We start from the raw sequence: 72,089 nt of genomic DNA on the forward strand, positions 1-72,089 counted from the left end.
AACATTGTTGGCATATGTTTCTTACAAAAATTTCAAGGTATATCAAATGGATGTCAAATCTGCATTTCTGAATGGTATATTAGAAGAAGAAGTCTTTATTGAACAACCTGAAGGATTTGTTGAAGACAAGAATAAAGATCAGGTATGTAAATTGAACAAAGCTTTATATGGTCTGAAACAAGCACCTAGAGCATGGTATGAAAGACTGCACTCTTATTTAATCAAGATTGGTTTTATAAGAACAAGTGAAAACAACAATATGTACATGAAGAATGATGAAAATGGAATACTAATCTAAGCCATATTTGTTGATGATATTATCTTTTTTGGAAATGACTCTCTATGCAAGAACTTTGGAAATGAAATGAGCAAAGAATTTGAGATGTCATTAATCGGTGAGATAAAGTATTTTATAGGTTTACAGATAGTGCAAATAAAAAATGAGGTTTTCATTACTCAATCCAAGTACATAAAGAAAATCTTGAAGAAATATGGAATGGAGGATTCAAAACCAGTAAGTACTCCTATGACTACCAATTGTAAATTATCAAAGAATGATGAATCTACATCTGCTGATGAGACACTTTACGGATCCATGATTGGAAAGCTACAATATGTTGTTCATAGCAGGCCAGACATAGCACATGCAGTAGGTATAGTTGCAAGATTTTCTGTAGATCCTAAGGAAACACACATGGCAGCAATCAAAAGAATTTTTCAGATACTTGAAAGGCATTGAAGATTATGGCTTAGTATATCATAAAGGAAATGACTTTGATTTGAAACTTTATACTATTGCTAATTAGGCAAGCAACATTGATGACAGAAAAAGCACAAGTGGAGGAGCTTTCTTATTAGGAGAAAGACTAGTGAGTTGGCTTAGCAAGAAACAAGGATGTGTTTCACAATCAATAGCAAAAGCTGAATATGTTGTTGCAACATTAAATTGTACCAACATAGCATGGATCAAACAATTGTTGGATGGTATAAATGAGAAAGTTATTGAGCCAGTAACTATATTCTGTGACAATACTAGTGCCATTAACATTTCAATGAAACCCTGTTAGGCACTCTAAGACAAAGCACATCTCTATCAAATATCATTATCTTAGAGAAGAAGCTCAAGAGAAGAAAGTGGTGTTGGAGTATGTTGCCACAAAGGAACAAATAGAAGATATCTTCACCAATCCACTGGCAAGGGACACTTTTGAGTATCTCAGAAGTAAGTTAGGGGTCCTACCCCTATCTTCTATTCACTGACCGAGTTCGGTGAACGCATCAATTTGATGACTCTACATAATATCTTTTAGAAGTTGATGTTGATTTACACACTTTAGGATGTTTTCTAAAGGTGTGCAGGAAACAATAATAGGGCACAAGAATTGAAGACAAAATGCTTTGACCGAGACTAAGTAGACACATAACAACAGGAAATCACTTCATACAGGAAGAAATAATGTTTTAGTTCTTTACTTTTTGGCATTGTTGTCAAAGGGGGAGAAGAGTGAAGAAAAGAGAAGACTAATGTATGGGGGAGAAGACTGATAATAGGGGGAGAGAATTTCAGCATTTCAGAATCTCATAGCAATCCGAATCAATTAGGTCAAATCAATTAGTTTTGCCATCAATGCCAAAGAGGGAGATGGTTGGCATTATAACAGACAAGGAGAGATTGTTGGCATTTCAATTAAGATATTGAGAAGGTTGTTGATAATTATGGATATAACTGATCAAGGATGTTTACTATCTTAATATTATTATTTTGTCATTGATGTCAAGAAATTGATTTTCTAATTCAGTATGATGTTGCCATATCTTAAGAAGTATGATTTGATGAGTATAAAGATCTCGGTAAAAGACATAGAAAGAATGTGATGAATAAGGGAAGGAATAAGTTATTCAATGGGAAACTATTACCGAGTTAGACAATGATGAGATCATGATGTTTAGATTGTTTTGATAACCTGCATATGTTGTTTATTGTAAGGTTAATACTATACTATGTTACCGAGCAAAGAACCTAGTCGATAAACCCTAAGGAACCTAGTCGGTAAACCCTAAGGTTATCGCTATCGGTTAATGAAGGCAGAATGTCTACCAAGTAAAGTTTAGTATTTACCGAGTTGCAACCGAGTAGTAACAGAATGCATTGAATGAATATAAGCATTATTTAATGAAGGAAGCTGATGAGCTAGAATTGATTAAATGAATGGTATGTCATGCATGAAGTTTGTTAAAGAATCTATGGCAAAAGAAAATCAGCAGGAAGATCTACAGCTTAGATTGAACCACAATACCCTAGCACAAGTTCCAAGAAATGTATGCAAGTTCCAAGGTGGGGTAAAATGTTTTTAGATCAAAGGATACATTGAACCTAGTCAAGATTGAAGATCTGATGGCTATGATTGATCATGGGATATGTGATCAAGGAGATTAAGCGGTTGGCGAATTGTTTATAAATAAGGAAGTGTTGATAAACAATGTATGCGGGCAAGTGTATGCACAGGGATGCTACATAGTGATTATCGAGCACAGAAGCTTGAAGACCTGTTTGAATAACAAAGTATAGAGCCCAGCAGATCGACAAGATAAGTCCTATTGTATTGAGCAAATAAGAATCTGCTTTAGCATTTTTTAATGTGAAGTTGTAGATAGATTTTTATTACTATTATTTTGTGAAGTGACAGAAAATCTCTTAACCGAGTGGATTTAACAGTCTTATTTGTAAAACCCTCTAGCAAGGTGACATTTTGATTGAGTGTTTGAAATCCTTTAACAAGGTCACTTCTAACAAGGTGAAGATCCTAACAGATCTAAGGGAAATCCCTTAACTAGGTCACATCTACCAATGTGTTTGTAATCTTTAACAGGATTTTCTTTTAACCGAGCATACTCTAGAAGAGTATATTTCTTAGTGGGTCTGAAATCCCACAGTGGTTTTTCCCTATTTGGGTTTCCATTTTAAATCTGGTGTTATGAGTGTTATGATGTTTATATGCTTTTGAGTTTGCATGTTTAGCATTTTTGGTTATATTACTGAAGTTTATGTTACCGAGGTTGAATCTATTGTTTTTATGGAAGATTAAGTTTGTATGATTCACCCCCCCCCCCCCTCATCTTGTTAGCTTGGCATCTGTACTTAACATTAAGTATTAGAACTATCATATAGGCCTTCTTTTTCTGCTTTTTAAGGGGTTCAGACTTTAGAGAGATTTTTAGACTTTGGCTCATTGAAGAAGCCTTTATGTTAATTAAATTTGGTGAATGATAGACATGTCAGATTGTGCCTATGGCCTTTATGATTTATTATTTGAAGATTAATACACTTACTTTTGTGTTGTTTTCAAATTTGATAACTTCTGTGATATATGTTGTGAGACTCCATGGAATAAACTATGTTTTAGGACTTGTTATCTATTGGATGAATGGTGAATGTCATATTATGTTGAATGAGTTTTTGTTGAATTATCCTCTCAAATAGTTTTGAGCATGTATATTGTTGAATGATCTCTAAAACCGCATGCATCTGGGTTTCATATGTTGTTAGTGTTTTAAAAAATATTCAAGTGTATTGCCTAAGTAGTGTAGCTTTTTTTAATGTTTTCCTCTTCCCCTTTCCTCCCCCAATTGTATGAAGAGTCATCTTCTCAAACCCGGAGGTAATTTAGTGAATCTTGCGCAAAAGGTCCCCCATCATGGATTTTTCCATAACGTTGATAGCATTTAATGCAAAATTAATAGTCAACAGTTCTTTTTCTAGCATGCCCGGTGGGACCATAATTTTGAACAAGCCTAAGCAATTTTATGAGTTGTAGACCTATTACCAAGAGCCAAATAGCTTTAAATCCCAATTTTATTATCCCACCCCTTGTAAGCGTCCATTCACCTATAGCTACTTCTTCTTAGAATCCACCTATTTGCCCTGTGGTACTTGTTCCTATTGTAATGGCTCAGATTCCTCCTAGAAACTTCGTGACCTAGAATATAAGTATCTCTCTCACTCCTCCTATTCCACTTGCAGTATGGGGGCCAATTCTTACCTCCTCACTAAAATCCATCCCTAAATTCACCAAAGAATATTTCAAGACGCTGGGGGAACACCTACAAGATGTGGTCAATGTCTAGACCGTCCATAACATAACAGAGAAAAATGTAGCTCTAATATTGCTTGCGGCTTCATTCAAAGGGAAATCTTTAGATTGGTATAGATCTCTTGGTCCAAACTCTATAACCAATTGGGATCAGCTGGGTGACTGCTTGTTTGATAGATTTTCTAACAAGGCAGATAGATCATCCCTAATGCAGCAATTGATTACCATCAAAAGGGCTCCTCAAGAAGCGGTGATAGAATTCAATATGAGGTTTCAGAGGACCTGGCAAAGAATATCGTTGTCTACTCGTGCACCTATGGATATGGTGTTTTTTTCATTTGAAAGCCTTCAATTCAGATATATCTATGATGATCGAATCTCTCAAAGGAAATAATCTCCCAAATGCGTATGATTTGGTGGTCCAAGCATAAAATAATTTAATTGATGCTAGAAAGCTTGTGTCATGACCGCTCATGTCGGTCTTTCCCGAGTTATCAAATAAAGTTCCTGAGCCAGTCATGCCTAGCACATTTGCACCCCAATCTATGTATGTGTGTCTCAGATCCCAAAAAGCAACTACATCTTCTCCCTCATCTTTGGTTGTAGAAGTCAATGATATGAAAAATTTGTTGAGATCTTTCTCAAATAAAATCGCTAATTTGAAAAGATCTCAAATCCCACCTGCTAGACCTCCCTTCCAACAAAATTTCTAAGGGAATAGACCCACATATCAGGAAAACCAATATGTGAATAATCGAGCTTCCTCAAGTCAGTCGAATGGCCAAATATTTCCAGTGCCCAATCTTTTGCAAACTATCTATCCCAGATAGAATAATCTAGCGGATGACACCAATTCTTGGTGTTTTCCATGTAATAATGCCCACGCCCCAAAAAACTTCCCAAAAGACAATTTCCAACAAAAAATTTTAGATCAGCGAAGCCAAGGTCTTGCCTCGGATGATTCAGTTTATGCATCCCCTGGCATGGACAATGTGGCTCTTATCACACATATGCAAGGTATGTCAATAGAGAAGGAAACAAAGATATCTCTGGAACATGCATTATTCTCTTGGATGGAGGATGAAGACATCGTGCTCACAAATGGTGCAATTGCATCAAGCTTAGGGGCTCCTCAAGTTCAGTCAAATTACAACCTCTAATCAAAAAGACATTTCATAGGAGAGAATGTAGGCACGCAAGGGAGGTTCATCTCAGATAAAGTTCCTAAACAACCCACGGTCGCTACCACATATCCAAGAAAGGATTTTATTCCCTATAAGCCGAGAGAGGCAAAAACATCAGTGCCATTAGTATTGGACTTGGTGGAGCAGCTAAAGAAAGCCCAAACTAACATATCCTTATGGGATCTTCTTAGCATCCCAAAGAAGAAGAATCAGTTGAAAGAACCTCTGTTAGAAGTGGAGAGACCTGCTAGCAGGAATGTTGCCAGTTCTTCGCGAGCTAGTGAAGAAAGATTTGCGTCCCCCATGCAGAATAATCACGCTCACTGATGGTATTGACAAATGAGGTCATACCGCCTAGATCCCAAGTGGGTCTTGATACCTACTATATTTTTTATGAGGATCAAGTTATCCCAAAACTAACTAAGGGTCCACTAACCAAGGAAGAGTTGTCTTCTGCGCTCTGGACCTTGCAATTTCATGGTGCAAGATGCAAGGTAGGTTTAGGTGTTGGAATTTGCCTTACTTCACCTTCGAGTGAACAAATCTTGAGATCTTTCCACCTATAGTTTGCTTCCTCCAACAATGAAGCAGAATATGAAGGGTTGATCCAAGGCCTAAGTTTAGCAAAAAGGATGGACATAAAGAATCTGAAATTTTTGGGTGATTCTAAGTTGATCACGCACCAAGTCCAAGGAATCTCAAGTGCCAAGTACATCTGCATGAGGTCCTACCATCATAGGACATGGGATCTGATTGAAAGCATTGATTTCTTCAACATCCAGAGGATTCCTTGAAAAGAAAACATAATCACTGATCAGATGGCCACTCTTGGGTTGTAATTCAACATTGTTGTGGACTTGCTCGCCAACCCCCAGGCAGTTTATGTGGTTGTTCAACCAGCTATTCTAGACAATGACACCCATTGGAAAGTTTTTGAGAATGATGATAAAATTGCTATGTTCATTCAAAACTCGTGAGAGTTTGCCGATCAATTGAAGTCTAAAGTAAAGGAGGCTTACGGGGATCAATTCATTCAATTGAAATCCAACAAGCTCCCAAATGGATTGATCACCCTGGAGAATTCATTTGACCATGATGATGCTAAAACTGACAAACAAAAACTCATAACCGATAAGGTGACTACACTGAAATGTCAGTAGGAAATGGGAGAACACTTAAAGTCGAAAAGGAAGTTTCCCCAAAAGACCAAGAAAGATTGGCTCGATATTGTGATGAATGTGTGGGCATTCTAGCATGGTCATATAAGGATTTTTTTAGCACACCATTGAGCTCACTGATGGGGCCAAGTCAGTTTGACAAAAGCAAAGACTTGTCAATCTGAAGATTGAGTTTCTTATGGCACAGGAGTTGCAGAAATTGATAGAGTCCAAGATCATCTACCCCATCAAGCATAGCACATGGGTATCAAATTTGGTACCTATCAGAAAGAAGAATGGGGAAATCCAGCTTTGTGTGGACTTCCGTGACTTGAACCAAGCCTCTCTAAAAGACCATTACCCTTTGCCACCCATGGAACAGTTGTTAAGCATTGTGGTGGGGTCGGAGATGTTTTCGATGCTAGAAGGATTCTCAAGTTATAACCAAGTGTTGGTAAATCCAGAGGACCAACATAAGACCACCTTCACAACCAAGTGGGGAACATTCGCTTACCAAAAAATGTCATTTGGATTGTCAAACGAAGGTGCCACTTTTCAGAGGGTTATGGATTTGTCTTTTAAGGAGCTCATTAATAAAATCATCCTCATCTACTTGGATGACTTGATGGAGTTTTCAAAGCATAAAGACGATCATTTTGATCACCTTGAGTTAGTCTTCTAGAAGTGCTTGGAATTTGGCATTTCATTGAACCCAAAGAAATACATCTTTGGCGTCCAGCAAGGGAAATTATTGGGACACGTAGTGTCAAAAGAAGGAGTCTCCATCAATCCAGATTGAGTGAAGCCAATAAAGGAGATTCCTCTTCTTGTCAACAAGAAGAACGTTCAGTCCTTCCTAGGTAAAGTCAACTTTGTTAGTCGTTTCATCTCAGACTTTGTTGGAATGGTGAGGCCTATCACGCTAATGATTAAAAGGGAAGTGCATTTTAAATGGACTCCTGAAGCAAAAGAGGCATTCGAGAAAATCAAAAACACCATCTCCTTGGCTCCTGTACTCTCCAACCCTGATATGTCCACGGATTTCATAATGTGTGTTTTCTCTAGCAATTATTGCATTGTCGTGGTACTGACCCAAAAAGATGCAAATAAAAGGGGTGAGCATGCGATAGCTTTCCATTCCAAAACCCTAAAGAAGTATGACGATAAATACAACTTTGTTGAAAAGTAAGCATTGGCCATTATCAAAGGCCTCAAAAAGTTCAAGCATTTTATTGTCTGCAATAAGACTACTATGTATGTCGCTCATCCTTCAGTCCGTGAGTATATAATGGAGGGCGACATTAAAGAGAAAAGAGAAAACTGGATTACTAAAATCTTGGAATATGACATTGATGTCAGGCCCACTAAGGTAATCTGCGGAAAAGGCCTTTGTGAATATATAGCCCTAGGAGTTGGCCCCCAAGAGGTCGAGACTACTATGGAGGAAGTTGTAATGGTCACCTCCGAGCAAACAAAAGCATGTTGGATTGAGAATAGAAAACATTTCATGAAGACTGGAATCTTCTCTGCTGACCTCCCTCCTAAAAAGAAGAAATTCTACAGGATGCAGAATAGCAGTTTCCACCTCGTTGAAGGAGTGCTTTTTAAAAGATATTTTGACGGAATCCTACTTTTCTACATAGACCAGGGCCAAGATAGTAAGATTTTACATGAATTCCACCATGGCCTTTCAGGGGGTCATTATTCACGCAAACCACCATCATTAAGATTACTCGTGTTGGCTATTTCTGGCCCTTGATGTTTAAAGATGTACATACTCTAGTAAGAGAATGCAAAGAATATCAATACTACAATGGTAGGTGCAGAAAGGCAGCAATGCCACTCAAGCCCATAATGGTGGAAGAACCCTTTGCTCAATGGGGTCTAGATTTCATAGGAATGATTAATCCTCCAAGCTCAGCTGAACACAAATGGATCCTTATTGCCACTGATTACTTCACCAAATTGTCTAAGGCTATACCCCTAAGGAATTCATCAAAGACAGAAACACTAGCATTTCTGGAGAACTAAGTGTGTTGGTATGGTTCACCGAAGACCATAATATCAAACAATGCGCGAGCATTCACAAGGTCACGAGTCACTCAGTTTTCTCTTAGTTGAGGTATCTACCCAAAGATCTCCTCAAATTATTATCCACGGGGAAATGGTCTAGCTGAGTCTACCAACAAGAATCTCATAAGACTCATTAAAAGGATGGGGTCTGAACACAAAAGGGAGTGGCATCGCCATTTGAAAAGTGCATTATGGGTGGACCGGATCATGCCTAAGAAAGCTCTAAATAACTCTTCGTAGAAGTTGATCTACGACAAGGATGCCTTATTCCCCATGTCCATGAAGATTCATGCCTTCCAGCTACTCAATTCTATCAAGGTAGCTGGAAATGAGCCCATGGAGGTAAGGTAGGCATAGCTTATTGAGCTAGAAGAAACAAGGGAGGCAGCATTCAAGTCTCTTCAAAACTACCAATCAACCATCAAGAGGTGGTTTGATAACAAGAAAAGTTCTGACCCGGGACTCAAATAGGTTGATCTTATTTTGAAATATAATGAGAGGGCAACCAAGCCTAGTCAACATGCTAAGTTTGATGGTTTATGGGATGGACTCTTCCACATTATAAATTGTAAGGGGTCTAATGCTTTCAATCTTGAGAATATGCAGGGGGAATCTCTTGAAATCCCGGTTAACGGGTTTCATCTTAAACCCTTCCACTAAAGTAGCAACTTTCCTAATGTAAATAATGTATTTTTAGTGTGCCTTATGTATTTAATTATATTTCCTCATGCATTCTGAGAAGCAAAAAGTGAACCACAAGATACGCCTCGAGCAGATAGAGGAGATCATTATATTATATAAGTATCTTTGTGCAATACATACAAAAGGCCTGTGGCCTATATTTAAAAAGTAAAGTGATAATTTTTTGGAGTAGGGTGGTAGTATTTCAGGGATCTTCCTCATTGTCCTCCTCATCCATCCCAAATTCAAAATCATCATCTTCATCTTCATCATCATCTTCTTTTGACTACTCTTGTTCGAAATCACTGTCGGATTCCTGAGCTATCGACACCAACACCAAGTTTGGAAGAATATGTGGTGTTAGGATCTACGGGAAGATGTAATCTTTGAATTCAATGTACCAATATGTGCCAACTAGAACAAGCATTATCAAATGAACCCAGAGGAGGAAATCTGTGGCAAGCTCAGCTTGGAAGCGATGAGACGACAATGACATGGCCTTCAAGCCACCTATAAGTGGATAGCAAGTCACCTCCTCTACGAGGGTGGTGAAACGCTACAAATCTGATGCCAGGGGTAAACCTCTAAAAGGAACGTAATATGCCACAACGTCCTCCAAGCCACCTAGATATTCTAGAGGGAAGAGCACCTAAGTTAGCTCTGAAGTCACATAACTAGTCATTTCAATATCCAGTAGTGAGGCCACAAAATGTGAACACATGTCCGTGTTGACACGATATCTACCCATGTCAATAAAGTCTTCCCCGAGCACCCATTTGATAGCAGCAATGATCAAAGGGTTTTTATGTTGCATCATTCCCTTAAACCTTCGGTCTGAGATGTTTCCTAAGAAAGTGACTTGAGCTTTACTGCTAGTAAGCCTGACAGGAGTGTCCATGATTCAAGAAACTTCATCATTGAGCTAGATACTGTGCAAAAGAATGTATGAAAAGACATATTTATAGCGGATTTCCAGCTCCAGGTAATAAATGTTAGGTCCAACAAGGAAAGCTAATGTACTGAGAGGGGAGGGGTGAATCAGTACTTCAAAACTTTTCTTTAAAAACAATCTTACTGATAAACATAAATTGTGTAAAGTTGATATCATAATATATAATGCTAAAACATAATCATAGAAATAACATCCATACACATTTCACTCCATAACACAAATATTTTGGTTACGCAGAAACTCTTGGTTACAGAGAAAAATTGCGGTGGGGATGGCACCCACAACTTCACTACTGCAATAATAAAGGTTGCTCGTTTAGAGCTACATGTTTAGCTATTTTTGATAGCTTACCCCATTAGGATAATCAAGATCTTTAGATCTACCTTGCTACAGGATTTTACAAACACTTTTACAAAATGTTGTACCTGGTTAAAGGCTTTACAATTTATAGACTTTGTTAGAGTCTTTTACCTTGTTAAAGGTTTCTATTACAACTCAAATAATTCAATCAAAATCTTTACAAAATATCTACAACTTTACATCTAAAATGTTATAGCAGACTCTATGTGCTCAATATGAAATTACCATGCTCATAGCATACCTCGGTAATTGATAGATCAACTCGGTGACCTCTTCTATATACTCTATTCCTTAGACTGTATTCTGGAAAACCTTCTTGGTGACCTCTGAATATCTTTGTTCAATCATCACATATTAACTTCTCTCAAGATTTTCATTTTCAACTCATCATTTTCCCTTTGTGTTAGATATTCAAAACACTCTGTATATATAGATCTTTGAGGTGGTGATCTTGTTCATACATCGATCATATAAACATGTTTTATCGAATGAATAAACATAGAAATTATTTCATTGGATAAACTATCTCAAAATCATACAAAATCTTTAAGTGCAATTCCCTATGTAATAACGGTTCCTTGTTCTTGAATCTTGTAACATATTTCCTCATATGTGTCCAAGTTCATTGAATCTGGTAACACGTTTCCATTCAGTTCAGACTAAATTGGTATACCTTCTTTGTTTCTCAGTAGATACAAGAACTTTACTCGGTAGACAACTCGGTATTTCTCATCTCGGTGACTGGCCTTTCTTCTATAACCAACACTCTTAGTACTTACCAATTGAATATTTTAGTAGTATTAACTGACTAGAGTATATAGGATGACTTTGGAAATAAAACTAATGACAACTTAGTAAATAGTAACAATCTCCCCTTTTGACATGTTTGGTATGTTTGACAAAACTCTTTTGAAAGTCATAACACAAAATTGACTGAAATGATAGTATATACATTTGTTCAAATACATACTTCATATACATACTCCCCTTAACAATATGTTGTACAAGACTTGATTTGAATGCTCCTGAAGTTCCATGCTCCCCCTATTAATGATATCTGTACACTCGATAGATAGTATATGCTCTATACACTCAGATACTCTGTATACTCAGTACACTCCCCCTTTTTGACAAACATCAAAACTAGTTACTATTAGGTCGGGGCAACTGGTCAAAAATAGATTTATACTTAGTACGAGTGTCTTTGAGAGCATTAAAAAGTGCATCCTTGACACTATCCATTAAGGAATTCTGAGTTGTAATAGCAGCTAATAATGAAATCAAACCATCTAAAGTGCTTCCCTCTGCTTTTGTGGACAGTTGGGTAGCTCAGTTGATCTGCTCTTGTACTGATGACAAATGGGGAATAAATAATGTCTGAAGAGTCATAATGTCCATCCTTATTTTGTGCTCTTCATTCCAAAGTTCTAACTGCTGAGCCATAAGAGTTTGTAGCTTTGTATAAAAATTCTGAATAGAATTTGGCTCAGTAGTCAGTTTATTTGAGAGATCGGTAATCTCTTTTTCAATGACTTCGGTCTTATGCTTGATATCTTTAATAAAGAATGAAAATATACATAACTTCTAGAATAAATAAATAATGTGCTTGAGTTGAGGAGACAACTCAGCAATGAATCCAACAAGCTTGACTTTACCTATAGCAATTACTTTCTGCACTTCTTCAATCATCTTGGCAATTAGCTCTTTTTCTTTTAATTTGCTAAGGTAGTTTGATGCCTCTACTCCTGATATTTCCAATCGAGTGAGTAGTTCATCTAGTTGCATATGGATGGCAGCATCTTTACTTATGGTAGCTTCAGGTAGCATGTTTGTCAATAATGCTTTAACCTTCTGAAGTACTCGGTTCTTCTTCTGAATAGCTATCTATTTTTCTTGTTCAGCTTTGGCTTTACAAAGCTCACCAAATTCAATAAATGCTTGCCCTTTTAGTTTTGAAATGTCAACATTCGGCAGCATAATAGGTTTTGATAGATCTATCTTGAAACTGTGCTTCTTTGTTGTCTTCTCCTTTGATGATGATTCCTTCACCGGTTGAATGAGTACAATGGCTTTGGAGGCTTGATCTTCCTTGGTATGTTGCTCGGTGGGAGCAACACTTTTGTCAGTTTCTGAAGCCTCTTTTGTATCCATCGGTGATTCCTTGCTTGGGGTCTCAGTGGCAACAGTTTCAGTGATTGTAGGAGCTTGAGAAGTTTGCTTGCCTGTGGCCTGAGAGGTAGATTCACCTTGTGTAGCCTTTTGATCCTCTTTGCCTTGTTTGGTGTCTTGAGGTTTCTCAGTTGTCACTTGTTGAGTTACCAGTGGATAGGACTTAACTTGTTCCAAGACTGATTCACTGGATACCAGTTTGGCATAGGCATTTCCTTTTATCATTTCTTCTTCATGTGCCTCAGTGTCCATGACATCCTCATCTAGTTGAATAGTTGAAGTAGGATCTTACTCGGTAATGTCAACTATTTCCACTTCACCTTGAATCTCTTCAGTCTGAATTCTGAAAATTTCTTGCCATTTTTCTTTGGTTTCTTTTTCCACTTCAAGATAAAGTCCATTCATCATTTTCAACGCCCTTTGCTTTACTTGAAAGTTTGTCTGGTAGTTTTTCAAATGATTTCTTATATCATCTATCGACATGTCTGGAAAGAGATGTACCAAAACGCTTTTTCTTATCTGTTTCTCTGAGTCCATAGCATATTTCCATCTGTTGTCAATATGAGAGTATAATGCTTTTGGAAGAAAATCAGTTACTTCCAATGGAACTACTTAGAATTTGAGAAGTGTACATACTACTGATTCTTCTATTTGCCTTTTCTCTTCTTCTATTCGGGAGTCATATTTTACATACCTGAATGACCCAAATCCTCCATATTGTTTCAAGTTTGCACAAAAATTGTCAACACTTTGTACATCTTTCTTTGTGCTTTTAACAATTTGAAATTTATTTGCATCTTCAGATTCTATTTCACTTGACTCCCTATTCAAAATGAGTCTCCTGGTCGACTTTCTATAAGTCTTTGTGACCTTAGGCAATTCAACATTTTTCTGCCTCTTACCGGGTGACACTGCAAATGATCTAGTGTTAGGTCGCTTAACTGGTGGAGTCGGTGATACCTTAGTTGTATCCTGTTTCTTTCTTTTCAAAATTTTGCCCTTTGGCAACTCAGTGCTCAGTGTAATAGCTACTTCTTGAGCTTCAGATTCTTCCTCAATTGAAAGTTGATCACCATTCCTACCTGTTGACTTAGTAGGTGTGGAGGTAGAACCTTCTCCAAATTTCTCAGTTAAATCTTTGATCATTTTAGTGGCTTTTCTGGTAGCTTTAGTTACTACTATGCTCATTTTTACCTTCTCTTTTACCTCTTCATAGGTACCATACCTGATCTTGGTCGTATGCCTTGGAAGTGTCAGAAAGGCATCTATCTATTGTTGAGTAATATCAAAATCAATCTCATAACCCATAGGTGGTAAAGATTAAGTTCTAGGTTCTACTGCATTGACATAACAGTAGTCGGTTTCCACTTCAAAACATATAGTATCCTTATATTTTTTCACTAGTTGAGGTGGGCTCCTGTACCTGTTATGCATCTTTTCCTGAAATTTGTTAAAATAATCATCCATTACCTCATTGAAATTATCACCTAGCTGATTGATAAAATCATTTATCTGATGGGTGATTGGTCGGTGTAGTTCCCAAACAATGTTACCGACTGAAGGAAAGAACTTTTGAAAATAGAAGAACATACACACTAAGAGTGACCCAAACTCTAGTGTGTTAGTAGTGTTATTCTTCTTAGGTTTCCTTATTGTGTTGAGATTTTCGAAAAGGTTCTTCAACAATACTTCACATAAATCAATTTTCATATCCTTTTTCACAATTTTATAGGCCAAATCCATAGCTGCACATGGTACACTGTTTTCTGTTGCTGACTGGAAGAAACAATAACCAATGACTCTAATTGCAAACTTTAGTTCTACATCTGTTACATTATTCAACTTAAGACCTCTGCAATCAAACTTAACTCCGGTTAAAGTTATCAATTCCTTATGTGAAATCATCTTCTGTGCTCGGGCATGGTCATATATAGGGTATCCGATTATTATGTGAACAATTTCCTTGGTGATTTTGAATGGTTGATCCTCTAACCACATAAAGTCATCATGCACTTTGCTCAAGATAAATTTAACCCATTGGGGTTTGAAAAATCGAGGATAAGTTAGGGCTTCGATCAAACCCTTAACTTTTATATGCTCAAACTTACTATCCAGGATTCCATCGGTGCATAATTCATCATACATGTCCTTAATTTTGGTATGACCTAGCTCTTCAACACGGCACTTAGTATAAAATCTGACATCTTCAACCAACAAAACCCTATTTGGAATAAGAGAAAATGCAGTTTTCTCATCAGGTTCAGATGCCACTTTGGGAGGTAAGGAATACTTTAGTGAGGGCTTCTCAATAGTCTCAACTACAATGGGTTTCTATATCTTGGAAGCCATTTCAAACTTGGATTTCTACTAACAAAATAGCTTAGGGTTCCAACTAACTAGAAAACCCTTTCGACTTAGTAAATATAATGCAAATATTCTCAACTGATATTGATTGATTAACTTGCTTGAAAATGCGTTTAAGATTATGTGAAAATACCTTGAATTCGCTCTAGAAATATTTGATCGCCTTTGATTTGCTTAGCTCTACTTCTTTGAAAACTGGTAAGTGTAAAATGACCGCACATAGAACTTTAATACACCCTTTACCTTATCAGGTTTCGTGTAGTTAGGTAAGATAAGCATTAAATACATTCGGTTCCACTAAACCAACTAACTTTCTTATATGCTTTTACCAATAAAACTGTTAGGCCCAATATGGAAAGCTAATGTACTAAGAGGGGAGGGGTGAATCAGTACTTCAAATCCTTTTATCAACAATATCTTTACTATTATGCATAAACCAAAAACTGCTGTAACATAACATAAAGCTAAAACAAATAAGTAACAATCATACATGATTCACTCCATAACACATATATTTTGGTTATGCAGAAACTCTTGGTTAGAGAGAAAAACTACAGTGGGGATGGCACCCACAACTTCACTATTGCAATAATAAAGAGTGCTCAGTTAGAGCTACATATTTATCTATTTCTGATAGCTTACCCTATTAGGAGTAACAAGATTTGTTAGATCTACCTTGCTAAAGGATTTTACAACACTATATAAATGTTGCACCTGGTTAGAGGATTTACAATTTATAGACTTGATTAGAGTCTTTTACCCTGTTAAAGGTTTCTCTTACAACTTCAAAATATTACAATAAGATTTTACAAATATCTGCAACTTTACATCTGAAATGTTGTAGCAGATTCTATGTGCTCAAAATAAGATTACCTTGCCTATAGCATACCTCAGTAACTCATAAAGTAACTCGGTAAACCCTTCTGTTTACTTTGTTCTTTGACTATTCTTTGATAACCTTCTCGATGACCTCTGTGTCTCTGTAATAGTCATAATACTCTGTGATTTCTCATGTATCACATAAGTCTTGCTTCATACACATATGCACACACATTTCTCTCATTCACATATATCTAACCCTAAATTCATGCTGTATAAATAGATTTCTTATGTCGGTGATCTGATTCATTGCTTCGATCTTACAAACATGATTTCTCGAATAAATAACTATGCAAAATATTTCATTGGTTAGATGACCTCAAAATTATACAAAATCTATATGTGCAATTTCCAATGTGATAATGGTTCTATGTGCCTCGATCTTGTAACACGTTTTCATATGTGTGTCTAGGTTCAATGAATCTGGTAACACATTTCACTCGGTGTATATCAACTCGGTGTATTATCTTTACTGCTCGGTAGACATGAAATAACACTCGGTAGACAGCTCGGTGTATATTGGGCTCTGTGACTGTTTTCCTTCTGTAACCCACTAGACTGTTCATACCGACTAAATATTTCAATAGTGGTAACCGACTAGAGTATATAGAATGACTTTGTATATAAAACTAATGGCAATTTGATAAGTAGTAACAAAAATAGGTTAATGCATATACCAACTTCTCTGGTACTTCAAGTAGACTAGATAGAAAACAAATGTTATTGCATCTTAGGTATGCAGATTTTGGAATTATTTTCATGATTTGAAATAGGAACTGTTAAGATTTAACCTTGTGAAAACGCAGTCCCTTCATACTTTTATTGATTAATCAGAAGTAGATGCACCTAACTCGGTAGGTAAGGTGCTTTCTTCATTATTTGACCCAATTTCCTTCTTTTTCCAAATTTTTTGTAATTTGATTTTTATCTCTTCAGTATCTCCTCTGGGTTGATCTCTACAGTCTTTAGCCAAGTGTCCAACTTTATGACAATGAAAGCATGCCATTCCAAGATTTCTCCATGATCTTCGGTTATTCATTCCAAACTTTATCATATAGTTTGCACTTATATGTCCATACCTTCCACAGCATTCACACCATATCCTTGTATTGTAATCCCATGGTACTGCAGTATATTGATGATTGAGATCTGTGTGAGTTCGGTAGCTTCTAGTATTTGCTCGGTGTGGAGACCACATATAGTTTTTTTGCTTAAACCAACACTTCTCGGTACTATATCCATATCTATTGTAGTTTTTGCAAAACCCCTTGAATTTTGCCTTTTGATGATTGCTAACCGACTTTGTCCTACATTGATTATATGTGTGCCCATATTTATTGCAATTGTAACAATAACTATCAGACCTAGTGACATTCGGTTGCTTACCCTTTTTGATTCGGCACATGTTGGCAGTATTTCCTTGTTTTCCACAGTAATTGCAAATAGGCTTCTTATCTTTCAACTTATCTTTGTTTCCAGCCTTCTTTGATGATTCTCCTTTCTCGGTGGTGTTTATTCCTTTCTCGGTAGAGTTGTTTCTTTTGTAACCGAGTCTGGCAGATTTTTTGGGTGATCTTATGTTTAGTTGCTCATCCAACATTCTTGACACTTCATAACTTTTCTTTAGTGTTTCTTTTGACTTGTTTTCTGCTTCAAGTTCATTGATCAATCTTGATAGTTCAAGTTTCAATGCTCGATTCTCATTTTCTTTTAGATTTGCTTCATGATGTGCATAACCCAATTGATTAGACAAATTGTGTTGAATTCCAGTCATCCTTGATATTTCATCATTCTTTTCAGACACCAATGCTTCTAGCTATTGTTTTTCTCTTTCTAAATCTTGTGTTATCTTCAGTTGTTCTCAATGTATCAAGATTTTCAGTCATCTATGTGCTAAAATACTCATGTTTCCTTCTCATTGCTTTTAGCTGATCATTTAGTGCTTTGTTCTTTTCTTTCAATTCTACAATCATTCCTTCAGACTCTTCTGATATGCTATTTTTAGATGATGTCTTAGTTTGTTCCACCAACTCTTGTGAGTCCTGTAATCATCAGACAATCTTCTTCTGACTTTCAGTGATTTTTGCATTTGTCTCTGCATGTCTACAATCACTTGATTAGCATGATCCAATTCTTCTTGGAGATTCACAATTCTGTGTGATTGTTTATAGCCTTCCATTGATAGGATTTTTTCTCTTTAGGTTGTAAAAACCTTTTTCAAGAGTAGAGCTTTGATACCAAATGTTAGATCCAACAAGGAAAGCTAATGTACTGAGAGGGGAGGGGTGAATCAGTACTTCAAAACTTTTCTTTAAAAACAATCTTACTGATAAACATAAATTGTGTAAAGTTGATCTCATAATATATAATGCTAAAACATTATCATAGAAATAACATCCATACACATTTCACTCCATAACACAAATATTTTGGTTATGTAGAAACTCTTGGTTAGAGAGAAAAAATGCAGTGGGGATGGCACCCACAACTTCACTACTACAATAGTAAAGGTTGCTCGGTTAGAGCTACATGTTTAGCTATTTCTGATAGCTTACCCTATTAGGAGTATCAAGATCTTTAGATCTACCTTGCTACAAGATTTTACAAACACTTTTACAAAATGTTGTACCTGGTTAAAGGCTTTACAATTTATAGACTTTGTTAGAGTCTTTTACCCTATTAAAGGTTTCTATTACAACTCGAATAATTCAATCAAAATCTTTACAAAATATCTGCAACTTTACATCTGAAATGTTATAGAAGACTCTATTTGCTCAATATGAAATTACCATGCTCATAGCATACCTCGGTAATTGATAGATCAACTTGGTGACCTCTTCTGTATACTCTATTCCTTAGACTATATTCTGGAAAACCTTCTCGGTGACCTCTGAATATCTCTGTTCAATCATCACATATTAACTTCTCTCAAGATTTTCATTTTCAACTCATCATTTTCCCTCTGTGTTAGATATTCAAAACACTCTGTATATATAGATCTTTGAGGTGATGATCTTGTTCATACATTGATCATGCAAACATGTTTTATCGAATGAATAAACATATAAATTATTTCATTGGATAAACTATCTCAAAATCATACAAAATCTTTAAGTGCAATTCCCTATGTAATAACGGTTCCTTTTTCTCGAATCTTCTAACACGTTTCCTCATATGTGTCCAGGTTCATTGAATCTGGTAACACGTTTCCATTCGGTTAAGACTAACTCAGTATACCTTCTTTGTTGCTCGATAGATACAAGAAGTTTACTCGGTAGACTGCTCAGTATTTCTCATCTCGGTGACTAGCCTTTCTTCTGTAACCGACACTCTTAGTACTTACCGATTGAACATTTCAATAGTATTAACCAACTAGAGTATATAGGATGAGTTTGGACATAAAACTAATGACAACTTAGTAAATAGTAAGAAAAAATAAAATGGAAAGCCAGCACTCTCAATCTTCGACGCAACTGTCTTTTCTCATAACTTGACAAGTAAATGGAGTCGAGCCTGAAGGTTGCATACGTCCCGTTCTGTTAGTGAACGGATTCTTGCCTTATTTTTAAATTAGTAGATTTCATCCTCTTTCACCTTCTTTAAAAGACAAATTTCACTGAACAGTTGGCTAAGTGTAATATATACCACATCCCTTTGAATTTTTGGTAGGTACAGCTCCCTCCATTAGTTATTCAAGGAATAATCTAACTAGTTTCAATTGGTATACTTTTGATCTGAAAGCAAATAAGGCTACCTACTTCATTCTTAGATGAGAGGCTAAAGATTTATACATTTTTCAGAGACAAATCTATTGTTTATAGATGCATGAGAAATGAAAATAATCGAAACCAAAGTTCGAATCACCAGCTCAACAAATTAGACTTCTTCTCAAACCCATATCTTTGGAAACTCACAGGAAGGAGTATCAGAATAATAACAATGTTTTGTATCAGAAAGGTGATCACTTTTGTTTAATTAAATCAACATATGCAAAGATATATGACCATACAGATTCAAAACTCAAAGGCTTTCCTTCTCCCAAAAAAAATGTGATCTTTCGTATATAAATATATCTTATGCAGCAAAGACATAACCATACATTAATAAACTCCTTTCCAATTTCATATTTTCAAAAGTCTTACAATCTCCTTCGACAAAACAGAACTTCTAAAGAGAAAGAGAACTAAAACAAAACACCAAAATTCTAATCAAAATCTAACCCCTATTCTGCCTATCTTAATTTGATTTATAGTTTTTCGAACAGAGGAGGTCTCCCTGAAAACTCAACCTTGTCTAATTAGTTATGAAAACCAACAAAGTATATTTGGGACAGATGTCCCATAGTCATTTGTATATATATGAAAAATACATAAAAATAGAGTCCCAATCAACACGTCATGCTTCCTTTCCATCACCATCATCTGCTCCACTTCTCTGGGTATCATGGGCAGTTGCGAGTTCTTGTATTATGGATTGGTTTGGATTCTTTATAGCATTAAGTTTTGCCTTGGAAGCCTCCTTATTCCATCTGTGCCTCACCATCTTTTCAGTATGATTCGATAACTGATCATTACCAACAAATACCATGGACTCAATCCGGGCAACCTGTGTTATATCCTCAGGGGTGAAATTGCCTTTCTCTTTGATTTTCTCCATGCGTATCCTAAAGGTCTTTACTGCATCTTGTGTGTTCAACCCACAAATCCCCAACTGTTACTATTTACTATGTTGCCATTAGTTTAGGTTCAAAGTCATTCGATATACTCTAGTCGGTTATTACTACCGAAATATTCAGTCGGTAGTCATAGAGCTTAGTATACACCGAGTTGTCTACTGAGTAACACTCTATGTCTACCGAGTAGCAAAAATGATATACTGAGTGAACACACACTGAGTGAAACATGTTACCAGATTCATTGAACCTAGACACATATGGTAAAAGTGTTACAAGATCAAGGAACAGGATATCATTATCACTTAGGAAATTGCACCTTAAAGATTTTGTATGATCTTGAGGTCATCTATCCAATGAAATATTTTGTATGATTATTCATTCAATGAATCATGTTTGTAAGATCGAAGCATGAACAGATCACCGACATAAGAGATCTATTTATTCAGCATGAATTGAGGATAAAAAAAAAAGGTGTATGAAGAAAGACATGTGAAATAGATAAGGAAGCACTAAGTATTGTGACTGTTAGAGACACAGAGGTCACCGAGAAGGATTTCAGAGAACAGTCAAGGAACAGAGTAAAGAGAAGGGTTTACCGAGTTAATCTATGGATTACCGAGGTATGCTATAAGCAAGGTAATCTCATTTTGAGCACATAGAGGTCATCAAGAAGGATTTCAGAGAACAGTCAAGGAACAGAGTAAACCGAAGGGTTTATCGAGTTAATCTATGTATTACTGAGGTATGCTATAAGCAAGGTAATCTCATTTTGAGCACATAGAATCTACTATAACATTCCAAATGTGAAGCTGCAGATATTTTGTAATATTGTGTTGTAATATTTTGAGTTGTAAGAGAAACCTTTAACAAGGTAAAAGACTCTAACAAAGTCTATAAATTGTAAAGCCTTTAACCAGGTGCAGCATTTAGAATAAGTGTTGTAAAATCCTTTAGCAAGGTAGATCTAACGATCTTGATACTCCTAACAGGGTAAGCTATCAGAAATAGCTAAACATGTAGCTCTAACTGAGCAACCTTTATTATTGAAGTAGTGAAGTTGTGGGTGCCATCCCCACCACAGTTTTTCTCTCTAACCAAGAGTTTCTGCGTAACCAAAATATATGTGTTATGGAGTGAATCATGTATGATTGTTATTTATTTGTTTTAGAATTATATTATGTTGCAGTAGTTTTTGGTTTATGCTTAATAGTAAAGTTATTATTGAAGAAAAGATTTGAAGTATTGATTCACCCATCCCCTCTCAATACATTAGCTTTCCATATTGGGCCTAACAATTGGTATCAAAGCTTGAATCTTGGAAAAGGGTTTAATTGCCTAAAGAGAAAGATCTTATCAATGGAAGGCTACAGACAATCTCAAAGAATTGTGAATCTTCAAAATGAATTGGATCATGCTAATCAAGTGATTGCTGACATGTAGAAACAAATGCAAAAATCTCTGAAAGTTAGAAGAAGATTGTCTGATGATTTGCAGGACTCTCAAGAGTTAGTGGAACAAATTGAGACATCATCTGAGAACAGTATATCTGAAGAGACTGAAGAAATTATTGGAGAACTGAAAGAAAAGAACAAAGCACTGACTAATCAGCTAAAAGTAATGAAAAAAGATCATGAATATTTTAGCACACATATGACTGAAAATCTTGATGCATTGAGGACATCCAAGGATAAATTAAGAGATCTAGAAAGAGAAAGACAATAGCTTGAAGCATTAGTATCTGAAAGGAATGATGAAATCACAAGGTTGACTGGAATTCAGAAAAATTTGTCAAATCAATTGGGTTATGCACATCATGAAGCAAATCTGAAAGCTGATGAGAATCAAGCATTAAAACTTGAAGCATCAAGGTTGACCGATGAACTTGAAACAGAGAATAAATCCAAAGAAACACTGAAGAAGAGTTATGAAGCATCAAAGATGTTGGATGGGCAACTTAATACAAAAAGACCCAACAAAGTTGTAGGACTCGGTTACAAAGGAAAAGACTCTACCGAGAAGGGAATCCACACTACCGAGAAAGGAGAACCATCAAAGCAAGCTGGAAACAAGAAGAATATTAAAGGGAAGAAGCCTATTTTCAACTCCTGTGGAAAACAAGGACATACTGCCAACATGTGCCAAATCAGAAAAGGTAAGCAACTGAATGTCACTAGGTCCAATGGTTATTGTTACAATTGCAATAAATATGGTCACACATCTAACCAATGTAGGACAAAGTCTGCTAGCAATTATCAAAAGGCAAAATTCAAAGGGTTTTGTAAAAACTACAATAGATATGGACATATTATCGAGAAGTGTTGGTTTAAGCAGAAGAACTATATGTGGTCTGCACACCGAGCAAATACTAGAAGCTACCAAACGCACACAGATCTTAACCGACAGTATACTGCAGTACCATGGGATTACAATACAAGGATATGGTGTGAATGTAGTGGAAGATATGGACACAATAGTGCCAATTGCTTCATAAGGTTTGGAACGAACAACCAAAGATCATGGAGAAATCCTGGTATGGCATGTTTCCATTGTCACAAAGTTGGACACCTGGCTAGAGATTGCAAAGATCAACCTAGAGGAGACACTGAGGAAAGAAGAAGCAAATTACAGATGATTTTGAAAAAGAAGGAAATTGTGTTAAATGAAGAAAGCACCTTACCTACTGAGTTAGGTGCACCTATTCCAAATTAATCGATGAAGGTATGAAGGGACTGCATTCTCTCAAGGTTAAATCTTAACAGTTCCTATTTTATCATGTACTTAATTCAAAATCTGCATAGCTAAAGATACATTAGGAAATTTGAAAATTTTATCAAGTCTTTTGGAAGCTTGTCTAGTCAGGAAATGCGGGAAGTCTGGCTACTCGGTAAAAGCATAAAAAGGAAGTGGTACCGAGTGCATTTAATGTTTTCTTACCTAACTGCACGGAGCCCGATAAGGTAAAATTGTGTATTTAAAGCTTTTGCATGGTCATTTTACACTTACCAAGTTTTCAAGAAAGTAGAGCAAAGCGATTCAAGGGGATCAAATCTCTTCCAAAGTGAAATTCAAGGTATTTACATCAATCACAATGCATTGTCAAGCTAGTTTACCGATCATATCAGTTGTGAATATATGTTTTACATTTACTAAGTTGAAAGTGTCTGTCGTTTAAAAGTCTTCAAACCCTAAGGATCTTTTGTTAAGTGATTATCCGAAATTTGCAATGGCACCTAAGATCCAGAAGCCCATTGTTGTTGAGAACATTGAGAAGCCCTCATTGAAATACTCTCTAACTCCCAAAGTAGCATCTGAATCAGATGATAAAACTGCTTTTTCACTCATTCCGGATAGGGTTTTACTAGTTGAGGATGTCATATTCTTCACTAAGTGTCATGTTGAGGAACTAGGTCATGTTGAGATCAAGGACACATATGATAAATTGTGTACCGATGGAAAACTAGATAATAAGTTTGAACACATTAAAGTCAAGGGATTGACTGAAGCCCTAACCTACCCGCGAGTCTTCAAACCCCAGTGGGTTAAATTTGTTTTGAGTAGAGTTCATGATAACTTCATGTGGTTAGAGGAGCAACCATTCAAGATCACCAAGGAAATCATCCACTTGATCACCGGTTACCCTATTTATGACCATGCTCGAGCTCAGAAAATGATTTCACAAAAGGAATTGATCACTTTAACCAGAGTTGAATCCGATTGCAGAGGTCTAAAACTGAATAATGTCACAGATGCAGAGATGAAGTTTGCCATTAGAGTCATAGGCTATTGTTTCTTTCAATCAGCAAGGGCAAACAGTGTACCCTGTGCAGCAGTCGATTTAGCCTATAAAATTGTGAAGAAAGGTATGAAGATTGATCTATGTGAAGTGTTGTTGAAAAATCTGTTTGAAAATCTCAACACCATAAGGAAGCCAAAGAAGAATAACTCAGCAAACACACTGAAGTTTGGATCACTTTTGGTATGCATGTTTTTCTATTTTGAGAAATTCTTTCCATTAGTTGGTAATGTAGTTTGGGAGCTACACCGACCAATCACCCATCAAATCAATGACTTCATCAAACAGCTAGGTGATAACTTCAATGATATTATGGATGATTATTTTAGCAAGTTTCAAGAAAATATGCATAACAGGTATAGGATTCCACCCAAGTTAGTGGAGAAATAGAAGGATGATATATGCTTTGAAGTAGACACCGACTACTGCTATGTCAATGCAGTGGAATCGAGAACTCAATCGTTGCCACCTATGGGTTATGAGATTGATTCTGACATTACACAATAGCAGATAGATGCTTTTCTTGCTCTACCAAGGAATGCTACTGAGATGAGATACGGTACATATGAAGAAGTTAAAGAGAAAGTTAAAATGAGCATTGTAGTACCAAAGGCTACAAGAAAAGAAACAAAAATGATTAAGGCATTAACAGAGAAATTTGGAGAAGGTTCTTCCTCCACACCTCTCAAGAGAATTCAAGTAATCACCAGGGAATCTGAAGCCCAAGAAGCAGCTATTACATTGAGCATCGAGTTGCCTAAAGGGAAAAATTTTAAAAGGAAGAAACAGGATACATCAAAGGTATCACCGACTCCTTCAGTAAAGCAAAACACAAGATCATCTGCAGTATCACCGAGTAAGAAACCAAAGAATGTTCCCACACCAAAGGTAACAAAAACTTATAAGAAATCTACTCAGAGACTCATTTTGACTAAAGAGTCCAGTGACACCGAATCTGAAGACGCAAGCAAATTTCAGATTGTTAAGAGTCAAAAGAAAGATGTACATAGCATTGATAATTTTTGTGCTAATCTGAAACAATATGGTGGATTTGGAGTATTTAGATATGTTAAGTATGAATCCAGAAATGATGAAGAAAAGAGACAAATAGAAGAAGCTATCATCTACACACTTCTGAAATTCTGATTGGTCCCATTGTAAGTAACTAATTCTCTTCCAAAAGAATTGTATTTGCATATTGATAATGGGTGGAAATATGCTATGGACTTGGAAAAATAGATGAGAGAAAGAAGTCCGGTACATCTCTTCTCAGACATGTCGGTAGATGAGATCAATGAACATCTGAAAAACTACCAGATAAACTTCCTAGTCAAGCAAAGAGCCTTGAAATTAATGAATGGCCTTTATCTTGAAGTAGAGAATGAGACCAAGGAAAAGTGGCAGGAAATCTTTCGAATCAAGAATGTTGGTGAGCAAGTTGAAGTTGAAATAGTTGATGTCACCGAGAAAGATCCTGATATCACCGAGAAAGACCCTGTTGATACTATACAAATTGATGAGGATATCATGGACACAGAGGTACAAGAACAGGAAATGATTGAAGGGAATGCTTATGCCAAACTGGTATCCAATGAGTCAGTTTTGGAACAAGTTCAGCCCTATCCTCCAGTCACTCAGCATGTTTCAACCGAGACACCTCAGGATACTGAACAAGGAAAAGAGGGTCACAAGTCTACAGGAGGAGAAGCTACTTCTCAAGCCACCGAGGAACAGACTTCTCAAGCCCCTTCTAGCATTGAAAATGTTACAACTGAGACCCAGAGCACAGATTCACCAAAGGCTACATTTGAGGTTAAAGAAATTGACAAAAGTGTTGCCTCTACCGAGCAACCTACTGAGGGTCAACAAGCCTCCCAAGCCATTATATTAGTTCAACTGGTGAAAACCTCCTCATCTAAAGAAAAGAAAATGAAAAAGCATAGTTTCAAATTAGATTTGTCAAAACCAATAGTGTTGCCGAATGTAGACATATCCAAATTAAAAGGGCAAGCACTTATTGAATTCGGTGAACTATGCAAAGCCAAGGCAGAACAAGAGAAGCAAATGGCTATACAAAAGAAAAACAGAGTACTTTAGAAGGTGAAAGCACTATTAAAAGATATGCTACCTGAAGCTACAGTGACAAAAGATGCAGCCATCCATGTTCAACTGGATGAACTCCTAACTTAAATAGAGACATCTGGAGTAGACGCATCTGAATACTTGAGCAAGTTGAAGGACAAAGAACTCACTATAAAAATGATTGAAGAGGTACAGAAAGCCATTGCTATTGGCAAAGTAAAACTTGTCAAATTTATTGCTGAGTTGTCCCCTCAACTCAAGCACATTCTTTCTTTATTTCAGAAACTCTATACATTTTCTTTATTCATTAAAGACATCAAGAATAAAATAGAAGTGATTGAGAAAGAGATCACTGATCTCTCCCATACATTGACCACTGAGCCAAATTCTATTCAGAATTTCTATACCAAGTTACAAAAGCTCATGGCTCAACAATTGGAACTTAGGAATGAAGAGCACAAAATAAGGATGGACATTATGACTCTTCAAACCTTATTCATTCCACACTTGTCCTCCATCCAAGAACAGATTAACAAGGCTACCTCTTTATCCACTCAACCAGAGGGAAGCACTTTAGATGGACTAATTTCACTATTAGCCGCTATTACAGCTCAGAATTCACTCATGGATAGTGTCAAGGATTCCCTCTCTACCGCTCTCACCAATGCAAGGACAAAGTATAAATCCATTTTTGACCACTTCCCTCCACCGAATGGTAACTAAGTTTTGATGTTTGTCAAAAAGGGGGAGTATATAGTGTATATAAGATAACTTTGATAGGGGGAGTAGTACACCAAGCAGTACACCGAGCAGTGAACTGAGCAGTAAATACAGAATATTGATCACAACGTATGCACAATCAGAGTTTTGTACAGTATATTGATAAGGGGAGTATATCTGAGTATAATATTTATTGACAAATGTATATACTGTTAGATTAGTCAAATTTTGTAAGTATATAGATTTTTGAGTTATGAATTTGAAAGAAGTTTTGTCAAACATCTCAACTAATGTCAAAAGGGGAGATTGTTACTATTTACTATGTTGCCATTAGTTTAGGTTCAAAGTCATTCTATATACTCTAGTCGGTTATTACTACCGAAATATTCAGTCGGTAGTCATAGAGCTTAGTATACACCGAGTTGTCTACTGAGTAACACTCTATGTCTACCGAGTAGCAAAAATGATATACCGAGTGAACACACACTGAGTGAAACATGTTACCAGATTCATTGAACCTAGACACATATGGTAAAAGTGTTACAAGATCAAGGAACAGGATATCATTATCACTTAGGAAATTGCACCTTAAAGATTTTGTATGATCTTGAGGTCATCTATCCAATGAAATATTTTGTATGATTATTCATTCAATGAATCATGTTTGTAAGATCAAAGCATGAACAGATCACCGACATAAGAGATCTATTTATTCAGCATGAATTGAGGATTAAAAAAAAAAGGTGTATGAAGCAAGACATGTGAAATAGATAAGGAAGCACTAAGTATTGTGACTATTAGAGACATAGAGGTCATCAAGAAGGATTTCAGAGAACAGTCAAGGAACAGAGTAAACCGAAGGGTTTACCGAGTTAATCTATGTATTACCGAGGTATGCTATAAGCAAGGTAATCTCATTTTGAGCACATAGAATCTGCTATAACATTCCAGATGTGAAGCTGCAGATATTTTGTAATATTTTGAGTTGTAAGAGAAACCTTTAACAAGGTAAAAGACTCTAACAAAGTCTATAAATTGTAAAGCCTTTAACCAGGTGCAACATTTAGAATAAGTGTTGTAAAATCCTTTAGCAAGGTAGATCTAACGATCTTGATACTCCTAACAGGGTAAGCTATCAAAAATCTGATAACTAAACATGTAGCTCTAACCGAGCAACCTTTATTATTGCAGTAGTGAAGTTGTGGGTGCCATCCCCACTGCAATTTTTCTCTCTAACTAAGAGTTTCTGCGTAACCAAAATATATGTATTATGGAGTGAATCATGTATGATTGTTATTTTTTTTTTTTAGCATTATATTATGTTACAGCAGTTTTTGGTTTATGCTTAACAGTAAAGTTATTGTTGAAGAAAAGATTTGAAGTACTGATTCACCCCTCCCCTCTCAGTACATTAGCTTTCCATATTGGGCCTAACAATTGGTATCAGAGCTTGAATCTTGGAAAAGGGTTTAATTGCCTAAAGAGAAAGATCTTATCAATGGAAGGCTATAGACAAATTTCAATAGGGTGATTTACTCCTGTTATGAGGGATAAATGACACGGTAACATTGGCTCTGACTGGGGATTGTATTTTGTGAAGGAAAATGCAAAGAACTCTAAATCTCTGGTTTCGCATAGCCAAAAATAGACAGGGAAACAAAAGGGAACTCACACCTAAACAGACACAAAACAAGACACCTAAACTACTATATACAGGGACTCATGATCACAAATTTTTCATAATTTGTAAAGCTTGAGGTCTTGCCCATTGTAAGTATAGGGTAGAACTGTTCCATCAGAATAGCTGAGTCTAAAAGCATTTTGTCCCACCACTTCGCAAATCTTGAATAGGCCTTTCCACAATGAGTCAAATTTACCGTGAGCACCCTTTGATTCTCTCTTTTTATCCCATAACAGTACTTCATCTCCTTGAAGGAAACCTCTTGGCCGAGCTCTCATGTCAAAGATCTTCTTCACTCAATTATGATGCTCTGTGATCCTATCCACCAACATTTCTCTTTCTTCTTCCAGTTTCGTTAGATACATAACCCTCTTCTCAAGAGCATCCTGAAAAAAGGAGTCTTTGATTACTGTTTGAAGCTTGGCTATTGGCAATTCTAAGGGTAAAGAAAGTTTTGCACCAATCCCATACACAAGCTCAAAAGGTGTCATTCTGATGGCTCTTTTAGGCATAATTATGTCTTCCCATAAGGCTTCATATACCTTCTTATGCCAATTTTGAGCATTTTCATCAACCAGCTTCCTCATAATTGTGACCAGATTCTTATTGCTTGATTCTGCCAATCCATTACCTTGTGGAAAGTAATCAGAGGAATGCGAGAGAGAGATTTGATGTTCATAGCAAAACATAGTGAGTTCTTTAGAGGAGAAGTATGATGCATTATCTGCAACAATCTTTTGAGGGACTCCAAAACGGACCAGAATGTAATCCTTGAGAAAATTACACACGGCCTCTGAGTTTTCCCTTTTAGTGGGAATGGCCTCCACCTACTTGGTAAAATAATCCATTGCTGTCAAAATTTACATATGACTGACACTCGAATGTGGATTTACTGGCCCAATGAAATCAATACCCCACTATTTGAAAGGTTCATCTATTACTATAGGCCTTAAAGGCAGAGCAGCTAAATGTGGTTTCCCAGAGAAAATTTGGCACTTCTCACACCCCTTAACATGAACATATGCATCCTGAAACATACCGGACCAGTAAAACAATTTTTTAGAATCTTGAAGGTGGTCACAGAGGAAGAGAAATGTCCGCCGCAAGCTTCATTATGATATACTTCCAGGAGCTTTTGTTGTTGGGGCTTGTCCACACATCTTAGATAAGTACCATCCAAACCCTTTTTGTATAGAACATCCTGCCAAATAATATACTTAGTTGCTTTTAACTTAAGATTCCTTTTCTCCTTGGCTGACAAATGACTTGGGCAACTACCGTAAGTCAAATAGTAGGCTACATCAGAAAACCACGTATCCTGCAACCCAATAAATAGGGTTAATGGTAACTCTTTTTCTATTTCCATTCTATTTTCTTCTATTAACTTGCACAAACCTTGTCCTTTAACCATCTTGGTAGGGCGAATGTCTAGATCATACTCCTGAATTTTCATTACCCATGTCGCTCTTTTATTGAGTCTGACCTCCTGTTGAGTTAAAATACTCTTCACTGCTGAATCTGGAACAAACACCATAGAATGAGAGTGCAAAATGTAGTACCGGAATTGTTTGAATGATTTAACCACAACAAAGGCTTGTTTTTCTGAGAGAGAATACTTAAGCTCATGCTTCTTGAGAGGAACACTCATGAATGCAATGGGTGCCTCAATCCCAAATTCATCTACCTATAATAACATCCCAGACATTGTATGTTCTGAGGCATGGCAATATATAATGAAATCCTTTTTAAAATCAGGGTTGATAAGAGTGGGTGCATTAGCAACTAAACTCTTGATTCTTTCAAAAGCTTCCTTGGCTTCTTTCATCCATTTGAAAGGATGCTTCTCGCTCAACAAGCTGATGATATGCTTGGTAGTTTCTACAAATTCAGGTACAAACCGTCGTAGGAAATTCACCTGGCCGAAGAAAGACCTTACTCCAGTCTGATTTGAAGGTAAACTGAGATGTTGAATTACATTTACCCTCTCAGGATCGATCTTGACCCCTTCTTTTGAAATGATATGCCCCAACAATTTACCTTTTTTTATGCAAAAAAATGACTTCTTTGGGTTCAAGGAGATTCCATGCTCACGACAGTGTTGCAGAACTGCCCTCAGATCCTTGAGATGGTTCTTCCTCTCCTTAGAAAACACCGTCAAGTCGTCTAGGTAAACAACAATGACCCTGTCACAAAAATCCTTAAAAGAGGAATCCATGGCCCTTTTAAAAGTTGCTCCAGTGTTTATCAAACCAAATGGCATACGATTATATGTGAATGTTCCCCATGGAGTGATGAATGTGGTCTTGTGTTGTTCACTTCCTGCGACACTAATTTGATTGTAACCAGAAAAACCATCTAACATGGAAATCATTTCTGACCCAGATACTGTTTGCAAAATATGATCCATATTAGGTAAAGCATAGTTATCCTTAAGACTCGCCTGATTCAAATTGCGAAAATCTATGCAAATCTGAATTTCCCCATTCTTCTTCCTCATGAGCACAATATTGGCTACCCAAGTAGAGTGATGAATTCGATATATAATTCTAGATTTAAGCATTTTATCTACCTCTTTAAAGATTGCATCTGCCATCATAGGATTGAAATTTCTCAATTTTTGCCTAAAAGGAGAAACACCAAGCTTCAACGGGATTTGATGTTGAAAATGCCCATTTCTAAACTCCTTGAAATCCTCATAGGACCAAGCGAACACATCAATGTATTCCTTCAGTGGTTCACTAAGTATTTGTTTCTCTTCAGGAGAGAAACACTTGCCAATTGTGACCAGATTAGGATTAAATTCATCGCCAAGATTAATCTTTTCACAACTTTCTTTCCCACCATCCTCAGGAGCTTTCTTGCCTATGTACACATCATTTCGGGTGAAAAACCTCTCCAGAGTCACAATTCCTTTCGGAATTTTGTTTCCTTTAAGTTGAATGAAATCCTTTTCAGGCTCAATACCTAGATCCAGACTAAATTCCTTGCAACTATCTTCAGATCCTTCAAAATAATATTGAGAAAAAGAACAAACACCCTCTGGGAAGTCTTTATCTGCACATCTGTATCAAATACCTACCAATGATTTGTATTATCAGGAACACTAGGCCTATAGATCATTTCAATTCTATATGAGTCATCTTTAAAGTCTGGATGTGGCAATAAAAGAGAAGCTGAAACTGCCAACGAATCTACCCTAGTGTTTTGATCCCTTGGTATTGCTTCGATTGAGAAAGCATCAAAGAACTCTATCTCGTCCCAAACCCTATTTCTGTAATGTTTCAATCTATCGTTCTTTACTGAATAAACATTTCTCACCTGTCTGACAATCAGCTCCGCATCTCCTTTTACCTTGAGCAGTTTAATACCTTTACACTTGGCTTCATTTAATCCTAGCAGTAATGTCTCATACTCTGTAGTGTTATTAGTATTCTTGAAATCCAACTTGAAAGAAAAAGGAAAAATGTTACCATCAGGGGACATCAAAACTACTCCTGCTCCAGAGCCAACGTTGGCGCAACTTCCATCAAATTCCATCCACCATAACTCACCATGCTCGTCAACTGCCTTTTCAAGTTCTTTTTCGCCAGGTGCAAGGATGAGATAGTTTCCAAATTCGCATTCTTGAAAAAGAATTTGGGCTTTGGGATTATCAGAGGGAAAGACTGTGTATTTATTGTTCGGTTCAGGTTCGAGCTTTATTTTCTGTTTCCCAAGTGGAATGACGGCGTCTAACCAATCCATTTTAATTTCACCCCCAAGTTCTTTACAGAAGGTTCTACTTAAGAGCATCCCATAACTCGTAGGAATGTCAGCCACCGGAATAGTCAACTTTACTCTTTTATCAGGACATGCGGCTAGCACTATCTGAGCATCTTTTACCTGTCCAATAAGAGGGACATGTTTCCCATCCATTGAATAACATCTCCCAAATGTTTTTGTGAGTGTTAATCCTAAAGACCTAGCAATAGATGAAGGCATTATGTTATCTGATGCCCCTAAGTCTATTATGCAATTGCTGAGCTTTTGACCATTCAAGAGAAGAGATATGTAAAAAGGTTCAGGCTTCAGGGCTTCTACGTCAGGTCTATCTTCGTGAAAGACACACGGATTAACCAAATCAATAGAAGGACACAAGGCAGATGTAGGTCTCTCAGCAGTAAACAAATCACTATCACTCAGACATTTATGTACTGAGGACTCTGAAGAAGAATCTCCTTTCACATACTTGACCAGTTTGTCTAGCTCTTTTGGGTTTAGTTTCAAGTATTCAACAGTAGAAAGTTGAATAGTTGAAGCTTTACAAAATTCAATTATATCAAAGGAGGGGAAAGAAGAAGAATCATTTTTATCTTTAGGACTTCTTTGTAAGATCTTAACTCCAGGTGTCTTAGTATGAGAGGAAAAATCATTACTTGTGGGATCTTTTCCTCTGAAATTAGCTCTAGGAGAGCTCATAAAAGGAACAGGTTGGGAAGCACGTTGATTTCTTGTAAGGATTGCACATGCAAGATCTTCAAGAGTTGCCAAAATATTACCACCTCTTTCTGAATCTGACTCATATTCAAGGTAGAATGATCCAAAGTCACCAAGTACCTCTTGAATTTTCTTTGCTTCAGTGAACTCACCTAGTTCATCCTTTGTGTTTTTCATTTGAACGTGCCTTATCATATCTGGACAAGAACTCCCATCATGGTTTGTGGTGAGGTGAAAAGAGCACATAGCACCCTTATCAGGAGGGGCCTCTATTTGCAATCTTTGCGGGGCAGCAGGCAATTGCAAAGATTGTCCATAATTATACTGGTTTGGTTGTTTTTTGCCTATATCTTGGTATGGTTGTGGATAAGAAACTCTGGGTTTTGGAATCTATCTCTTCAAAGCAATCATGTCATTAGCTAACCTTTGAACAACTGGGTCAGTTGAGAAGGTAGAAGCTTAAGGTTGACCTTGGGGAACTTGCACATCCTTTCTCCATTTCCCGGCTATTATTAGGTCATCTTCGAGTTCTATAGCCTATTTTTCTGCAGTATCAAGATCGGTTGGCCTACTCCTTTGGAGATGGAAACCAACATCAAGAGGCATAGAGTTTAAAAAGAAACATTGTTGATTGTCGGCAGTTGGTCTTTTAGCCTGGGGTATTTTATGAATAATATTGTTATACCTGGCTACATAGTCCCTCATCGGCTCATGAATTTCTTTTTTCATTTGTGTAAGTTGGGCCAATAGTGAATGCTCATCATCAGCACTCTTGAAAAATTTCTCAAAAGTGGTTTTCATTGTTTGCCAATCAGTTATAGATCCTACTTGCAGATGACTAAACCAATCTACTACCCCCTCGGTAAGAGTTTGGGCAAAAACCCTAACAAGCACATCCTCATGTTGTACTGCCAATATCCCAGTAGCCACATTAAAATAATTCAAGTGTTCTTCAACTGCGACTTTCCCATCACCATTAAACTTAGGTAAAACATCTTTTGTCCCTTTTGGAAGTGGATTATTTTCTCCAAGGGCAAGAGGTCTGACTGCGGCACCCCATGGTTGGGCCATAATGAAAATAGGGTAAATGGTAATAAGAGGAGGGGGTTGAACTCCAGTAAGCATTAGTACTTGCTAGTGACTAGAAGAGGAAGGTATAGAAGTGGTCCTAGTAGGAGAGGAAGGTCTTCTTTTAGTGTTTCTCTTGGGAGTGAAATTTGTGGCAAATGATAACCCTTGCAATTCTTCAAAATGACTATCAGTTACTCCCTCTCTCCTTTGTGATCTTGTATAAGGATGTGAATCTAGGGTTGTCGCCCCTCAGGTTTCCAAGATCTGTAAACAATTCTTTGGGACTTATCAATATTCTTGAGTTATAAAAGTTATCTCAAAGAAAAGTTGTAGACTTTATTAATTATGAGTTCGATTCTAACATGCTCATAGCACGCTGATCTATTGAAAGTTCGACGTCTCCCCAGCAGAGTCACCAAAAATCTATTAGTGAACGGATTTTTGCCTCATTTTTAAATTAGTAAATTTCACACTCTATCACCTTCTTTAAAAGACAATTTCACTAAACAATTGGGTAAGTGTAATATATACCACTTCCCTCTAAATTTTCGGTAGGTATAGCTCCCTCCATTAGTTATTCAAGGAATAATCTAACTAGTTTTAATTGGTATGCTTTTGACCTGAAAGAAAATAAGGCTACCTACTTCATTCTTAGATGAGAGGCTAAAGATTTATACATTTTTCAGAGAAATCTATTCTTTACAGATGCATGAGAAATGAAAATGATCAAAACCAAAGTTTGACTCACCAGCTCAACAAATTAGACCTCTTCTCAAACCCATATCTTTGAAAACTCACAGGAAGGAGTCTCAGAATAATAACAACATTCTGTATCGGAAAGGTGATCACTATTGTTTAATTAAATCAACATATGCAAAGATATATGACCATAAAGATTCAAAATTCAAAGGCTTTCCTTCTCCCAAAAATAATGCGATCTTTCGTATATAAATATATCTTATGCAGCAAAGACATAACCATACATTCATAAACTCCTTTCCAATTTTAGATTTTCAAGTCTGACAATCTCCTTCGACAAAACAGAACTTCTAAAGAGAAAGAGAACTAAAACAAAACACCAAAATTCTAATCAAAATCTAACCCCTATTCTGCCTATCTTAATTTGATTTATAGTTTTTGAAACAGAGGAGGTCTCCCTGAAAACTCGACCTCCTCTAATTAGTTATGAAAACCAACAAAGTATATTTGGGACAGATGTCCCATAGTCATTTGCATAAATATGAAAAATACATAAAAACAGAGTCCCAATCAATGCGTCATGCTTCCTTTCCATCACCATCATCTGCTCTGCTTCTCTGGGTATCATGGGCGGTTGCGAGTTCTTGTATTATGGATTGGTTTGGATTCTTTATAGCATTAAGTTTCACCTTGGCGGCCTCCTTATTCCATCTGTGCCTCACCATCTTTTCAGTATGCTTCGGTAATTGATCATTACCGACAAATACCATGGACTCAATCCGAGCAACCTGTGTTATATCCTTTGGGGTGAAATTGCCTTTCGCTTTGATTTTCTCCATGCATATCCTGAAGGTCTTTACTGCATCTTGTGTGTTCAGCCACCAAATCCCCAACTGCCAATCGTGGTCCAGATTAACCACCTTGTTATCATTAACCAGACTGCATTGGAGGTCTTGAAGTTCATACACAGAAGTTTTGGCATCGGAGATCACGGATTTGAAAGTAAGTACCCGCCACATTATGGTCTTTTTCAAAATGAAGAGTTGGCATTCACCGTTTACCAACTTGATGGAATGCTCTGTCAAAAACTGAGTAACTCCATACTCTTCAATCTTAGTGAGCATAGGCAAAACATTCTCGCATTTATGTTCTTCTTTCTCCCATGGTGATGTCTAATTCTGAATTTCTGCAATAAGAACCTGTATCTCGTCACATAACTTTTGGGAACTTGTGATATATTTTTCTCCATGTTTGATTACCCCTTCGATCCATCCCTCGACAGCTTCTGCAATACTTTTAGCTCATTGAACCTGACTCATTAGCCTTTTATTTTCTGGTGAAGTAGGATCAAATTTTTGTATAGAACGAGATATGGGGAGTGCTCCAAAGCAATCGATACTGTCAATTAACTAAGCATGGATGCTTATGTGTAACTTTAGCTCTTTCTTCTCTCGTTCGTCTTTTTCCAACTTGGTTAACATTTTCTTAGCCGACACCTGGAAGAAATGGTTGTCTGAATCCCTACTCATGTTCCCAAGTTTGACCTTAGTGACCTCAAAATCTTCCGTACTGACTTCTTTGTTTTCATCCTTGGGCTTGTATGAGGCAATCTTAGCAACCCACTTTCGAGTTCCCTCATTATTACCCAGTCGAGTGGTCATTTTGAACCTTTTTGGCTTGGGGCCCTTCTCTGTGTATTTAACCACCATATCTTGAATTGGAATGGTCATAGGAATGAAGCTCCACTTTTTGTTCACTGAAGTGGTTAGCCACCTCGGAGTTGTACTCGCACTAGCTATTTCCTTGATCATTTTAGAAGGCGGCGTCATGGCTAGAGTAACTGCATGAGAGTCCATGGCACTAGCGATATCGTTGTCAAGATCTTCAACTTCAAATATCTGAGCATCAAGAATTTTATCCTTCACCTCTCTGGTCTGGTCCATTCTTCTCTGTGCAACACTTTGTGACCTGGTGAGTCAAGGAGTAGGGAAATCCAGAGCCGGGTTAGACTTATGCTTAATATGAGATAGTTTTTTATCCTTACCTACATGAACAGTAATAGAAGGAAGGTTAGAAAAAGACTTTGGTGGACGCAGAGTAACCTCACTATTTCTCACAGATTTAGACTTGGTGCAAAATTTCGTGCCCCTTTTCCTTCCGACCCACTCTGCAGTTCTCTCCAACACCCTTTCTATTTTAAGCTGAATATTGTCTTCTTCTTCCTCATCCTAGTTAATACAAGACACCTTAGTTTTAGACTGAGCTAAGTACCCCGGTTCAAACAGTTCCAAGTAATCCTCCTCAAGCCCACTTATGTCAAGTTTTACCTGCAGCGAAATGACTTGTTCCAACACCATTCTCATTTTTCCCCTTTTGAACACCTCAAGTTCATCACTGCAATCTTCCTAGAAGTCCTCTAATTGTGGAATCGGGAGATATGGCATTAGACCAAGACTTCAGGAGAAACCCTTATTATCAAACCCTTTTCTTTCGTGGTATAGTGAGAAATTAAAATTCTTCAAATCCGCTCCAATGCTCAAAGCGTCTGACATCGAACTACAGGATAGAGTCCCTGACTGAATAGGGAAGTGATCTTCCCATCTATCCCTAGGCTATGCCTTTTTAATCACGATAGCCAACTGTCTACAAACCTCTGCTAAAACAAAGCAATCTAAACAGAACCGAGGAAGCCTAAAGGGCTCTTCCTCAAAAGCACCTATCCTTATATACAAAAGCAAGGGAACTGAATGTAAAAGCTACCAAATCTCTTCACCAAAACTTATGCAGCCTCAAATATCCCCTTTCTTTTCATGTCCTTCAATTCATAGCACAAATCCCCCAGAAAGGCGTTATGTACCCTTATGAAGTCTTGCAGGGCGTTATCTTTTTGTAACATTGGATAAAAATCATGTACAGAGACTTCACCCTCAGTGAGCTGTCTAGGAATTCCTACTATCTCCTTGACACAAGCTAAACAATATATCAGGTATGAGGACATGAAGAAATTTTGTTTAAACTATTTGGCCATACTTAGTTGCTCCCTCATGGAATCAGCAATCAATTCTGCCCAATCGAGGTATTGCTTTCCTTCTAACACCAACTGTACATAGCAATAGACCCAGTCATCGAAACTGTAGGCTTCTGTCGAGCCTCTGGCTCGATGCAATAGCAACATGACATAATGAATATGAGGAAGCATATGATTCTTATTGGGGTTCTTGGGCAATCTGGAACCACCCCTTTGGGGAACTTTCAACCAATATTTTGCTACATTGTTCCGATACCCAGCCCTATCAGAATTAAATTCGGTGATAGATTGGGCGGGGGAAAAGTTCAAAAATTGGTAATCAGATAATCTGAAAATAGAGGAAATTACCTCATGATTAATGGTCAGTAGAATATCGCCATTATCTCTCCTAATAGTCTCAGCAATTGGGTCATATCTAGCGATGCATTCTCTAACCAACTCTGGGCAATCAATAGCTAGGGGAAAAGTTGTCGCCTCTATAAGACCACTACTCAGGATTTCCAGATCAAAAGAACCATCAATCCCTTTGAATAACCTTTCCTTTAAAGCTTCAAAATTCTCCCCTTTTAAGTATGTGTCACTGACTATTGGCTCTGAACATGCAAGACTAAAAACATTTCCAAAAATATGCAACGTGGACTTCATGATTCATAAACGACCAGCTTTATTTTCTCAACAAATTCAACCATGAGAGAGGAAAAATAGGGAAAAATCACTGGAAGAGGCAAAAAACAAACTCACCTTCACAATTGAGAGAAATCTGGCGACTACCAGCGAACAAACCTTCGATCCAAGAAAAATGACTCTGCAGCAATGAAGAAGAGATTTTGAGAAGATTAATTCCTTCATACCTTATAACAAGAAGCAATGATATGTACTTCTCAAGTGCATTAATTCCAATCGTTAGTTTGAATGTGTTGAGCATGCGGATTGGACATCGCACACACACATTGAATGCATGGTGGCAATTTTGAAGTAACCGCCAGTTCCCAAAATGATTACTTGCCTCAGAGACTCAAACAATTGACGTCACCCAAGATATGGTTTGGCCTTCCTCATATTTGGCAATAAGTATCCCAACATATCCTTTAGCCCATGGGACCCACTTGAGTGAACACGCATGAACAACCTGAACAGACTTCACTAAGGTTCAAGTAATTCAAGACGTACACTGCTCTTAGGAAACTTCTCTTTTGAAAGAATTGACTATGTTAAGCATTGTTGACCTTTGAAACACATTGAACATGTTGAACAACACCGAACTGCTTGAACTAGGTTCAAAGAGTTCACCGCCTGAAGAGAGATGATATAACATATCGCTGAACATGACCCGTAAAAGAACGGCTGCAAAAACACTTAGAGTAAATATTAGTATAAAAACTGCCTAGATACCTATGAACCTATGGAACCTAAATGAACTTCATGAACCTGCTTCAAAATGGTTCAACGAGTTCACGGGGTACAAACTGATCACTAAAGCTTGACGCTTCTGATTTAAAAACAATCTATAAGCAGATTTAAGGTTTTAGGCTGAGGGATCCTAGGAAAGGTGGAGACTTCAAAACAAATTTTAATAGGGTGATTTACTCCTGTTATGAGGGATAAATGCACGTTCATAACCTCAAAAAGAGAAGTAGTGTCCTCAGACGCCACACGTATATTGTGCCTAAGTCCAGTAATCCACAAGTTTGTTTTGGCTAATGTGAGCCTCGCTGGCTGCAGATACTCTCCTTAATGAGGGGATTTGTCTAGACAAACATATCATCTCAAGTGGTTCAGAGTAACAGCGTACTGAACAGGCATCTTTTCAGGAAACGCAGATGGCAATGCTTATCCCTATTTTAGAATTAATTGCAACTTGGGAAATGAGGTGGCATACGTGCAGACAGATGCTTATCATTAAATGCCCTCTTTTGTACAAATCTACGCATGTGATGTATTTAAGGATGAAGGCCTAAAAAAGTACATGTCATATTGTTCATTTTGCATCCCAAGCACCAAAACTCTTCAGAGGTGTCAAAAGGAAAATCTTACTTGTAGAAAATGGAGATGGAAGAAGCCTCCTCAAATCCTTTCCAAGGGAAAATGTGGGTGGATGTATATGGGGAACTCTCATATTCCTCCCACGTCATGCCCCCAAAGCCAGAATATCCAAGGACCAAACCCAATTTGAAGTCATCCACCCCCAATCTTCCGGCGGTGATTGATTCTTTGGAGAATGTCGTCAAGCCCGAACTACATAGGAAGCTAAATAACCTCAGGGTGTTAGAGTATTTGGGTCTTTACTTGATTAATTAAACAACATTTTTTTAATTATTTAAGTTCCCTTTATCTCTTTTACACTTAAGCTAACTTTAAGTGCATAATAATTAATTCTTTTATTAATTATTATGTGCAAGCCTAGGTTTACCTTTTTTAGGGTTTCTTGACCTATTAGAGGTTGGATTATTTTCCTTTGTATTATTCTATTATCACATTACACATTTTGTGAATATTGAGCTCTCATCTCTTTGAGCATATTTTCTCTGTATTTGTTTTTCTATTATTGCTTCCTTGCATCTCCTTGCAATAGGTTATTCAGCTTGCAGAGATCATTTGGGCTCATGCGGTGTTGTATTTCTCAACTCTCCCATGGTATCAGAGCTTCAGATCTGCAGCTATATGTTCTTGTTTTGAGATTTTTTGCTTGGAAGCAGATCTAGGGTTTTTCATAAGTTTTTTTTATGCACCTAGGGATAGGCCTTTTTCTCAACACTTTGGGCCTAAACAGACCTCACCATCATGCTCAAAAGGCCCAAAACCCCTATGGTCATATAAAACTTGACTATTTTTTGCTCCTGGGCCTCTGGGGGTATTTTGTCTCCAGTACCAGGCTGTACGGCCCTGACACGTAGTTTGAGAAAAAAAAAATTTTAAAAACCTTTTTACGGCATGCAGGCCGAAATTTGATTTTTTGACAAAAAAATCAAAAAACCAAATCCTTTTCAAAAGTTTTGGTGAAAAAAATTTTTGTTTAAAAAAAATCAAACATTGTTTCAAGGTGTACCCCATAATATGCAGGGTACCATGGGGCCCCCTGACATGCCACAGGCCCTATGGCCGCTGTCAGCACTGGCCCCCATCGGTGCTCTGCCTCCAATACTTCCTTCGGCCCCATCTTCCTAGCCCTCGCCGGCCCCTATGCTTGCCGCCGTCGACACTTCCCTGACCCTCGCCAGCCCCTACGCTCGCCAACGCCGGAAATGCCTCCTCGGCCCCTGCCAACCCTGTTGCTTTCCTGTTGCCTCTCCTCTGGCCGCCACCGGCCTTCCCTACCCACACTCGCTAGAAATAGCACTGTCATTCGCTAGAAACCCTCCACCCAGTCGCCGCTATCTTTGCCATGCCTGCGCCCACCGGAAACAGCACTGCCACCCACCAGAAACCCTAGGCCTGGCCACCGTTGTCTTTTCCCTACCCGACCGCCACGGCTCCTCCACCAAACACCGTAGCTCCACTGCTTGGCTACCATTGTGCCACCCACCCGCCACCGTAGCACTGCCCACGGGCCACCTTCGCCCGACCCTGCCCCCGTTGCACCTCCCTCTTGCCTCTTTTAGGGGGGTTGGTGTTTTTGCCATAACATGGGCAAACAAAGTCATTTTTTTGAAAAATAATAGGCGTCAGAAAGCTGGTTTTGAGCTAGACCTCGTGGTGTTAGAATTATTTTCTAATTTTGTTGTTTGACTATACCTTTTTTCCAATCAAAGTGGGGTCTCTTTTTTCACTTCCAGGGCCGTAGATTGAGCATCCAAACTCCATTTTTCAAAAAATTTATATCATTGGAAATCTTGTTTTGCGTGCTTTCCAACCATATGGGTTTTCTTTCCAGATTATGCTCCAAGAATATTTTATTCAATTTTTTGTTTTTTAGCACTCTGGTAAATATCTTGGTTGTTTCAAGTCCTGGGATCTCTTCTCTGAGTAGGATGTCTCAGTTTTGATTGTTCTTTTTGTTTCCAATCTTATTATCATTGTAGTATTTCATTTATGCAACGACACTGAGATAAAGTATCATCTTGCATTGTTTACTTGGGATCTTGCACATCTTGTGTCTTATTGTACATGCACTAGTTATAAAGTGCCATGAGGGGGTTGATGTTTGTCTTTTGTTTGACATCTACCTTTGTCTAGTGAGTATTCCTTCCATGACACTATGTACTTTCTCTGCACCTTCGATGTTCTTGGTTCTTCATTGTGCAATTCTTGTTGGTCATTATTTTCAGTGTACATGTCCCTCTCCCTCTTCAACATTATGGGGAGGTTTGTCCTATTGGTTCTAATGATTCCATGGTTTGATTGATCATCTCTTTAGGCTTTGGTTTCTCATGCCATCTATATCTTTGAGTTTAGTTGTTTGTCTTTGTTTGCCTTCTAATTCGAGTAGTGTCATTTAAGGGCACTCATGTAGATTATAGTCTTCTCTACTTGGTCATGTTTTATTTCAGTGGAGGATCTTCAGATCAGCAATTATTCTTGGACAGTGTTTGTAGGTTCTTCATGCTTCAATGATTCTTTTATTCTTCTCTTGTTCCTATTTTTTTGGAACATTCTTGTTTGGAGGCTTTTTTTAGTCCTTCTTCTTGCTTTTCCATCTCTGTTTGGAGTAGAGTTTTTTTCCCATGTGGTTTTCTCTATTTCTCTGGTTCATAGAGATTTGGTTGTATTTGGGTACCTGATCAGGCCTTGTTGTCGGGACCCATCTTTCTTGCTTTTAGTAGCTGTTCTAGGTTTTAGCTTCTCCCCAAGTCTAGCTTGAGGGGGGGTGTTAGAGTATTTAGGTCTTTACTTGATTAATTAAACAACATTTGTTTAATTATTTAAGTTCCTTTTATCTCTTTTACACTTAAGATAACTTTAGGTGCATAATAATTAATTCTTTTATTAATTTATTATGTGCAAGCCTAGGTTTTCCTTTTTAGGGTTTCTTGACCTATTAGAGGTTGGATTTTTTTCCTTTGTATTATTATATTATCACATTACACATTTTGTGAATATTAATCTCTCATCTCTTTGAGCATATTTTTTGTGTATTTTTTTTTCTAGTATTGCTTCCTTTCATCTCCTTGTAATAGGTTATTCAACTTGTAGAGATCATTTGGGCTCATGTGGTGTTGTATTTATCAACTCTCACATAGGGAAGCCACTTGCACAAGAATGGTAAATCGCATGAATGAACCTCAATCCACGACATTCAAGTTCTAGAATAGTGGTGTTCCTCAATTTGTGGTTCCCATGGTTTCGCATTGTCCAGAATTTGTAGCTGCATGCGCCAACATGTTTGAGATAGATTCTTCTTCAATTCAGGGCTCCTTTTGAGACTTGTTATAACCCTAGAAGCTATTCAAGACATGTTATGTTGTCCCATAATTGATAGCACAGTGGTGTTTAATAAAGACTCCATGGAAGAATATTGGAAAACTAGGAGGGATATTGTCTTATTTTGTCAAACTACTTTGAATTGGAGTCCAGTAGTTGGGCCTCCAAGGTTTCCTCTGTCCTACAGTAATTTTAAGCATGATGATCTCAAAGATATTTCCTCAACCCTTGAGTTGTTATGTGGTCATGATAGTGACCGGGAGATCACCGCCCCTATGATGGATTTCTTTTTCAAATGTTGGAAGCAGAAGGGGACATTCCATCTCGACTTCTTTGTATTGATAGCCAGAGAAATGGTGAGGTAGTTAGTTGAGTTCCAACATTTTTGACAATTTAGGTTTTCCTCATTCCTAGTTCATGTTTTCATGCACCAAAATGACATTTTTTTCAGTCAATTCATGTGATTGGCTACTCATGATGAGCTAGGAAACAAAATGTATGTCTCTGCTTGGACATCCATCATGTTAACTTCCTATGATGCCTACCAGTTTTTAGACTATTTCCTAACCCCTATCCTTCATGATTTTGGTTTTATCCCCGAGGAGCCTCTTGCTTATTTTTCCCAAATACAAATGAATTGGATGTGCAATGAATGCCCCCCTTGCGACTAGTTTCTGGGAAGTGATTTTTATTTTGTTCGGGTGTATGGCTTCTCTGAAGAACCCTTTCGCCTACCTACATATATCATAGAGAGAACCCTTGCCCTTAAATTTTTTTGGCAGTTGCCAGAGGTTGAGAGAGCTATAGTGATAGGAAAACATGATACCTCCATAACAGAAGACCACAAGGCTATTGGCCCCATTACTCTCATATAGAAGAGCATTGTTGAGAATGTCCTAACCTCCAAGTTGGTGCAACTCAGCTTAGTATCAATTGATGATGTGTGGAGCTATGACCCAAACGAATGCATGTCTAAAAGAAAAAATGCAGTTAAGCATGAACCGCAAAGTTTGTGGGAAGGACGCACCAACCCGCCAGTGAATGACCCAAATCTTTATGTGGGTCCCAGTGATTTTACTATTTTGAAACGTCCCTCATGGTTGAATTTTTACCCTATCCTTCAAAAGAACAATCTAGCAAAGCCCATTCCCCAAAGCATGCTGGAAGTCATGAGAAATGATTTGTGGCCTAAGGAAAAGGAAGATTTCTAGATCTACCATTAGGAAGTGAATCAGCCTAGAGCTAATATTGGGAACGCTCCTTTCGATGAGCGTTTTGAGGCTAAATGGTGACAACACAACAAATCAGATGAATAGATAAGCGATGAGTCCCCACATGATGACTCATCCCCCGAGGAGGCTCGACACCAAGAGGTTGAAGTTATAAATGTATAAGAGCAAGACACCAAGTCCAATATTTCTCTTCCTCTCACTAGTTCAAGTTGGAGACCCCGTTCCCAAACCGCCAAAAGATCGACTTAAAAGTAGGCACATGATTCCCCTTCTAGTAAGAAATAATAATTAGGTTCTACCAAGAAGGATTCATCTTCTTGGATCCCTGTGGTTCCTCTATCCTCTCAGCAACTGATGACTTCTATGGTTCAGGTACGTCCTTCTCTTCCCTTTCTCTTTGCTCAATCTGTGTCTTCCTTAGCATACCAAGTTGCATCTATGCCTGCCCAAGTCCCCACTGCCCTCACATTAGTGCCCACTGGAATGTCGATTGACCCCCAAGTTGCATCATTGCAGGCCGCTCTTTCACTCTCTGCCCCTGATTTTATTCCCCTTGCAATGTTTTTCCCACAGATGTGTGTTATAGTTGTTGTCTAACGTAGGCTTGGTTTTGGACAGACCACTCCTCCCCAAATGTTGGGGTAGCATCCTTTGATCCAATTTTTTCAAGAGCCTCTTCCTTCGTCCTATTGTTCTCCCCAACCACGCTTGCACAACCCATTCAAACCTCTTTTGGCGACCCTATTTCCCATTTCCCCTTTGCAATCCCTCCTAGTGAAATGTCTGCAGGACAAGCTATTTCAAACCCGGATGCTTATTAGCAACATATTACCTACTCCAAGACTACACGTATTGGCAAGACTGACAAGAGAAAGGAGAAGGATGGTGCCAAGCCAACCCGACCGCATGTGCAAACACATTTCAATGAGGAAAAGGATAGTCTCTTCTTTGCAACCATGTTTCCCAAGGTCGACAAGCCAAAGGCCCAAATAAGACCCAATGATTACACTCTACATGTTGTCGGGGTCAATCTCTTGAACGCTACGATATTGGATAAAGTAGAAATGATGGAAGAAATGTCAAAGGCTATGTCTTTATATTTCATCAAAAAGAGTCATTGTTTGGAGAAAATGCAAGCAAAAAATGTGAGCCTCACAGAATCCTTGGACAAACAAAGAAAAGAAGACAGAGCTAGAAATGTTGAAATCAACCTATTGCAGGGCTTGTTAACCCAAGCCAACTCTGAAAAAGGGAAGTTGTAGTCCGCACTGAACAACATGAGGTCTCAATTGAAAGGGAAAGAAGCAACAAGGAATGTGGCATTGAAAGAATTGCAGGAGAGGGAGCAAGAGATACAATAGCTGCAAGCAGCTTCCAGAGATGCTACCCAAATTCGTACTCAGTTGTGAGAGGAGGTCCGCTTGAAGGAAGAATATACTAAGCAATTGAGTGAGACACAGGTCACACTTTCAGAGGAAACAATAAGGTTTGAAATAGATGCGCATGAGAAACAAAGTAGCTTGGAGAAAGATGAAAAGAAATTCCTAGATGTGGAGGGATTGCTGTAGCAAGAATGGGATCGCATGTCATGAATTTAGGAAGCTTTTCAAGATGGAGATACTAAGATCCTTGCTCTAGAAAATCAGGTTGCCCATGAACAAGACAAGTTCATGGAGCTGCAAAATGAGATAAGAGCGAAGGACGAAGAAGTCACATGGTTATGGAACCTTCCCCCCCCCCTCTGGAGCTTCTTCAAAGATTTCTCTCCGGTTATAGTAGAATTGTATGTTTCTCATTGGGAGAGAATTAAACAGCATTGCCCTTTGCTACAACTTGTATTGAGATTCCTAAGAGAAGCACAATCTATTTTTTCTGAAGTGGGTGCTATCATTAATAGCACCATGCTTTTCATTGGTCCTAAGCTCCTCGTAGCCCAGAGCTTAATTCAATTGTTGTATGCTACTCCAGATGTAGAATTGAGAGCAAAAGGGATTACATACTACAAGCAATTAATCAGGAAGACTAGCATTTTCATTAACCAGCACAGGGTAATCATGCATGTATCAACAACGCTTGAGCCTTTGAAGATTTTGGTTCCAGACATGAAGCATCATGTAGAGAGGTTTGTTTTCCTAGGTCTTCCTTCTCCTTTTCCCACAGATGGCTCCATGCTAGGGATTGAACAAGTTATGAGCCAAATAGAGCAATTATAGCAATATCAAACCTTTCTACAGCACTTGAGCAGTCCTATTTCAACGGAGGAAGTTGAGTGTCTCTTGCACCCCTAGCCCAACTCTACACGCTCCTGAAGCTAGTCCATGATGAACCAATGAGATTTCCATTTGATTAAGTGATCTGTTTAGACCAAAACTACCAGAATCTAGAAGCTCGGGTGCTACCCTCCGAGGATGATTGGTTTCCATTCTAGTAGGTCTTTGATCTTCTCTTCACCATTCAGACATGAAGTCCAGTCTCCAAACCAACAATCTTGGGTTCTAGCATTCCGTAGCCAGAATTCCCCATTGAGTCGCCAAGAAATGTTAATATTATTTTGTGATCATTCACAGTTGGTATTTTTTGCTAAGTGGCAGTGCCTTCTTTTGATTTTTGGCTTGCTTTCCTATTCATTTACGCATGTGTTAGGTGGTGTCTTGGCATTTCCCTAAGTGGCTCTCTTTTCTCACCCCGTGTTTTGAGAATGCAAAGCTGTCACATGGCTCAAGTCTTTTCCTTGACATGTGCTTCTCGACCCTACCATCCCCCATGTAAAGGAAACAACACTTGGTACCCCCACGTTGCATGTTCCAATTCTCTTTTTGTGTTTGACTTTGAGTCTCCCCTGAGTCACTGTGTGTCTTCCATGATGGTTCTTGAACCAGAATGTTCTAATTAATAAGAAAAACAGGTTTTAAGGACCCAAAACCTTTAGCATAGGAGCAAAAGATAGATCATCAGAGAAACAACAAGTCCAACAATGAAATGACATACAAAAGACTGGCAAGAAGGCTAGTAAACTGAATGAACAACAAAAGAAAGGAACAACAAAGCAACAGATAAAAAGCCTAGATAGCTAACAACAATTACAGAGACTTTAGAAGGTCAGCTACCTTGATGACCAGCATGTCATAATTTACCAAAGCAACTTTGAGCTCTTCAATTTCCTTATTTGGCTTTTTCTCCTTCTTCTTGCCTCTAGTCCTCATTCTTGGTCCTCTCATGCCTTCCATGTTAGGTTCCGGCTCCAGAGAATCCTTCTCATTCTCCAACTTACTGATAAGAACTTTGGTATTGTCTGTCAAGGCCTTCAGGATGTTATGGCTTTTCTCAACAATGCTTTTGAGGCAGGTTTCAATTTTATTGAGTTTGTTGTCAGTGTCCGCCATTCTCTGGTCAATAGTATTGTCATTGGTTTTTATCTCTTCCCGGGCCTTCTCCACTTGCTCAAACCTTGGGTTGAAGGCATCCCTAATCTCTTCAGCTTTGGCAACAGTTTTACCCAAATCATCAACATATTCAGCCATGGATTTACCTTCACCAATGCTGATTGTTTCAAAAATTTGAACCATGTGGCTCAACTTCTTATTATCCTTCACAGCTTTCTTGTGACTGTTAATGAGCCATTCGAGGGTGTCCACAAACCCTTTCAAACCCTTGGTAGGAGGGTTTGAAGTGGGGATTTTCTCACTAGCTTTGGCTTGTTCAGTATTGGGAACATCTCCATCAGTAACCTATTTGACATTTCCACCAAAACTCTGGTTTAAACCTTCCCTCGTAATCTCCTCCTTCACTTTTTGGTCCATGTTAGGATCCTCTCTCTGCACTTTGTCCTCCAGCTCCGACTCAGAATTGCCCTTCCTTTTCTGATTTTTCCTTTTCTGAAAGGAAGTTTTCATTTTCTTTTTTTGAGGGGATGAAGATTCATCCTTTTCAGAGTCCTTAGAGACCTCCAAGGAGGAGGAGGAGTCAATCTAGAAGACCTTCTCTTTTCTTTTTTTCTTGCCCTTAGAAGAGGATGGCTTAATGCTCACCTGTTTTCTTTTCTTACCAAGTTCGGCTTCAGATTCTTCTAGACTCTCCTCTATCTCACTTTTTGAATCACTTTCAGAGTCATCACCCATAGAAAAATCAGAATCCGACCCTTCCTCCTCAGAGTCAGAGATAGTTAACTGGGGGCGGGCAATTTGATTAGCTTTTAAATGGTCGTAGATTAAAACCATAAGACCTTGGTGCATGGATTTTTCTCCCTTGGGGTTATCTCTATGGGCTTTAATAGTAGCATTCATTGAACAAATCAGGAAATAGGGTATGTTAACATTTTCATCATACCTGAAGTGGTTGAGCAACACAAAATCATAGCCATAAACTATGGTGAATCTACCATCCAAGGTAAGATATCGCATAATAGCAAACAAAACCTCCCTCCAAGGCTTATCAAAAGCCCTGGGAGGGTAGTAGGTCTTGCTAAGCTTAACAAGGCGCTTCTTCTCCTTAGTAGTTTCAGGGTATCATTTGATGGCCTCCTTGCTAAGCTTTATGTCCCTGTAGAAGTTACTTCCCTCCCTACAGAGACCCTCCCTATAGAGACCTGTCACCTAAGCAATAAGGTCTTCATCAATGGAGATAGTTTGATCTCCCATCTTAAGGGTGCCCTTCCTCCATTTTTTGCTTAAAAAATTAGTGATTCTGGCATCCCTCCCATGAAGTCTCTCCATATACTTTATAAGCCCTCCCTTCTGCAAGATGCTCCAAATTTCCTCCTTTTCTTTCCACTCCTTATATTTACTAGGCTCATAGCAACACTTGTTACCTCCCATAGTTTCACAGCTTAAAATAAAAAATCGAGAATTGCAGAAAGCTACAGGAAATAAATTTCTCGAAGCGACCCCAAAGACCCAAAAAGTGTGGGAAAAGGTGGCATTCGTCTTGTCATTAATGGTATTGACACACTGATAAGTAGTAATAGCCCTCCAAGTAATACTATTAATCATTATATAATCCATTTATGATCTTTGGAGTGTAGCTATATCGATCCATGAAAATGATCGATCTAGCGTCATTGAGGAGATCCTCTTCACCCTTCCAGGTAACCATGTTGTCATGAGTGACCGCCACATTAGCTACCTAGTCAACGAGACCATTTCCTTCACGATAAATGTGGAAAATAAAACAATTATCAAAGGTGTTAATGAGATCTCTGACGGCCTTTATAATATCGTAGATAATCCATGAGGGCTTAGAATTCCTTTACGACATTTAATGATATTATTAGAGTCCCCCTTAATCCATAGATAGGGACAGTTCCACCTTTTAGCCAGGAGAATACCTTGGAGAGCAGCCATAGCTTCCGCCATGTGGTTAGTTTGGCAACCTATAGGAACAGCTACCATTTCCTTACAAATGTCATTTTCATCTCTGAGAATTGCACCACATCCTGCTGGTCTAGGATTTCCTTTGGCAGCTCTACCAAAGTTGATTTTGAGTCATCCATGAGGGGGAGAGTTTCATTTAGCTTCAAGTCTCTTACTTTGTTTAGAATCAATAGTAACAACACTCTTTAGGTTCCAGGAGTTGAGGATGTGAGCTTCCAAGAAATTGATAGGATTGCATGGTTCTCCAATGATCCAGAATTTCTCCATAATAGCCCTTTGAATTTTCAAAAAAACAACAACCTGTGTGCGAGATGTATCCCTAAAGATGTAGTTGTTTCTTTCTTTCCAAATCCCCCACAGGATGTGAGGAAGAGAGAGCTGACACAAATATCTCAAAGTGGGATTAGACCAATGATAACTCCAAGAATGGAACAAATCTTGGATAGAGTTAGGAAACACCCATTCCAAACAAAAATTCTTAAGAAAGCTTTCCCAAATTGAAATAGTGAAATAACAGTGGATAGCCAAGTGGTCCACAGACTCTTCCTCCTCAAGACATAAAGCACACCTATTAGGGAAGATAAAACCTCTAACCTTCAGGTTGTCTAAAGTCAAAATTTTATTTTGGAGCATGGTCCAGTAGAAAATATTTATCTTTGGAATAAGGCCCTTTATCCAGGCTTTAGACCAGAAGAGGTACTCTGAAGGGGCTGAAGTTAGCACTCCATACATGGAAGAAACAGTAATGTTGCCTTTGGGTTCAAATTTCCAGATAAGAGTATCTTCTTCATTGCTCAACCAAGCAGAAGACAGGTATTTCTTGAGATTGATGAGGTCAGGGTGAATACCTTCAATGTTCTGCCATTTATCACCTATCCAATACCCCTCAACCAAGGAACCAAAAACTCTTTTACAAGGGGCAGCAAAAGGGGCCCAGTCAGGGATTTCCAGCAAAGGCTTATCAAGCAACCAGGGATCTTCTCAAAATCTAACTATCCTACCATTACCAACTCTCCATTTCACCCCTTTGGCAATGTTGTCTTTATACTTAGAGGAATGATTCCAAATGTGAGACCTGATAATACTAAAATCAGAATTAATGAAAGAGAGAAGGGATGAAGATAGAAGAGGATATTTACTTCTCCAAATTTCACACCACTCACTATCAAAGTGGAACAATCTCCAAACCTATTTAGACAAAAGAGCTTCATTAAGGATATGGATTCTCCTCAGACCCAGACCACCTTTACTTTTCAATCTACAAACCTTGTCCCAAGCCACTAATTCCATTTTTTTCTTTTCCTCAACCCCAGACCAAAGAATTTGTTTTTGAATTTTTTCAATAGCATCAGCAAACTTAACTGGAATTCTAAAGAGATTGAGGGTATAAATAGGAATTCTTTGAAGAGATGCTTTAAGAAGTTGTAGCTTTCCAACCTGACTTAAGAGAGAACCTTTCCAACCAACAAGCTTTCTTTGAAATTTATCCACCTAAGAGCTCCAAAAGGAATCAGGGGGGGCAATACCCAGGGGGAGGCCAAGGTAGGTAGCGGGGAGATCAACAATCCGACATTCTAGAATTTTGCTAATTTTATGTTGTCTTCTCTCAAGGATGTTGATGAAAAACACTTCAGTTTTAGCCCAATTGATAAGTTGGCCAGAAGCAGAGGCAAACTTGCAAAGGGTGTCCTTTAGGATTTTGGCTTCTGAAATGCTTGAGTCTCCCATAATGATGGTGTCATCCACAAATTGCTAGTGGGAGCAAGTATGATCTGCAAAGGAGGGTTGGAAACCTTTAAAAATACCTCTAGTCACCATTCTTTCCATGAACCTACCAAAACATTCAACCATAATGATGAAGAGAATAGGGGAAATGGGATCCCCTTGCCTCGGGCCTCTGGAGGCTTTAAAGAAGGAGGAGGGAGATCCATTAACAAGAACAAAAAAGGAGGTAGAGGAGATAAGATGCTTGAAGAGGTCCACATATTTGTTAGAGAAGCCAAAAGCCAAAAGAACCTTCATGAGGAAAGACCAATCGACCTGATCATAGGCCTTAGAGAGATCAAGCTTGAGAATAAAACCCTGCTTTTTAGCCATAACAAGGGAGTGGATGTTCTCATGGATAGTAATGATGGAATCAATAATTTGTCTTCCTAGAACAAAACTATTTTGCTGATGACTGATCAAGGAGGGAAGGGCATTCAAGAGTCTGGAGGTTAGGACCTTGGAAATTATCTTATAAAAAGAGTTGCATAAACTGATAGGCCTGAACTTATCCATGGAGTCAGCTACTCGAATTTTGGGGATCAAAGCAATGAAGGTGCCATTAATTTCTTTTAGAAGTTTTCTTGCCCCAAAAAATTCTTTAACCCCATTGGAGACATCTTTCCCCACTATATCCTAGAACTCTTGGAAAAAGAACATAGGGAAGCCATCAGGTCCAGGGGCTTTGTTGCCTTCAAAAGAAAAGACAACATTTTTGATCTCCAAGTTCGATGGGATGGAAGTTAAGAAAGCATTTTTATGTTCATCAATAAGGAAAGGAATGTTCTAAAGGAAGGAATTTTGAACATCATCATCCAGACTTTGGTCCCTACAAAGAAAATCAGAGAAGAAAATTTTAGCCTCTTTCTTATCTCCTCCTCTTTAACTAGCTCCACATTGTCCACCATCAGTTTTTTTATCCTATTAGCCACTTTATGTTTGATAGCCAACATATAGAAGAATTTGGTATTCTTATCCCCTTCCTTTAGCCAAGTACATGTAGACCTCTGCTTCCAAAAAGCTTCTTCTTGAGCAATGATATCATGGTATCTTTTGAGGATCTCATTTTCTTCAACAATGGTCACAATAGAGAATCCATCCTTCTGGATTTGGACTTGAATTTTATTGAGGTCATCCTTAATTTTTCTTTTAGCCTCAAAATTATTCCCAGAGTTGGATTTATTCCAGGTCCTAATGTTGTCTTTTATGCTTTTAAGCTTCTTCACAACTTTATACATGGCAATACCCTCAACTTGAATGTTCCACCATTCCTAAATTTTATGAGTAAGATCTGGATGTAAAGTCCACATTTTTTCAAACCTAAAAGGAAAAAGCCTTCTCCTATTTATGGGGTCAGTAATAAGATTTATGGGATAGTGGTCAGATCCAACACGAATATGAGCAGACAGAGAGCAGAAGTAGTGTTTGTACCAATCATCAAAAATAAGAGCCCTATCAAGGCGAACTTGAATAAGGTCATTTCTGGCCCTCCTATTAGGCCAAGTATAATTGAAACCCTGTATCTCCACATCATTAAGAGCCTAAGTGTTTATAAAATCCATGAGGGCCAATCTGCTATCCAACTAAGAAGGGCATCCACCAAATTTTTCCTCCTCTCTCAACGGGGTGTCGAAGTCTCCCATGACTAGACAACTGAGGTTCTTGAAGTTGTCCCTTATTTCTATAAGTTTTTTCCAAAAATTGCTTCTGCCTTTCAAGATGTTAGGAGCATAAATGTTTATGAGGACCCAAGAGGTATCATCTTTTAAATTCTCAAATTTAATGCAGGAAAAATTGCTTTCTTGAATAAGAACTTGACCTCTAACACTATTGAGGTTCCAAATAGTTGCAATGCCTCCAGAGGCACCTTCCGAGCTCCCACCACATATGCTCCCAGATTTAAAGAAATTCAAAGCTTCAACCTTTTCTCTACTCATCTTTGTTTCTTGAATAAGAAAAATATCAGGTTTACTATCCCTAATCATATTCCTAATTATATCATGCGTGTGGGGATTATTAAATCCCCTAATGTTCCAAGAAATAATCTTCATAATTACTTACCAATTCCTAACTCTTTCAAAGTCCTATGAGTCCCATCTGCTATGTTCTTGTTGGCCTCCTTATCTTTGACTTTATGGTTTGAAGGTCATCCTAGGGATGAGGAGACATACCCTACATCAACTTGAGAAATTCTACTAGACTTCCTTAATTGGGCAGCAGAGGGAGTGGATCCTTTTTTGTTCCTATGTTTTGGAATTTTCCACTCGACTTCTTTCTCAAAAACCACTTTAGGATTGCTAAGGATTCTAGAAATTTCCTCTTCATTACCCTATTTAGGTGATCTAGATTCATGTGAAGAGCTATTGAATAATTTAGAGGCTTGATTTGAATCAGAAAGGTTCAGACTCAAAATAGCACATTTCTGGGCCACTTGAAAATCAGAACTGATTGTGAGAGGGGAAGAGTCATCCTTTACTTCCTATGATCTAGTGATCTTCCCTTCCTCAAATTGTTCCACTTCCTTAATATCCTTTTCCTTCGGATCCTCTTCATTGGAAGCTTCCTTACTATCCAAGGTGCCACCATTCAGTATCTAGGTATTTTCTTTACAAGATTCATTCTGATCTATTATTTCCTCTCTTCGGATCTGCCCTTCCAGGGAGTTGTTTTCTTTCATTCGTTCCTTCCTCATAGCTTCCTAGAGGGGAAGATGTTTAAAAATAGAGGAAGAGGAGACCACATCCGTATTCTCCCCCAGGGGTCCAAAACAGTTGATCTCAACTGGGTCAGTATCCTTATTTTCTGAATTTTTGACTTGCCAGACCTTTTTCTCCTAAGCCTTTCTACTTTCTACTATAGTTTTGGCTTGCTTATTCTCCCCTTTGGGCTTGAGAGGGCACTGTCTAGCCCAGTGACTTGCTTTTTTACAGTGGAAGCAAACAAAGGGGATGGATTCATATTCAATCTGTTGTTTCCAAGTACCCAACTTAGACACTATATCTATCTGCTCACGCATATCTGCATCGTGGGAGATCCCTACACAAAATCTGGCATGAGTGAGCCTCCTTCTTGAGGTTGTGACTAGATCAATTGAGAGGAACTCACCAAAATATCTTGCTATACCTAAGAAAATACTTTCTGCCCAGTACTCAAGAGGTAGACCTGGTAGCTTAACCCAAACTGGGACTTGCACCAGAAGAGATTCACTCATATTTAGATTCGGGTGCCATTTTTGGAGGACCAGAGTTATCTTTCCAACCAACCAAGGGCTACCACATAGGATCCTAATTTTATCTTCTTCACATGAAAAAGAAAAGGTGAGAAAACCTTTTGGCAGAGCCAAAATTTCAACATTACCTTTCAAAGCCCATTTTCATGTAACATAGGCTCTAACAACCTCAATGTTTGGGCGTAGTCCCATAAAGTTACCCACTAGAGAGTTTGACATGCTGCTTATGTTATGGTTCACAACTGAGTCAGGGATAGAGATAGAAAACTTACCACCATTCGGATCTGATATATTCTTGATAGGAGGCAAGGAAGATTTCCCAGAAGGTATAGTTCCAAAGAGGGGTGACCACTTTCTAGGTTCTTGTCCATTCTCAAAAATTGCTTCACATGGGTTGGACCCCCCAACCGTGTTTCTGGGACCCACAATATTCTCTAGCAGAGAACCGTCAGCCTGTAGAATATCTGGAGGCTTATCCTTCTCCCCCATCTGGCCAGCTCCATCGATCTGGCCACTTCCTCCATTGGAACCAAAATTCCTGCCTTGCAGAGAATTCAAAATCTGAATTCTACCATTGCCGCCTTCTACACAAGATCTCCATTGTTAAAAATTACCCTTTATTGATAATGTATGTATTATCCATGAACCAAAATGTTGTTTGCACCACAATTTTCCTGTTTGGAAGGTGCAGGGATCGCCATGATGTGGTTGAGGTAACAACTTTGAAGCCTGTTTTCGCTGGGTAGCATCTCACAGAGTGCCCTGCTAGGAGATTCATGTTCAAAGTAGCTGCAAGGATTTTTCTGATGCTTTCATGTTGTTTGTTGAGAGTCGAGGGCTCTATATAGGCCTTTCTTTTCTTATATTTAAGTGGTTCAGACTTTAGAGAGTTTTTTAGATTTTGGCTCATTGAAGAAGCCTTTATGTTAATTAAATTTGGTGAATGATAGACATGTCAGATTGTGTCTATGGTCTTTATGATTGTTTTATTGAAGCTTAATAGACTGACTTCTGTATTGTTTTCAAACTTGATAATGTTGGTATTTTGGTATGGTTTTGTCATTGATGTCAACACCTACTAAAACACTAGCACTTTTGAGATCCAGCATCATTCACCGGCAAGCAAGTAACTATTGCACAGTTATTGGTATCTGGTACATCGACAAGATATAATGATCAACGAAACTTGGAATGATTTGGAAAACACATGGTTATGTTGAAGACATCATTTGGACATCTTGTCCTGGAGTTTTGTTCATTGGTATATTCATAGTTGCATATTTGTTGTTACTGGCAAATAGGTCTAGGGTTACACCGATAGGTTTATCTTTTTCAGATCAACATGGCATGCTATGGAGATGAATAATTATTGTTGTAAATGCATTAAGCCGACATGTTCAATTGGTTGTTGCATAGGATATTATATTGTTTGTAAAATGTTTTTATTGTAATATCTTGTAGAGCTGACATACTAAAATTGGTCTTAGGTTATGGTATAAATGTAAGATCTGATTTGTAAGATCAAGTGTGGAATGCGAATAAGGATTGTGTGAAGGTATATGCGAGATTAAGCAGAGCTATACACGCAAACATCATTTGAAGGTGAAGCTAGGTTTTTGTGAAAGCACATCAGCATTACACCGGTACTGAATCTAGCATATGAAGATGTTATTTTGTGCAGTACATTCTTATTGGATTTAACCATCCAACTGTAGTCAGTGTGACTCCCATTTTGTGATTGATCAGTGAGCTCTAGGCTGTTGGCCTTTCTGCATGTGCAGACCCCATTTATGTACACTTACTATCTGCAGTAGTATAATCTGATTGTGGGTAAGGTTTCCCACCGTGGTTTTTCTACTTACAGGTTTTCCATGTATAAATATTGGTGTTATGTGTTGTGGATGACTTTGTGTTTATGTTTCATGTACTAATCCTTACCAGTATAGCAATTAACTATTAAAACTGTCTACCGGCATGTTGAACTCATTTACCGATATTAAGCATTAAGTTGGTTAAGTTGTTTTTGGTTTAAATTTATTTGACAACTGATTCACCCCCCCTCTCAGTTGTCTTTGGGACCTAACAATTGGTATCAGAGCCTAGTCCTCTTTTATAGAAGTTTAACAGCTTGAGGAGATCCAATATCTACTAATTATTTCAGGAAGGACAGTCCTAAACTTGATGGAACCAACTATGGCATATGGAAGATCAGAATGGAGACACATCTAAATTGCATTGGAAAAGACATCTGGGATGTTACAAAGAATGGCTATACTGTTGTTGTACAATGTCAGCCTAGTCCAGCTAACTTGACTAAAGATGAGGAAAATGATTGCAAAGCAAGAGAAGCACTTTTGAGTGCATTATCAGATCAACAAATCATGGGACTATCAGATAGGTCTACTGCTAAAGCTATTTGGGATCATTTGGAAACATTGAATGAAGGAGATTCCATAGTCAAAATTGTAAAACTTGAAAGCTTCCGAGTCAAGTATGAACATCTGAAAATGGAAGAAGATGAAAGGATTTCTGCTTTTATGGAAAGAGTAAATGAAATTGTTTTGGGTATTAAATGTTGTGGAGGAGCCTTAAGTGAGGATGAAATTGTTTTAAAATTTTTAAGAGGATTGCCACCGGCATAGAAAATGAAAGTCACTGCTATAAATGAGTTAAGAACTATGCCTAATACATCAGTTACTAGGGATACATTGATTGGGAAACTTTCAGCTTTTGAAATTGAAGAATTTGGTCATGTTGCTACTATAAAGACAGATTTGGCCTTTAAAGCATCAACATCATCTGCTCCATCATTTGACAAATCTGATAGGAAAGCCTCTTATACAAGAGAACTTGAAGAAAGTAGGAAAGAAAATGAAGAACTTGAAGAACTTGAAGCACTATTTGCAAGGAAATGCCTAAAGGTCTACTTGGAAGTAAGTATGAAGGTAGAGCACCCTTTAAATGTTTTAACTTCAATAAGATTGCTCATATGGTTTCAAGATGCCCTGATAGACATGCTAGACTAAGAGAAGAAGCTAGAAGAACATACAAGCCTAACCCTAAATATCAGATATATAGATTTAAGAAGAATAAAGATAAATCTTGTTACATTGTTGATGAAGGTGTGACTGATGATTCTAATGAGGATCCAGCAGATAATGGATGGGTTTTTTTTGCTATAATAGAAGATCAACCGACACCTACTACTCAACTCGTAGTACAGGCCCTGACAGCTAAAGTTGAAGTAAAGGATGAATGGATCATTGATTCAAGATGCTCACATCATATGACAAGAGACAAAGGTAAATTATTGAACTTTCAAGAATACAATGGAGGCTTAGTGACATTTGGAGATGACAAAGCTTGTTCAATCAAAGGTAAGGGTACAATATCTCTTGATGGTAAGCATAACAATGACAATGTCTACTGTGTTGGTCAATTAGTTGAGAAAGGATTTCAGTTACAATTTAAAAATGGAAAATGCAAAATCATGAATAGAACTGGTTTGGAAATTGCAATCGGTAATAAGACTAGAGGTAATATCTTTTATTTGAATAACAATGAAAAGTCATGCTTAATTGCACATATAGATAAAAGTTGGTTATGGCATAAGAGACTCTATCATATAAACTTTGATTGCATGGTAAAGATCAGTACTACTAAGGCAGTTAAAGATTTACCTAAAATTGTCAAACCTCAGAATACAGTATGTAAGGAATCTCAATTTGGAAAACAAGTTAGAGCTAGTTTCAAAAGTATTCCAAAAAAATCAAATAATGCTCTTGATTTGATTCACACTGATTCATGTGGTCAAGCTAGAACTAAAAGCTTACAAGGTCATAGATATTTCATGCTAATTATTGATGACTATTCTAGAATGTGTTGGGTTACTTTTCTCAAAGAAAAATTAGAAGCACTTGGAAAGTTCAAATTATTCAAAGCAATGGTAGAAAATGAAACCAGTAAGAAAATCAAATGTTTAAAATCAGATAAAGGAGGTGAATTTACATCTAAGAAATTTAATACATTCTATGAAGTGAATGGAATCAGAAGACAGCTATCAGCAACTTGGACACCATAGCAGAATGGAGTTGTTGAAAGGAAAAATAGAACTATCTTAGATGCAGCAAGAAGTATGTTATCAGAAGCAAACCTACCACATGTATATTGGAGAGAAGCAGTCAGTACAATGATCTATACATTTAACAAAATTCACATCAAAGGTGAAACCGGTAAGACCCCTCATGAACTATGGTTTGGTAATACTCCTACTCTTAAATATATCAGAATTTTTGGAAGTAAATGTTATATCAGAAGAGATGAGTATATTGGCAAATTTGATCCTAGAAGTGATGAAGGAATATTTCTTGGTTATTCATCTAAGAGCAAGGCATATAGATGTTTCAACAAAAGATTGCAGAAAATTGTTGAAAGTACAAATGTAAAGATTGATGAACAATTCATATGAACTTCAAGGTATATAGACTCTGAACCGGCAACAAAAATTTTGACAAATGAACCTACTCTAAATACACTGGTATAGAATGAAGATCCAGTTACCCCGATATCATCTGAGGATTCCATAGTAATTAAGGAACAACAACAAACCAAGACACCCCGGTTTGTAAGACTGAACCATTCTGAAGATCAGATAATTGGAAATAAGTTTAAAGGAGTTATGACAAGAGGAAGATTGGAAAATGAAGAGGTGTGTCTTATTTGTCAATTGAACCATCATCTGTTAATGAGGCATGTGAAGATAAACTTTGGATTAAAGCTATGGAAGAAGAATTAGAACAAACTGAGAAAAACAACACTTGGACATTAGTTCCCCGGCCTAAAGATAAAAATGTAATTGGAACCAAATGGGTATTTAGAAACAAACTTAATGAAGATGGTAAGGTTGGCAAAAATAAAGCAAGACTCGTGTGTAAGGGATATTCTCAGAAGGAAGGAATTGATTACAACGAAACCTTTGCACCGGTAGCTAGAATTGAGGCAGACAGATTATTTTTGGCTTTTGCAGCACACAAGAACTACAAAGTTTATCAAATGGATATTAAATGTGCATTTTTGAATGGAGATCTTGAAGAGGAAGTATACATTGAACACCCTGATGGATTTTCTTTGACAAATGACAATGATATGGTTTGCAGGTTAAGAAAAGCTCTGTATGGACTAAAACAAGCTCCAAGAGCTTGGTATGTAAGATTGGATAAGTATCTTTTAAAGATTGGTTTTATTAAAGGAAATGCATACAACAATTTATATTATATAGTAACTAATGATGAAATCTTGATTATAGAAGTATTTGTTGATGATATAATCTTTGGAGGAGAAGATGGATTATGTAAAGAACTTTCTATTAAAATGCAGCAAGAATTTGAAATGTCTATGATTGGAGAAATAAAATTCTTTTTAGGATTGCAGATTTCACAGACTGATAAAGGTATATTCTTGAGTCAATCCAAATACTTAAAAGAGTTACTAAAGAAATTTGGGATGGAGAACTCTAAACCGGTAAGCACACCTATGACAACAAATGACAAATTATCACAAAGGGATGAATCTACACCTGTTAATCCAACTAGATACAAATATATGATAGGAGGTTTACTATATTTGACACAAACCAGACCTGATATTATGAATGCAGTATGTATTGTTTCAAGATTTCAAAGTAATCCTAGAGAAATTCATGAATCAGCAATAAAAAGGATTTTCTGGTACTTACAAGGCACTATAAATCTTGGATTATGGTATCCTAGAGATGAAAACTTTGAATTATGTGCATACACAGATGCAAATTAGGTAGGAGATGTGGATGATAGAAAAAGTGCCACCGGAAGAGCATTCTTTCTTGGAAACAGACTAGTTTCTTGGTTGAATAAGAAATAAAGTTGTACATCTTTATCAACAGTAGGATCAAAATATGTTGCAGCAACAACTAACTGTACACAGGTACTATGGCTTAAGCAAATGTTGAAAGACATAAAGGTAAAATGAAAGGAACCTATTACTATTTATTGTGATAACACTGCAGCAATTGATATATCTAAGAATCCGGTATTACATTCTGAAACTAAACATGTTTCTATCAAACTGAATTTTCTAAGGGAAAATGTTGAAGCAAAGGAGATAAAACTGGTTTATGTGAATACTAAAGAATAGATTGCAGATATTTTCACTAAACCTTTGCCTAAGGAGACTTTTGAATATCTTAGAGATCAGCTTGGAGTCATACCACCACTGGTAGAGACTTAGACAGTTGATGATTGTCATCAACCGACAGAATTAAGAGAGAAATCTTTTATTCCGATCTTTGATGGGAAGCTACTTCTCAGGGGGAGTAGTTGGTATATTGAATTGATTGGTATTTTGTATATGAACTTGGTTTTATTGTAACTTTGGGATTTGATGTCAAAGGGGGAGAGATTGGTATGGAAAAACTTTGAGAAACACAAGGAAAACACATGTTGCTCCTAGGTGGAGAGATTGTTTTTTAGGAGAGATTATTACTCTCTATATCTGTATTTTGATTTATGTTTATGATCTTTTTGGAGATTGTTGGTTTTTGGTACTTGGCATTTCTGTTTTGGCACTTTGATGGTTTTTCCATCTTGTGTTGCCATCAATGCCAAAGGGGGAGATTGTTGGTATTTTGGTATGGTTTTGTCATTGTTGTCAACACCTACTAAAACACTAGCACTTTGGAGATCCAACGACATTCACCGGCAGCAAGTAACTATTGCACAGTTACTGGTATCTGGTACACCAGCTAGATATAATGATCACCGACACTTGGAATGATATGGAAAACACATGGTTATGTCGAAGACATCATTTGGACATCTTGTGCTGGAGTTTTGTTCATTGGTATATTCATAGTTGCATATTTGTTGTTACCGGCAAATAGGTCTAGCGTTACACTGGCAGGTTTATCTTTTTCAAATCAACATGGCACGCTATGGAGATGAATAATTATTGTTGTAAATGCATTAAGCCGACATGTTCAATTGGTTGTTGCATCGGATATTATATTGTTTGTAAAATGTTTTTATTGTAATATCTTGTAGAGCCGACATACTAAAATTGGTCTTAGGTTGTGGTATAAATGTAAGATCTTATTTGTAAGATCAAGTGTGGAATGTGAAAAAGGATTGTGTGAAGGTATATGTGAGATTAAGCAAAGCTATACACGCAGACATCATTTGAAGGTGAAGCTAGGTTTTTGTGAAAGCATATCAGCATTACACTGGTACTGAATCCAGCATATGAAGATGTTATTTTATGCAGTACATTCTTATTGGATTTAACCATCCAACTGTAGTCAGTGTGACTCCCATTTTCTGATTGAGTAGTGAGCTCTAGGCTGTTGGCCTTTCTACATGTGTAGACCACATTTATGTACACTTACTATCTACAGTAGTATCATCTGATTGTGGGTAAGGTTTCCCATCATGGTTTTTCCCCTTATGGGGTTTCCACGTACAAATATTGATGTTATGTGTTGTGGATGACTTTGTGTTTATGTTTCATGCACTAATCCTTACCGTTATAGCAATTAACTGTTAAAATTGTCTACCGACATGTTGAACTGGTTTACCAATATTAAGCATTAAGTTGGTTAAGTTGTTTTTGGTGTAAATTTATTTGACAACCGATTCACCCCCCCCCCTCTCAGTTGTCTCCGGGACCTAACAGATAACTCTTGTGATATATGTTGTGAGACTCCACAGATTAAACTATGTTTTAGGACTTGTTATCTGTTGGATGAATGGTGAATGTTATATTATGTTGAATGAGTTTTTGTTGAATTATCCACTCAAATAGTTCTGAGTATGTAGATTATTGAATGAGCTTTAAAACCGCATGTATCTGGGTTTCATATGTTGTTACTATTTTAAAATATATTTTGGTGTATCACCTAAGTAGTGTAGCTTTTCTTTTCTTTTTTTCCTCTTCCCCTTTTCTCCCCCAATTGTATGAAGAGCCGGCTTCTCAAACTCGTAGGTCATTTAGTGAATCTTGCACAAAAGGTCCCCCATCATTGAATTTCCCATAAGGCTATTAGCGTTTAATGAAAAATTAATTGTCAACACTTACCAATCAATGAATCAATAGTTACCTTGTCCTTTGAAATAGATCTAGGCTCTTGCATTACAGATACTCTTATAACATACTGAGGTTGAAGAGTTCTAAGCATTTTACTTACTATTACGTCATCATCTATTTTACCTCCAGCACTCTTTATGCCACCAACTTCTTTGATTCTCTGACCATACTGTGCAATATTTTCTCCTTCAAGCATGCTCATGTCATCAAACTTTCCTCTCAAGCTTTCATCTTTGGCTCTTTGTACATGCTCATCTCCTCCATAGATTATATCTAACTTTTCCCAGACCTCACCTGCAGTTTCCAATCCTTGAACATCAATATATTCTGAATCAAGTAAAGTACTAACAATAGATTCTAAGGCTTGCATGTTCTCTTGCTACTCTTTGAGTTCATCTGGTGTCAAGGGAGTAGTAGTAGGAGCAAAATATTTTATTTCAATTTGCTTCCAATATTGTGCAGCAAGACCTTTGATGTAGATCTTCATTCAATCTTTCTAGATCTTATAGTTATCTTCGTTGAACTTAGGACCCTATTTCTTCATCACCTTGACTTCCTCACAATCTTTCCCTCAAGTGGTTAGGCTTTCTACACAAGAGGACCAAAGCTCTGATACCAATTGTTAATTCTATGAGGATCCAATTAATACTAAGAGGGGGGATGAATAAGTATTAACACCAATTTGAAACTTTAAACCCAAATCAAACTTACAACAAATCCAACTTCATTTACCACACATGCCAATTCATTAAATGGTATTGGTAACCACTGATAAATCTCTAATAAATTGCTATAACTGGTGTACTCATAAGTAATGAATAAACTAAAGATAATCAATAATATCACATGAAAATCTTTCCACACATGAACAACATATTTTTGACATGGAAACCCAAATAGGGAAAAAACCACGGTGGGAGTTAGTACCCATAAAAATTTGTGCTCTTTTGAAGTATGCCCTATTAGAGCTTAGCCTTGTTAGGAGCTTACAATACACCTTGTTAGGAGCAGACCTGTAAAGCGGAAAAATCGAACCCTAGTCGTTCTCCCCTCCCCAACTCCAAGGAGAGAGAAGGGAGAGTCACTAGGGTTGATGGTTTTCACTTAGGGGAGACTTTACATTCAAAAGAGGGGTTGAAACCCACAAGATCCAATCCCATGCAATGCAAGATTGGATTCTATATGAGTTTCAAGGGTTAAGACATCAAGGGTACCCTCTTTTGTAAAGAATGTAGAAGGAAAGATTGAACTAGGGATGCATGTAAAGTAGGACAGATTCGCTTATAAACAGAGATAGGGATATGGGATGAAGCTGCGGACCTGGAATTAGCAGTAAAAGGTTGAGATGGTGTTGTTCTGCAAATTTGAGCGAAAGTTGATGGGACGATGGTACCCGGTGTGCACACGGTCCTCCGAAAAATTCGCGAAACGAAGGGGGATCTGTTCGTCTCTGCACAAGGATTCCATATCTTCAATTACAGCCGTGTACCTGCAACCTACACACAGAAAAGAGAGGACGATTGGGGGGTTAGGGATGAGGGGTTTGCCTTTAGGTCAAACCCTGGTTTTGGAATTAACCAAGAAATGAGAATGCTGTAAATGTAAATGTTTGTAATGTAAACAAGTACTGATACCTTGTTGTAAGAATGTTTGTATTCTTACATGTGAAGGTGTAATGTATGTAGTATGTTGTATGTTGTATGTGATCTCCTCTTCAATGGTTGAATCCTTGTCTTGAATGCAACACCTAGCCTTGAATGGAGACTTAGAATGCTCAATTGCTTGAAGGAATGCTTGAATGTTTGAATATCGCTTTCGCTTCTTGCTCGCATATGTTTTTCTTCCTTTTTTCGACCTCCTCAAATGGGAGAGGAAATGTAGTTTATATACTTGTCAATTAGGGTTGATAGACTGATTTTCCCGACCTTAGGCCGACCAGGAAACATTATTTTCCAATTTGCAAACTTAAAGACCTGAAGCCCCATAAGAGACCGGGCCCAAAATAGGGCCAGGGACCAGGGCGCTGGGCGCCATGGTCCCACCTCCAGGGACAGTAGGGTGCAAGGAGGATCAGGCCAGGGTGCTGAGAAAAATGCAGTTTTTGATGTCATGAACAAGTTTCGGGGTCTCCATTCAGGTTTCGTGTTGCATCGCCATCGTGAAGACCCAAATGCAGTCAAAATTGCAAGTGTCACAATTTTAGGACACTACAAGACCTTGTTAGGAGTCACTCAGTTAAGGGATTTGGATGTGCAGCCTGATTAGGAGCTTAATGACCTGTTAGGATCAACCTCATGAGAGGATTTACCACTATTTTCTAGAGCTATCCTGTTAGGGGATTTACAAGATTAAGGCCTATCAAGACCTACCTGGTTAAGGGATTTAATCTACTGCAACTGTTAAGAAACAATAGTGAAAAAGTGATCTATTTTTTATTAGGGGAAAAACAAGTTTTGAAGGGACCCGAAACCCCATACAACAGGTTTTGGAGGGACCCAAAACCCAATAAATTTTACTGGGATCTAGAACCCAACAAAGCAGGCTGCTAAAAGAAATAAACAATGAAAAACCGCAGCCAAAATCCAGCAAAGATGACTAAAACCAGCAACAACCAGCATAGTCACGCCACACCCAACAAAGCTATAGCTCCAAACTATAGCACAGAACAATAATAATTGAGGGTATAAAAAGCACCCTCAGCCAACTATCAGGGTTTTGAAAGGTACCCCTAATCTTCAATAACAACACCAGATTACAGCAGATATTCATACAATTTGAATCTGGCCAGTAGAGGTTTTGAACAACTCCCTCAACCTTCAAACTGGGTTTTAAAATGGAACCCAAAACCAGCAACCAGGGGTTTTTCCAGGCACCCTCAACCTTAAATGATGAGCTCAGAACTCCAAACACAGGATTTTCCCCAAACCAAAGACAGTAAAAAGACAGACTATGCCCTTTAAAACTATTAGCAATTGACCTGCCTATAGGATAAACCAGGAACCCACAACTAGAAAAAGGGGGAACAAAGACCCCAAAAACAAAAAGGAAGGAGGCCAAACCAAGAAACAACAAAAATGAACCAATCCAAGAGACAAGCTAGGAGTCTGGAAAAAAGAACTTCCAGACCCACCCAAGGAGACTCCCATGAGAGAAGAAACAGACATCCATAGCCAGTAGCAAGATGAGCACCAAAAGTCAAAAATCCCCAACATTCCATCTCTCCACCTCAATAAGAAAGAGCTCCACCTCTACAGGATGAAGAATGAAGTAGAAAGACAACAACCAACACTCTCCAGCAGCAAGCAGAAACTAGCCCTTTCCCCTCCACCAAATGTCCACCTCCATAGGAAATATGGTCACCTCTAACAGACAAGGAGGGGAAAAGAGCAAGAGCCAAGAAACCCCTCTCAAAGGTTCACACAAAAGGCAACTCTCCACCTCCATAGGAGAGTAGCCTAACAAAGAAGAACCGAAAAAGGAAGCTCCTTCGAAGAACCAGAGCGCCAAAGGCCAGAACAACAACAAATTTGTTAGGTCCCAGAGATAACTGAGAGGGGGGGGTGAATCAATTGTCAAATAAATTCAAACCAAATACAACTTAACCAACTTATTACTTAATACTGGTAAATATTAATGCATGAAACAAAAAGACAAAGTCATCCACAATATATAACACCAATATTTGTACATGGAAACCCTGTAAGGGGAAAAACCACAGTGGGAAACCTTACCTTCAATCAGATGATACTATTGCAGATAGTAAGTGTATACAAATGGGGTCTGCACATGCAGAAAGGCCAAGTGCCTAGAGCTCACTACTCAAACACAAAATGGGAGTCACACTGACTACAATTGGATGGTTAAATCCAATAAGAATGTGCTACTTAATTTAGCATCTTTTATGTTGGATTCAGTACCAATGTAGTTCTAATTGGCTTCACAGAAACCCTCCTTTAACCTTCAAATGATGTCTGCATGTATAGCTCTACTTATTCTTGCATATACCTTCACACAACTCTTTTTCACATTTCTTACATCCAATCTTACAAATAAGGTCTTATATTTATATCATAACCTAGGACCAATTTTGGTAGGTCAGCTCTAAAGGATATTACAATAAAATCAATTTACAAATATATTAATGTCTGATGCAATAACTAATTCAACATGTCAGCTTAATGCATTTACAATAATAATAAATCATCTCCATAATGTGCCATGCTAATCTGGAAAAGATAAGCTTGTCGGTGTATAACCTGGACCTATTTGCCGATAACAACAAATATGCTAATATGAATATGCCAATAAATAAATATTCAAGACAAAGTGTCCAAACAATGCCTTCAACATAACCAAGTGTTTTCCATGCCATTCCAAGTGGCAGTGATCATTATATCCTGTCGGTGTGCCAAATACCGGTGACTGTGCATGAGTTATTTGCTTGCCAGTGAATGTTGCTGATTCTTCAAAGTGCTAAAGTGTTAGTAGGTGTTGACATCAATGACAAAACCATACCAAAATACAAAAAATATCTCCCTTTGGCATTGATGGCAACACAAGGTGGAAAAACCATCAAAGTGCCAAAACAGAAATGCCAAATACCAAAAGCCAAAAAAAAAATCATAACCAGAAATCAAAATACAGATATAGAGAGTAACAATCTCTCCCCCAATTAATAATCTCTCCTCAAAAGATAATGTGTTTTTCCATATCAATCTCTCCCCCTTTGACATCAAATGCCAAAGTAAAAATACCAACCAATTCAGTATACCAACTACTCCCCCTGAGAGGTAGCTTCCTCATCAAAGCTGGAGTAAAAGATTTCTCTGTTAATTCTGTCGGTTGATTACAAACATCAACTTCATAAGTTTCTACCGATGGGGGTATGACCCCAAGCTGATCTCTGAAATATTCAAAAGTTTCCTTAGGCAGAGGTTTAGTGAAAATATCTGCAATCTGCTCTTTAGTATTCACATAAACCATTTTAATTTCTTTTGCTTCAACATTTCCCCTTAGAAAATTTAGTTTGATAGAAACATGTTTGGTTTTAGAATGTAATACTGGATTCTTAGATATATCAATTTCTGCAGTTTTATCATAATAGATAGTAATAGGTTCTTTGCATTTTACCTTTATGTCCTTCAACATTTTCTTAAGTCATAATACTTGTGTACAGTTAGTTGCTGCTGCAACATATTCTGATTTAGTTATTGATAAAGATGTACAACTTTGTTTCTTACTCAACCAAGAAATTAATCTACTTCCAAGAAAAAATGCTCCGCCGATGGTGCTTTTTCTATCATCCACATCTCCTACCCAATTTGCATCTGTGTATGCACATAATTCAAAGTTTTCATCTCTAGGATACCATAATCCAAGATTTGTAGTGCCTTGCAAGTACCAGAAAATCCTTTTTACCGCTGATACATGATTTTCTCTAGGATTACTCTGAAATCTTGAAACAATACATATTGCATTCATGATATCAGGTCTTGTTTGTGTAAATACAGTAAACCTCCTATCATAGATTTGTATCTAGTCAGATTAACAGGTGTAGATTCATCCCTTTGTGATAATTTGTCATTTGTAGTCATAGGTGTGCTTATCGGTTTAGAGTTCTCCATCCCAAATTTCTTTAGTAACTCCTTTAAGTACTTGGATTAACTCAAGAATATACCTTTATCAGTCTGTGAAATCAGCAATCCTAAAAAGAATTTTACTTCTCCAATCATAGACATTTCAAATTCTTGTTGCATTTCAATAGAAAAGTCTTTACACAATTTATCCTCTCCTCCAAAAATTATATCATCAACAAAAACTTCTATAACCAAGATGTCATCATTAATCACTTTATAATATAAGTTACTGTCAGCATTACCTTTAGAAAAACCAATCTTCAAAAGATACTTGTCCAATCTTGCATACCAAGCTCTTGGAGCATGCTTCAACCCATACAAAGCTTTCATTAACCTGCAAACCATATCTTTGTTATCTGTTAAAGAAAATCCATCAGGTTGTTCAATATAAACTTCTTCTTCAAGATCTCCATTCAAAAATGCACATATAATATCCATTTGATATACTTTGTAGTTCTTGTGTGCTGCAAAAGCTAAAAATAATCCAACTGCCTCAATTCTAGCTACCAGTGCAAAGGTCTCATTATAATCAATTCCTTCTTTCTAAGAATATCCCTTACACACTAGTCTTGCTTTATTTCTGATAAACTTACTATCTTCATTAAGTTTTTTTCTGAATACCCACTTTGTTCTAATCACATTTTTATCTTTAGGCCGGGGAACTAATGTCCAAGTGTTATTCTTCTCAATTTTCTCTAATTCTTCTTCCATAGCTTTAATCCAAGGTTTATCTTCACATGCCTCATTGATAGATGATGGTTCAATTTGAGAAATAAAACATACCTCTTCATTTGCCAATCTTCCTCTTATCATAACTCCTTTATACTTGTTTCCAATTATCTGATATTTAGAGTGATTCAGTCTTACATACCGAGGTGTCTTCATTTGATGTTGTTCCTCAGTTACTGTGGAATTTTCAGATGATACTGGTGTAACTGAATCTTCATTCTGTACTGGTAGGTTCATTTGTTAGAATCTCTGCTGCCGGTTCAGAGTCTATGTACCTTGAAGTTCCTCTAAATTGTTCATCAATCTTCACATTTGTACTCTCAACAATTTTCTGCAATCTTTTGTTAAAACATCTATATGCCTTACTCTTAGATGAATAACCAAGAAATATTCCTTCATCACTTCTAGGATCAAATTTACCAATATATTCGTCTCTTCTAATATAACATTTGCTTCCAAATATTCTGAAATATTTAAGAGTAGGAATAATACCAAACCATAGTTCATGAGGGGTTTTACCGGTTTTACCTTTGATGTAAACTTTGTTGAATGTATAGACCGATGTACTTACTGCTTCTCTCCAATATACATGTGGTAGGTTTGGTTTTGATAACATACTTCTGGCTACATCCAAGATAGTTCTGTTTTTCCTTTCAACAACTCCATTTTGCTGTGGTGTCCGAGGTGCTGATAGTTGTCTTCTGATTCTATTCACTTCACAGAATGCATTAAATTCCTTAGATGTAAATTCTCCTCCTTGATCTGATCCTAGACATTTGATTTTCTTGCCAGTTTCATTCTATACCATTGCTTTGAACAGTTTGAACTTCCCAAGTGCTTCTGATTTTTCTCTGAGAAAAGTAACCCAACACATTCTAGAGTAGTCATCAATGATTAGCATGAAATATCTATCACCTTGCAAACTTTTAGTTCTAGATAGACCACATAAATCAATATCGATTAAGTCAAGAGCATTATTTGATTTTTCTGGAATACTTTTAAAAGTAGCTCTAACTTTTTTTCCAAATTGACATTCCTTACATACTGTATTGTGAGGTTTGACAATTTTAGGTAAATCCCTAACTGCCTTAGTAGTACTAATTTTTACCATGCAATCAAAATTTACATGATAGTGTCTCTTATGCCATAGCCAAGTTTCATCAATATGTGCAATCAAGCATGTCTTTTCACTGTTATTCAAATGAAAGATATTACCTCTAGTTTGATTACCGGTTGCAATTTCCAAACCAGTTCTATTCATAATTTTGCATTTTCCATTCTTGAATTGTAACTAAAATCCTCTCTCAACCAATTGACCAACACTCAAAAGATTATGCTTTAAACCTTCAACATAGTAAACATTGTCAATATTATGCTTACCATCAAGAGATATTGTACCTTTACCTTTGATCAAACAAGCTTTATCATCTCCAAATCTCACTAAGCCTCCATTATATTCTTGAAAGTTCAAGAATTTACCTTTATCTCTAGTCATATGATGTGAGCATCCTGAATCAATGATCTATTCATCCTTTACTTCAACTTTAGCTACCAGGGCCTCCTCTACCAGTTGAATAGTAGGTGTCGGTTGATCTTCTATTATAGCAACAAAAACCCATCCATTGTCTGTCAGATCCTCATCAAAATCATCAGTCACTCCTTCATCAACAAGATAACAAGATTTATCTTTATTCTTCTTAAATCAATATCTCTGATATTCAGGGTTAGGATTGTATGTTCTTCTAGCTTCTTCTCTTATTCTAGCATGTCTATTAGGACATCTTGAAGCCATATGACCAATCTTATTACAGTTAAAATATTTAAAGCATGCTTTACCTTCATACTTACTTCCAACTGGACCTTTAGGCATTTTTCTTGCAAATAGTGCTTCAAGCTCTTCATTTTCTTTCCTGCTTTCCTCAAGTTCTCTTGCATAAAAGGCTTTCCAATCAAATTCGTCAAATGATGGTGCAGATGATGTTGATGCCTTAAAAGCTAAATATGTCTTTATAGTAGCAACAAGACCAAATTCCTCAATTTCAAAAGCTGAAAGTTTTCCAATCAATGTATCCCTAGTTACTGATGTATTAGGCATTGTTCTTAACTCATTTATAGCAGTAACTTTCATTTTGTATGCCGGTGGCAATCCTCTTTAAAATTTTGAAACAATTTCATCTTCACTTAAGGTTCCTCCACAACATTTAATACCCAAAACAATTTCATTAACTCTTTCCATAAAAGCAGTAATCCTTTCATCTTCTTCCATTTTCATATTTTCATACCTGACTCGAAAGCTTTCAAGTTTTACAATTTTGACTGTGGAATCTCCTTCACTCAGTGTTTCCAAATGATCCCAAATAGCTTTAGCAGTTGATCTATCTGATAATCCCATGATTTGCTAATCTGTTAATGCGCTCAAAAGTGTTTCTCTAGCTTTGCAATAATTTTCCTCATCTTTTCCTAAGGTAGGTGGATTAGGCTGACCGGGAGTAGGAGTAGTATAGCCATTCTTTGTAACATCC

Source organism: Cryptomeria japonica, chromosome 9 (assembly GCF_030272615.1).
Source record: "Cryptomeria japonica chromosome 9, Sugi_1.0, whole genome shotgun sequence".
In the NCBI taxonomy this organism is placed as follows: Eukaryota; Viridiplantae; Streptophyta; class Pinopsida; order Cupressales; family Cupressaceae; genus Cryptomeria; species Cryptomeria japonica.